The 69,024-nt window shown below is 48.1% G+C and overlaps 5 protein-coding genes across 9 annotated transcripts; 4 read left to right on the top strand and 1 right to left on the bottom strand.

Annotated features, from left to right (window-relative positions):
• Nucleotides 1-2,661: 2,661 nt before the first annotated feature.
• Nucleotides 2,662-10,481, bottom strand: LOC309517146 (cardiotrophin-2-like; the record flags this gene model as incomplete). 2 transcript variants are annotated; one of them, XM_082196229.1, is made up of 3 exons in its annotated part: nt 10,280-10,481; nt 3,851-4,044; nt 2,662-3,111 (listed from the first exon to the last, which is right to left on the bottom strand). In XM_082196229.1, exons 1-3 carry the CDS (start codon nt 10,464-10,466, stop codon nt 2,662-2,664), a joined length of 831 nt encoding a protein of 276 aa, XP_082052355.1. In that variant the 5' UTR covers nt 10,467-10,481. The 2 variants fall into 2 exon arrangements, with proteins under 2 accessions (XP_082052355.1, XP_082052356.1); XM_082196230.1 differs by having other exon boundaries at nt 2,662-3,123; nt 3,914-4,044.
• Nucleotides 10,482-22,173: 11,692 nt separating this feature from the next.
• BCL7C (BAF chromatin remodeling complex subunit BCL7C) lies at nt 22,174-34,881 on the top strand. Its single transcript, XM_082196232.1, has 7 exons — nt 22,174-22,288; nt 22,657-22,761; nt 24,659-24,737; nt 26,156-26,264; nt 28,639-28,800; nt 30,041-30,126; nt 31,878-34,881. Exons 2-7 carry the CDS (start codon nt 22,670-22,672, stop codon nt 32,019-32,021), a joined length of 672 nt encoding a protein of 223 aa, XP_082052358.1. The 5' UTR covers nt 22,174-22,288; nt 22,657-22,669; the 3' UTR covers nt 32,022-34,881.
• Nucleotides 34,882-36,913: 2,032 nt separating this feature from the next.
• LOC309517115 (uncharacterized protein) lies at nt 36,914-48,209 on the top strand. 2 transcript variants are annotated; one of them, XM_082196171.1, is made up of 5 exons: nt 36,914-37,259; nt 40,371-41,614; nt 42,148-42,274; nt 43,057-43,170; nt 45,433-48,209. In XM_082196171.1, exons 2-5 carry the CDS (start codon nt 40,493-40,495, stop codon nt 46,923-46,925), a joined length of 2,856 nt encoding a protein of 951 aa, XP_082052297.1. In that variant the 5' UTR covers nt 36,914-37,259; nt 40,371-40,492; the 3' UTR covers nt 46,926-48,209. The 2 variants fall into 2 exon arrangements, with proteins under 2 accessions (XP_082052297.1, XP_082052298.1); XM_082196172.1 differs by lacking the exon at nt 36,914-37,259 and adding an exon at nt 39,333-39,410.
• Nucleotides 48,210-49,662: 1,453 nt separating this feature from the next.
• On the top strand, nt 49,663-60,105 carry LOC309517130 (nuclear factor 7, brain-like). Of its 2 annotated transcripts, XM_082196199.1 has the most exons (6): nt 49,668-50,374; nt 51,733-51,828; nt 51,925-52,158; nt 53,304-53,326; nt 53,446-53,570; nt 58,362-60,096. In XM_082196199.1, exons 1-6 carry the CDS (start codon nt 50,027-50,029, stop codon nt 58,910-58,912), a joined length of 1,377 nt encoding a protein of 458 aa, XP_082052325.1. In that variant the 5' UTR covers nt 49,668-50,026; the 3' UTR covers nt 58,913-60,096. The 2 variants fall into 2 exon arrangements, with proteins under 2 accessions (XP_082052326.1, XP_082052325.1); XM_082196200.1 differs by lacking the exon at nt 51,925-52,158 and having other exon boundaries at nt 49,663-50,374; nt 58,362-60,105.
• A 1,753-nt stretch (nt 60,106-61,858) lies between these two features.
• On the top strand, nt 61,859-66,802 carry LOC309517124 (uncharacterized protein). 2 transcript variants are annotated; one of them, XM_082196189.1, is made up of 3 exons: nt 61,859-62,006; nt 63,894-64,052; nt 64,288-66,802. In XM_082196189.1, the coding sequence occupies exon 3, from the start codon at nt 64,475-64,477 to the stop codon at nt 66,473-66,475; it is 2,001 nt and encodes a 666-aa protein (XP_082052315.1). In that variant the 5' UTR covers nt 61,859-62,006; nt 63,894-64,052; nt 64,288-64,474; the 3' UTR covers nt 66,476-66,802. The 2 variants fall into 2 exon arrangements, with proteins under 2 accessions (XP_082052315.1, XP_082052316.1); XM_082196190.1 differs by lacking the exon at nt 63,894-64,052 and having other exon boundaries at nt 61,870-62,006.
• The last annotated feature ends 2,222 nt before the right edge of the window (nt 66,803-69,024 follow it).

Here is a 69,024-nt window from a genome sequence, read left to right as displayed (position 1 = left end):
TTCTGTTCCCTGCCAAATACTGTATTTGCTCAGAACTGCATGTCTCCACGCACAGAGACAGCTGTTCCCTGCCAATTTTCTACACAGACAGCACACACTTCTGCAGTTTTGGAAACTGTTTTCAATGTATTTTGGCACTTGTTTATATAGACCCTGAAGTTGACAGTGGGCCCAAAGCTCTGTAACACAGCCGCGTCGTAGTGAAACACCGCTCACTTCACTTCCACTTAAACGGCGGAGAAAGTTGTTGAAAAATGCTGAAGTGTTCTGGCTTCCAGTCTGGTACACCACCGCCTAAGTTGGATTCGTTAAGTCAGTACAGTATTTAGGAAGAAGTGTCTGTGTGCTTGTTTATGGGGGTGGTTCAGCTTCTGGGCCAGGGTGGTCCATCCCATGGGCCACATTGCCTCCTTTGGCAGCCAAGACCACAAAAAATACTGGGACAAAAATTGTAGACGGAAGCCTGCAAGCTGGGGGTCGCTTCTCTTCTGAGCTGCTGCTGCTGCCGCTGTCAGGGCTGCTTCGCTTGCCTCGTGACTGTTTGCTTGCTGCCTTTTTTAGTCAGCGCCTCGCTTGCCTGCCTCAGTGGCAGCAACAGTGCCTATCAGGATGGAACATGGAGGGATTTTCCACATGAAGTTAATTGCCGCACCTGCTGGATGCACTTTTCAGCAGAGATAACCGCCGTGCGTGCAGTTCTTCTCTTGCCCTTGGTCCCCTCTGTAGATGAGACTCACTTGCCAGGCTGGAGTTAACATGTTTTCTCCAAAAGGCTTCAGAGGCACAAGACTCTCTGGAAGCCCCACGCTCTGGACTTGACAGCCTCGGCCCCTCGACCTCGACGCACAGGGCTATTTATTAGGCAGTGAGGGAAAGGCATCCTTGGCAGGCCCAAGAAGGCCTCTGACAGAAACAAACCCCTTTTGGGCCTAGGGGCACTTTTGAAAGCCACACAACCACAGAATCTGCAACAGAGCACCTCCCCCCCCCCAAGCCTATCCTGTTAATTCCAATAAAATGCTTCTTTCAAGCCTAATTTCAGCATCACAAGAGGACAGTGTTGGCCACAGGGGAGGCATCTGTGGGCATGCATACAGCCACGAGCCCTTCCTTGGCCACCCCTTCCATATACCGTTTGAATGCTTGCTTCCATAGGTTTGGGAAATAAAAGCAACCTGACAGGAGTTTATTACGTGAGCTCCATTCCCAACCATGGCAGAGAAAAGTCACAACTATGCTTCCTACTAAAAATAGTTTAATTTAACAATATTCACATAATTAGGCTGCAGCTATATAAATATATCCACATATATAATTAATATAAAAATAACACATACAGTAGAAACTAAAGTCTCTAGGACAGGAACAAAAGCCCTGAAGAGAACAGCTTTCTCAAAACCAGAGTTTGCACATTCTTCCTCCCCATAACTGGAGAAAAGGGTGGGGTCAGAAGGGCTATTAAGGGTTAACAAGGTACCATGAAATAGGTAATGGTTTCTCCCTCAAGATAATTCTTTGAGAGAACTAACTCGGTACTGAGGAACCAATGGGAAAAAAATAATCATTATTACATTTATAGCCTCCAAGGAGCTCAAGGTGGCCTACAGGGCTCTGCCCCTCCTCATTTCACCCTCACAATAACCCTGTAAGGTAGAATAAAAAAATTCCTTCCAGTAGCACCTTAAAGACCAACTAAGTTAGTTCTTGGTATGAGCTTTCGTGTGCATGTATCTGAAGAAGTGTGCATGCACACGAAAGCTCATACCAAGAACTAACTTAGTTGGTCTTTAAGGTGCTACTGGAAGGAATTTTTTTATTTTGACTATGGCAGACCAACACGGCTACCTATCTGTACCTGTAAGGTTGGTTAGGGCCTGAGTAAGGGATTTGAACTACACACAGCCTCTCTCAATGTGTCTCACCGCCCAGTAGAAAGGTGTTCAGATTGAAAGGGAATAATGCCACAAAAAGCCTTACTCATAAAGACTCCATCTTAATCACCTTTCCCCACCTCCACTCTGCACCTTTAACAACTGTGATGGGAGTAACTGCGGTAGGTTCATGCTTCTCCCGTTAGCCATCTACGGGGCCTACAGGCTTTCTTTACCTGCTGAATTTCTAAATGCGCCACACAGAGGATAAGAAAAGGCACATAGGCTATATTGGCTTTCCACTGCCTTTGAACATCATGTTTCTTAGTGTTCAGTGTTACAGGGAGGGGAATAATTTGGAACCAGATACCCTCCTCCCCTCGAGAACCTCTTCCACATTGAGAGGCCAAAGTAGCTCTCACAAAATGGCTGCTGTGGGGTGGAAGCACCACATGAACAAAGGCATTCAGGCCCTGCCAAAAGGCAGGAGAGCCAATGCTGCTCCTCTGCAAACATTTTCTCCTTTCATATTCTGGATTTTTTCTCTTTTTTTTAAGACAAGAAGGACGAGAATGAGAATATGAAGGAGATAGGCAAGATGGAGGCAGTTCAGTGTTGCTTTGCTGGGGCAGCTACATGAGAAAAGCATTCCTCACAAGGGAAGGGCGTTTCATTCCTTCAGCCTTCCTGTGGGCAGAGAGAAAAAGTTTACTACTCTCCTAACTTCCCCTCACCAACACAAAAACAGAAGCCAACTGGGATGGTACAAACACCACCACACAATTTCCCCTCAGAGCGAGGGGACAGGGTATCTGTCAGCCAGGAGAGACAGGTCCTTTACGCAACGGAGGACCCAATCCCGGTAGAGATGGCAAACACGGTAGCCGGAAAATTTCATGAAAAAGGAGCTGCCAAGTCCCGGCGGCTCAGCCGGCGTCGCTGGAGCAGGTACAAGGCCCATGGAGGCCATGATGGATGCAAGGTGGTTTGACAGACCAAGGCACTGCAGGCGCGACAACGTGAGCTGGTGGCGCAGGTCACTGGCATCGGAGTTCATCACCTCCTGTTGGCTTTTGACGGCAGACAGGAACACTGGCAAATTGGAGAAGGCCGTGACGTTCTGCTGCAGGCGTTCGGCGTCGCTAAGGTCCAGCCAGGCGCTGGGGGGAAGGGATGGCGATGGCAGGCCTGGGAAGGGCTCGACGGGAGGGTTGAAACCGGCAGTTGTGAAGGGTTCGTCCTGAACAGACATCTGAGAAATGAAAAGACACGCAAGACGGTCAGAGCTCTTAAGCCTTGACGTTCGGGTTCCTGGATTCTGTACCCCACCCTTTCTCCAAGGTACCGGCTGATGAGACAATCACATTTTGTCTTCACAAACACCCTTTTGTAACGTCGTTGTTTGGCTGAGATATTCCGAGGCTAGGCCAAGGTCACTCACCGAGCTACAGGGAAATCGCAAAGCAGATGATCTAAGGAGGTGGGGATGGGGGAAGAGGAGACAATTCAAACGCAACGTGCCTCTGATCACAGGCCAAGTTACTGCAGCTTGGCTGTCTGCACCTGCGTCAGACCCCGTCCTGTGCTCAGAGTTAAGGCAAACCAGTATCATTTTACACACAAGGCTAGTCAGATCGGAGGAGAGCCAGTGCGGCCTCATGTTTAGAGCGTCAGACTAGGACCTGGGAGATCAGGTTTCAAATCCTCACTGGGATTCAGGAAAAAGGCTGGCTGTCTTTCCATGCAGAGGTGGCTTTATTGTAGCGACATTTTTGCACCAAGGGATCTCAAAGTGACTTACACAAGCTCATGGGGTGACCTGGGGCCAGCCACTGCCCCTTAGCCTAACCTACCTCTCACAGGGTTGGTGAAAAAGTTGAGATATAAAAGCAATCAATCAATATTGAGGTAAAAGGACATGGCTGTCTTCGGCTCATTAATTTCAGTGCTTAGCTGAACACACACACACACACACACACACACACACACCCCTTCCTGGCCTCCAAGAATATGTTCATTTCTCTCAGGTTCTGAGGACTCACATAGTCTGCTAGCAGCTGTTTTGCGCCATCCTGCATGTTGATGGCCAGGTTGTATGCATTTTTGATCCTGAGTGCGATTTCTTGCTGGGAGTGAGATGGTGGCGATGACGAAAGGTGGCTTGGCAAGTCCACTGCAGAAGAAGAAGCAAGCAGAAAGTTAAGATGCTGCGTTGGGCAAGCTCACAGTCCACAGTAAACCTCAAGGGGGGCCTCTGCAGATGCTTGTGATGGGAGAAGGCTGGAAAAGACAAAAGAGGCAGACTGGTTTCCCCCAGAGTGTAACCCCCAACAGACATGCAACGAGCGGTGTGCACCCAAGGGACCTTTGGGGTTTTCTAGAAAGTAGCAATGACACCTCTCACACATTATTTATTACCTGTACATATACACATCCCAATTTTCTTCCAAGGACCCGCCCTCCCTTTATGCTACCTGTGAGGTAGGTTAGGCTAAGAGACAGCAACTGGCCCAAAGTCACCCAGAGAGCTTCATGTCTGAGGGGGCACCAGGTCTTGGAGTCCAACACTCTAAACAATGGCTCCCTATTCTATACTAACGTGTTAAATCACTTTGGGATAGGGCAGATAAGGCAATGTGTGTGTGTTCAGAGTCACAATTCCACACAACTGGAAATGCCTGAAGTTGGCTGGGATCCAAAAAACTATAACTCCCCATATGGAACTCCGCCCACCCCACCGCAGGCCCAGCAGGATAACTCAATTGGTGGGGAAGGCAGGAGTCGAATGAGACTGAAAACAGTCTTAAATATAATATTTATGGGCCACCTTGGTTAGGAAGCGCTCAAGGCAGCTTTCAAAACCACAGAACAAAACCCAACAAAATAATAAATATATGGCTTTTATGTTCGCCTCCAAAAGATCAGAAAGAGAAGGTTTTTAAAAACTTGAGTAAGCCAATCATATTTATATGTGCAAAAAAGTGCAAAGCAAAACTTCTAGAACACGCACATGTCAGATATGAAGAAGAAGAAGCGTCTGTGTTTAATTGCAATATCCCCCTTTTAAAACATTGCTAATGATTTGTGGGGGGCCAGGTTCCCCCATAATTCCTGGATTTAGTAAAAGTAAGAATTAATCAAGGTGATTAAACTTTGCCAAACACAGAAACCCCTGGATTTAGTTATGCAGAGCTAGCTGGATGGGCTATTAGCAGGAGACAAAAGCCAGTAATGACCCATCAAGGAAACCCATCAAGGAGGGTAAGGTTGCAGGCAAAGGAGAGTGGGGCCCCTTCTTGCTAGGTGCTTGTGGGCAGAGGCAAAAGCCAGGTTTAGGGTTTCCACTTTGAATGATGGAGTGGATTGGTAGCAAAAAGAAGGGGGCTGGGAAGGACAGGCTGGAACTAAGAGGCACAGAGGACAGACTTTTTTGCTGTCCTTTGACTCCAATGCTGCCCTTAAGGGGGAGGCCAGACCCTCACAGGATGTGAATGCTCTTTAATCCGTCCATGTAGGGACAGGTTGAATATATGTGTAATAAATCCATATATCATAAAGACTTCACAGTCTCTGCCATGCCTAATTTCTGAAAGAAACATGAGCAAGCGTCTGGAACCCTGGGAATCTCACACTGCTGGGAAATGGGGTGGGGTGGGTGGCGATCACTCGTAGCCGAGTAAGATTGTCTTCCATGAACATGGTTTTAACAGTGAGTCCGTAAGTGATTGTGGAGGCCAGTTCTGGATCCACATGTAACAATATGTCTCCTACTTTGGAGGTCTTTAAGCAGAGGCTTGACAACCATATGTCAGGCGTGCTCTGATGGTGTTTCCTGCTTGGCAGGGGGTTGGACTCGATGGCCCTTGTGGTCTCTTCCAACTCTATGATTCTATGATTCTATGAATATACTGAAGAGTGAAGAGCTTTCACATTAAACTGCATTTCACTTAGGCACACCAGCAGTCTTCACAGCTGATGGTATGAATGGACCTGCAGTTTTGTATTTTGGAGTCTGTACCTAAGGGCGAAACCTTTTAGCTGACCTACTTTGCAAGGGTACTTTAAGGACAGGTGATATGCAAAGGGATTTTTAAGTACTGTACACACACACACACAAATATAAATACACAAAGAAGAGACTGAAACAAAAATAGCACTCCCATATCAGATTTCTGACCCAGGTTACCAGAGGCAAAGTCCACATCACTTTCCCCTGAGTAGGAAAACCACATCATCTGTATCGACTTATCTACACACATCACAGACAGCTCAAGGGCTTCTTGCCTGTCCTTATCAGGCACACTCCACCCTTCTCACTGAGACAATTTGTATGCACAAATTATTAACAGCACATCAGAAGCATTCTAACCCTTCTAAGAATTTCCTCAATTAAACGAGATTTTCTTCAACCAAGCAATTTGGTCTCCCCACCCTCTCATGCAGCAATCACAGACGTCTTGGGTAAGGGCAGAGTAGCTGGGTGGGTAGAGCATCTGCTTTGCATACAGAAGGTCAAAGGTTCAATCCTGGTATCTCCAGGTAGGGCTTGCAAAAGCTCCTGTCTGAAACCTGGGGGAAGGACAGGTGCCAGTCAAAGTAGATGAAGGAAGCAGTGTCCTGTGTTTCTATCCTGGAAGAAGCTGAGAGGTGGGGAGGACAACCCAGGAGTTATGTGTGCGAAGGAACTGCAGAGAACCCCACAGACAAGCTCCCTGGAAATAGAGGAGGGTGTGACGGTTTATGCAAGGCGACCAATTTCTAGAAGACATTTCACAGTCCACAGGAGGGCAATAGCTTTTATTTCCGGACGTTTTAAAATGCATTTTAATTCCTGGCATTGTGGGGCTGGCCCCAAAAGAGTGTGCAAGCTTTAGAGATCCCCAGAGCTCTTCATCAGGCTAGGTCTAAGCCGTGGAGGGGCAGAGGAGGAGAGAGAAACTGACTTGGCATCAAAGCCATAAAGTCTGAGCGTAGGAAGAGGCAGCAGACTTAATTAGTTATGAGGCTCTTTCTGGGTGCTAGTTTCAGGTTACACATAGGGATGAAGAAATGGTAGGATGGGCGATTCCCCCAGTTTTGAAAAGGGGGGAAAAATACATCAAGCAATTATTACCCAGGTCTACCTGCTGCCTTAAGCAAAGCAGCAACTTCCCAAGGTCTTGGGTTTCCAAGTTAGAAAAAGGAAACTAAGATGTCTAAAAGGCTGAAGCATTTTTTCTATGAGGGCAGGATGGAGAGTTTGGGGGCCTGGGGCTCATGTGGTGTAGTGGTTAGAGCTTTGGACTACGACCTGGCAGACCAGGGTTCCAATCCCCATTCTGGGTGATCTTGAGCCAAGTCACTCGCTTTCGGCCTAAGATACCTCACAGGGTTGCTTTGAGGATGAAACAGGCAGGATGAGAACTATGTATGTCCCTTTGAACTCCTAGGAGGATTCAAGAAACAGATGAAATGATAAAATAAAATTGCTTGGGTGAGGAGAGTTTCAGAGGCTTAAGCTTTTTAAATAATATGTCTCTCTTTCTCCCATGAACTAAATGGAACCTCTTGTGTTCAGGGATAATAATAATCAGATGCTAGGATTGTGAAAAAGAACAGGGAGGGCAAATTCTTTCCTGCTGCGCTTGGAGGCTTCCTGGGGATATTTTGTTGGCTGCTATTGCTAAATAGAATACTAGACAATATGGCATTGGGGGCTGTGGACATACCTAACATTTAAAGCACATTATTTGCACCAAAGTATCTGTAGTCCGGGACAAGGGTGGCACTGTGGGTTAAACCACAGAGCCTAGGACTTGCTGATCAGAAGGTCGGCAGTTCGAATCCCTGCAACGGGGTGAGCTCCTGTTGCTCAGTCCCTGCTCCTGCCAACCTAGCAGTTCAAAAGCACGTCAAAGTGCAAGTAGATAAGTAGGTACCACTCCGGCAGGAAGGTAAACGGTGTTTCTGTGTGCTGCTCTGGTTCGCCAGAAGCGGCTTAGTCATGCTGGCCACATGACCCGGAAGCTGTACGCCGGCTCCCTCGGCCAGTAAAGTGAGATGAGCGCTGCAACCCCAGAGTTGGTCACGACTGGACCTAATGGTCAGGGGTCCCTTTACCTTTTTATCTGTAGTCCACCCTCGCAGAGCTACCATTCCAGTACCCTTAACAAACTACCATTCTAGGGAATCTTTTGTCAGGTGTTTGACATGGAGCATGGCCTGTATGCAGCCTTGGAAGTCAAAGGAGAGCTTTGCCATCCACAGCTGTGATCCTTCAAGGGGGGAATGCCAAGAATAGCACCCAGCCATCTTAAGTGCACTCCATCTTAAGTGGCACTCCATGGCCAGGCCAGAAGAAGAAAAATTTCCTTCTGAGTGAATGTTTAACTTTGGCCTCAGGTACTGCAGCGGGAGATATGTGCAAAGATTTATCTCTCATTTATTGCTCTCCAGGAAGGCAGGGAAGGAGAAAAGGAAATTGCTCAGGTTTTACAATTCTGGCTTGGACAGGAAAGATTAGAAAGGGAAAGTGGAGAGTGGAATCAGCTTAACCCTTTACCACCTGGAATGGAAAGAGGTGAGCAAATGGGCCACCTGTCCCAACCACCCAGCAGCCTGCCCTCCGCAACCAACTTTTGACAGCTGACATTAGAGAGACATCTGAAGTACAGTATTACTTAACCATGTTTTATGAGCTTCTTCCCCATAATGAACACCCAAGAACATGTCTGCACAACTTGGGAAATTTGGTCAACTGAATGCAGCCGCTCAGCTGTCGGCCTAAACCTGGCAGAGGGGGAAACAAGCCTTTAAAATAGTGTTTGCGTTAACACTACCCTTTTTGTGGTATAACTAACCACCAGGTTGCTAGTCCACATGACCAAGTGAAATCATGTTAGGATCCAGCCTAAATCCCCACTCTCTAGTGCCACCGCAGAACCTTCCCCCCTCCCCTTTTCAGGGCTTATGTTGGGGGGCTCAGCTGGCTGGGTCCTGCTCCACTGAGTTGAGTGGGGTTAGCATCCAGTGGGATTCCAGCTGGGGTAAACCCTGGAAAGGGGGTCTTCCAAGGGTGTGGCATGGGCAGGACCCAAAAAGAGGACAGGTCAGATCCTAAATCCAGCCAGCTCAGCGTTTTGACTTGTGAACCTGGCATAAATTAAGCCAGCAAAAACACCATTTAAAGATTTGTGCTCCTTCTGCCAGCTAAGCCAGCAGTAGCCCCGTTCCAGAACAGAGTTTGGATTTGGCATCCTTTACCCTGAGTTAATTTTCCACCAGCTTCTTCTGTAGAGCATTTTCCCTGCTAATGGGAAAATCTGAACCAAAGACTTGTCTTATTCATAGCATCCAGATGCTCTAGACTCATTCATGCAGATGCCAAGATGTTTGAACTTGTGTACACTGCGCAAGTTCAAACAAAAGTTGGCCCTGATGATTCTCCCCGATAAAAACTTCCTTTCTCTTACCAGCCTGGGTCAGCTGAAGCCAAGGCAGAACTACCATTCGATTATTAATTTTATTACACAAAAAGTCACAGAATTCTTAACTACATTAGATTAACTGTTTTTCAGGCAGGTTTCTTCCGCATTTAAGACCTGTGAGACAGGTAGTAGTTCATTTTCTCTTGCAAATGGGCTCACGGGAGAGATTTACCAGTTGAATCCCTGCCCGTTAAACAGCTGTTAAAAGGCACAGAAGACCTGCCTTTAAAAACAAGGAAAAAGCCTGCTTCACAAGAGGATAGCTGGTTAGGTTGTAATAATAATAAAGCTCCAGACAATTAAAAAATAAATAAATCAGGAGGGGACAGTCAATTTTTCCTACCCAGCCCTGCTCCTAGGAGCTCCTGCAGGATTGCTTCCCTTATCCCAACTGGGGATTCCCCATTTCCTTTTTGCCAGTGCTTTTTTTCTGGGGGGGACCCAGGGGTACTCATACCCCTAAACATTTTGCAAATCTTTGTACTTTTTCCATTTACTGTATTTATTTTCCCCGACTTGAACTATAAAATGGTGTGTTTTTTTCTTGAGACAAAATGAGAGTACCCCTAAACATTTTTTAAGAAAAAAAGAGCTCCTTTTTTGCCAACTTATCAGGGCATATAGACAAACAACACCAGCCTGATCGGCAGATAAAAGCTTGAAAAAGAATATGGCAATGATCCTTCCATAACGTATCCAAACGAAGCTGCCTTGAAGGGGGCCAACTCTCCGCATCTCTTCCCCCATCGCTGCCTGAGAACTTTGACTTCTATTTGCAAACTTTGCAAACTTCCAGAGCAAGAACTCGATCGAGCCATTCTCCTTTTTGCTAGGGGTGGGAGAAGGGATTTACAGGGCGACATCCACCGACTTGCGGCAAGATTTACCTCTACACCCCCCCCCCCGACACCCTTTCCCAAGTTTTCTGGCAATTCCCCCTACCTGAAAGCACCTCCATTCTTGCAAGAGCGCCTTTGGAGCCTCGGATCACCTCCACTTGTTGCACCTTCGTCGCGGCGCGCTTCTTATAGGACTCGGGTTTCCTCCCCCCACCCCCCCGCGCCGCCTCCGTCGTCCTATCCCGGGATCGCAGGCGACTCGCGGATTCCAGGAGGCTGAGATCACACATGCCTCCGTTCCCGGAACAAGGAATCTAATCTCCTCTCCCTTTTCTCCCCCCCCCACCTCCACGAAACTTGGCACTTGTCCGCTCGTCCGCGGGGGTAACTGGGCGCGGGCAGATCAAGGGGCAGGCTAGAGGGCACGGCCCGCGGGCCGCATGCCTCTCTCCGCCCCCTTCTCCTGGGGGTACAGATGAATGGCCGTCCACTTGCCCCCGGGCCAAAAGTCAGCTCGTGGGACTTAAAGGGGCCGCGGTTACATTTTTTGGCCGCGGTTACATTTTTTGATTTTTGGGCTAGGGTGGGAAGATCAGAGAGAGGAAGCTGCAGACCCTATGATTTAATTCAACTCCATCCAAATATTTCTGTCTTCAAGGATTTTCCAGAGCCAATCCAAACATGAAAAGCAGCCAAGTTAAAAATCCGGTGCATTAAATGATTACAAAACAGCAGGTCAGTAAAGAGAGAGAAAAAAAGACAGCAGATGAATTATGAAGAGTTCGGAGGAACTGAAAGCATGGATTCGTTTTATTTAGGAAAGAACCATACAGGGGTGGAATTCAGCCCCCACCCCCACCCCAGGGATTTTAAAGTGTGGGCCCAGTTTACATAGTTATTATAATGTTGGGGTCTCAGAATTAAGTGTTATTTTTTTTAAAAAAACACACCTTGTTTTAAATTAGCAGAAAACAATTTTGGGACCTATGCAATTTCTTCTTCTGAGCTATCCCATCCCCGAGTATCCAGAGTGCTTCTGACACCGGTCGAAGCTGATCCAATAATAAAAATAGATTTATTTTAAATTTTTATTTTTATTTTTTGGAAAACATAACAGAAAAATAAACTCAAATGTGGCTGAAACCTTTAGCGGTTTCAATGAATTGTCTTAAGCTGTGCAGCCTGAGCCTATTTACTTAAAAGGGAGACCCACTGTGTTCCAGGGAACTGACTTCCAAGTACAGTTGAAATGGACAGCTTTTGATCACTGCATATTTTATCCTTCGGTATCTCCAAAGAGCATCTGGATATGCGACTGTAATTGCTTGATCTATGAATTACCGTATTTTTTGCACCATAACACTAACTTTTTTCCTCCTAGAAAGTAAGGGGAAATGTCTGTGCGTGTTATGGAGGGAATGCCTACGGGTGGCATGGCTACGGATTTTCCTCCTCTAAAAACTATGTGCGTGTTATGGTCGGGTGCGTGTTATAGAGCAAAAAATACGGTAGTTAAAATGTAAATGATTAGTTAAATAATTATTCATTATCAAAACTGGTTTGGGAGCATTATGCATTGAAGGACTACAAAAAGTACTTAGGCCAAACCTCTACACGCTTCACTCACCAGTTCCCGAAAGGTCATTCCTGCCCAATTAAGAAGAATGCTGTGTAATTTAAGTAAGAAAGCTCAGACACACTGTTACAGCCCGGTTTGGCGGTAGTGGTGGAACCGGATAGCAAACTTTCAACAACAGCCTTGCTGTGCGTGCCAAAGCTGATCAGGACAGAGACTGTACAGCAGGGGATTTTTTATTTGCCAAAAAAAGGGGGGGGGGATGCAAGAATACCAGGATAAACAACCAAACCAAAAAAGAAAAGAAAAGCAAGTTCAACGTTTTACAGTGGTAACTTGGTTCTCAAATGCCTTGGTTTTCAAACGCTTTGGTTCTCAAACTCCGAAAACCCGGAAGCAAGTGTTCCAGTTTTTGAACATTTTTTGGAAGCCGAACATCCTATGTGGCTGTTGGCTATCGTTTCCGAGGCATCTGTACCAATTAGAAGCTGTACCTTGGTTTTTGAACATTTTGGAAGTCAAATGGACTTCCAGAACAGATTAAGTTTGGCGCTCTTGTTTTTGATGTTTAATTTGTGTTTGTTTTTAGGCATTTTTGATTAATTTGTTTTTGTGACTGTCTGGAACCCAGTTCAGCTACTGATTGATTGATTGTGTGATAGTGGAAATGGATAAAAGCCACCCATCCAAGCAATGACTATCATCAGTGCAGGTAAGAATTATTATTATTTTTAAAATTTTTATCATCTACAATACTGTCTTCTTTATTTTATAGTACAGTACATTGATTATTGCTTTCATTTTATGGATCAATGGTCTCGTTAGATAGTAAAATTCATGTTCAATTGCTGTTTTAGGGATTTTTTCAAAAAAGTCTGGAACGGATTAATTAGTTTTACATTACTTTCTATGGGAAAGCGTGCGTTGGTTTCAGAACGCTTTGGTTTTGGAACGTACTTCCAGAATAGATTAAGTTTGAGAACCAAGGCACCACTGTATTTGCTAATCAAATGTTACCGCAAAGGATGTTTTCTCCCTTGTGAAGAGAAACCCTGGAAATGGGGAATAGAAGTTGGGCTGAAAAAATTATCCTATCTACCCTCGAGTCAGGACTGTCCCTGGACAATAGGGACACTTAGAGAGTCTGTAATTAAGGGGATGGGCAACTCCTCTTTGACGAAAGGTTAAAACATTTGGGACTTATTAGGTTAGAGGAAAGGTTGAGGTCTAAACAATTAGGCATTGTGGTGAGAAAGTGGATTGTAGCCCACTGACAATGTTCTGTTTCCAATGTCCTGTGTGCCTACTGTAAGAAGAGGGTGCCATTGGCCTGGTCTTAAATGCTCTTAAATGGCTGATCCACACCATTCTAATAAGTTTTTATATCTATTCCATACCTCATAAATTGATTTTCTTATTGTGTGCTTCGCTTCAGGAACCCTCTATGAACTTTGACTTTGTCATACCATAAATATGTGTGCCATCCATATTTATTGTCATGTCCTTCTAAATCTAGTTGTGCTGGTCCCGGGGGTAAGGTACCGTGAGTGTAGCAGAGTCCACACGAAGAGGGGCGAGGTCCGATGCAGAGAGCCGGGCTGGGAACAGGAACGCTGGAACAGAAGGCTGAGTAGGTAGCAGGAACACCGGATGGACGGGAACAGGAGGCCGAGCAGGGAACAGGAGTACTGGATAGTCAGGAACAGGAGGCCGAGCAGAGATCAGGAACACAGGAAGGTCCGAAGCCAACAACAACGTTGCTCCCGCAACCTGGGGCCGGCCTGACTGGGCTTTTATCCTCTTCTAAGGTCAGGGGCGGTCCCGACCCCCAGGAGCCCCGCCTCCTCTGGCCTTAAGGCGAGCACTCCTCCTGGGGGCAACCAGTTCCCTTCGCCTCTCTGCCCTAAGCCTCTGCAGATCAGGAGAGGCCGAAGGGTTACTGGGCCCTGGAGGAGGCTCACCTGTGGCCACTGAGTCATCCAGCACCTCTGGGGCCAGAATGGTTTCACCTGGTGCCTGCTCTTGAGTTTCCTCAGCATCTATGCCTTGCCCCAGTTCAGCCGGCCCTGGAGGCGGGGACTCCTGTGCCGGCTGGGATTCCTCCGGATCGCTCTCAGACTCGGAATCCCAGGCCATCACACTAGTAAGTCTGTATTCAACAATATCCAATCCCTCAGCCAGCAAAGGCAGGACGCCTCATAATATAATTTCAAGTCTGGTAGGGAGAATCCACCTCTTTTTTTTACAACTGTGAGAAGTTTATATTTACCGGTAATTATTGGTTTCCCCCCGCCAGATAAATCTTGATAATGCTTTTTGCCAATCCTTAAAGTGTCCCACCCCACTGATCACTGGGTTTGTTTGAAATAAAAACAACATCTTAGGTGGCATATACATCTTTACAGCAGATAGTCTTCCCCAAAATGATCATTTCATCCTTTACCTCATGGCTGATCCACTCTGGCCCTGCACATTGGTTTCCCTGAGGCACCTAGGCTGACCACTGTCGGGGAAAAAATGCCAGGCCAGCAGAATTCCTTGGCGTATCACAGCATGATCATTCTTGCATGGTTTCATCAAAACTGTCAGTTGTTTGAGCGAGAGCTCTGTGTCACCAGGAAGTTTGCACCCATACTGACACTCACAATACACACTACGATAAAAAAAGTTTATAAACCTAGACACGTACATCAAGGTGGTTAATGATAATGCACACAGTCATAAAATAGTAAAAGATTATAAAATTAAAATCAATACGGATTTTACTTTTACGGTAAGTCAGGTCAAGGGCGGGGGGGAAAACCCAAAAGCCTAGATGGCTTATCGTAAAATAATACCGGAAGATCTGTTTAGAAAGGAATGTTTTCTTTTATTCCTTTTCCTTTTAAGCCGATTCTCACAGTCACCATTCTGAAAATCTCATGTTGGGGTGTTGGACACATGGACACAGTTACCACACATATGATGTAAGGAACGAAGTACGATGCCCATCCAGACCCTACAACCCACATCCTTTCAGGGGGCAGGATAAGGAGCAAGAATGGATAGGTGCAGGTTTTTGCAGGAACAAATGAACATAATTTGTTTAAGATGCATATGTGGTGTTGGCAAATGTAAGCTTTTGGGTTACACAGAACACTTCACCACAAAGATTTTTCTTTTCAAATGGAGTGTGCAATACATGTTTAAGGAGTTGACTATTCTGTCCTTGTTCAACAGGTGCAGAGTGACTTTAGCCTTGTGCTTGCTAGTCTTTCTTGTTTGTCTCGCTAGAACCCCCCCCCATCCACCAACGAACCTTGGGATCTATAGTTTCTTAAGGGTGCTGAGAGTTGGAAAGAACCGTGAGGTTCCTCTAGCCCAGGGGTCTGCAACCTTTAAGACAAAAAGAGCCACTTGGACCCGTTTCCGAAAAAACAACAACTGGGAGCCGCAAAAACATTGCAACATTTAAAACAAATATAACACTGCATATATTGTTTCTGGCCTTAATGCTATATATACAGGATCGTGCAGTCAGCTGTCAATCTCAAGAAAAAAGGACAAATTAATAGCTAATTAAAATATTTAATTTACAACCAGGTAACCAGGTTAATGGGACTTTTGCTCCTGAACCTCAGTGCTCAGTGTCTGCACATCAGGGCTGTAAGACGTCACCTTCATTTTCACACAGGCTTGCAAGCTGTCATCTGTGAGGCGTGATCGGTGTTTGTTTTTAATATAGTTCATGTTGGAGAAGACCTGCTCACATACATATGTGGAAGAGACCACAAGGGCCATCGAGTCCAACCCCCTGCCAAGCAGGAAACACCATCAGAGCACTCCTGAGATATGGTTGTCAAGCCTCTGCTTAAAGACCTCCAAAGAAGGAGACTCCACCACACTCCTTGGCAGCAATTCACCAAACTTTCCCCTGCTTAAGTTTAAAAAGGGGCTTCAAGCAACTAAAAAGGGGCTTCAGGCAACTAACTCCACGTGGAATTCCACGCGACCGCGACTGCATAATCAATGCCACAAAATGCCAAAGAAAATTAACCAGGGCCCCAGTGAACCATAAATCATAATCAGTGCCTGATGTAAATAATAATTAATAATGAGGGCCCAATGTCATCCTCGTCATTATAAAAATAATCCCTCTCTTCGCGCCGCCCAGCCTCCCAAGAAAAAAACCCCACTTCAAACGGTCACAAAGCACAAATTCCACGCGACCGTGACTTGCTATGCCCAATAATCAATGCCCCAAAATGCCATAGAAAATTAATCAGGGCCCCAGTGTACCATAAATCATAATCAGTGCCTGATGTAAATAATAATTAATAATGAGGCATTCGTCATTATAAAAATACCGTATTTTTCGCCCCATAGGACGCTCCGTCCCATAGGACGCACCTAGTTTTTTGGGGGGGAAATAAAGGGGGGAAAATTCCCTTTATTTCCCCCCCAAAAGCAGGTCGGGGAAACCGAACCAGGTCGAGGAACAGCGGGATGGCGGCGCTGCGCCTCCCTGCTGTCCCCCGAGCTTGTGGGGCTGGCCGATGTCTGCCCCGCGCGAGGGGCGCTCTGCATCAGGGCGCCCCCCCTGCGGGGCGGCAGGCTGCTATCCGCAGCGTGGGGAGCCTTGCCGGGAAGTCCACCCCATGCTGCGGTGGGGTGTGGGGAGCCTTGCCGGGAAGTCCACCCCATGCTGCGGTGGGGTGTGGGGAGCCTTGCCGGGAAGGCTTCCCATGCTGCGGGTGTCTGCCTGGCGAGGGGGGCGCTCTGCTTTAGGGCGCCCTGCCCGCCGGGCGGCAGGCTGCTCACCTCCGCCCCTCGCCTCCGCCCCTCGCCTCCTCCCCTCGCCTCCGCCCCTCGCCTCCGCCCCTCGCCTCCTCCCCTCGCCTCCTCCCCTCGCCTCCGCCCCTCGCCTCCTCCCCTCACCTCCGCCCCTCGCCTCCACTCCTCGCCTCCTCCCCTCGCCACCGCCCCGGAGCCGCAGCAAAGGCTTTAAAGAGCCGCATGCAGCTCTGGAGCCGCAGGTTGCCGACCCCCGCTCTAGCCCAACCCCCTGCAAAGCACGAATCTTTTGTCCATTGCGGGGCTCGAACCCACAACCATGAGATTAAGAATCTCATGCTGTGCCAACTGAGCTACTCAGAGCTATTTGGTAGGAGACCCTTCTTCACAGAACTTCAGTTTCCAGCAATTCCCTGAACAAACTACAGTTCTCAGGAAATTTGTTACTATTTGAAAATTGACGGGGCAATTTCCCCAGCATAATGTTATAGATCAGGGCAGGGAGAGCAACCTTTTCCACTCTGAGGGCCTCAATCCCCTCTGGGAAAACCTCCTGAGGGCCACATCCACAGCACTGGATGCAAGTGTTCCCTTTGTATGGGCAGGCCAGTTTCTACACACACACTCCTTTCTGCCCAGGTGAGCAGGAGGCATCATCATCTGAATGCAAGGACACATTCCAGCTAGGCAAAAACACATGGGATTTGAATCCAGGCCACAGAGGAGGATGTGGCCTCGGGAGAGATCTGCGGGACAGACAGAGAAGCTTGAGGGGTTTCATTTGTCCCTTGGGCCTCCCCCCATCCATAACACGGATGGACTTGGGGAGTAGAGAAGCCTAGCTGCAGAGCGAGGGCAACTCAGCCTTGTCTTCGGCTCTGGGAGGCCAAGAATAATGCTGGGTTGCAACATTATGTGGTCAGGTTGCAAACGATAATCCATCTTGTTGGGCTACCCAAGGAATTTTGCTGGTTACTTTCCTTAAGGAAGCAGGCTGGCTGGCTGGCTGGGGTTTCCCCTGTCATTTTCCCAAGAAAATGACAATGTTTTCTGAACTCAAGGAGACAAGGGGGTCACAGTGGGAAAGGTGCAGAAACACAATCCTCATGCTCCCTTCCACAGTCCCTTTGCACAGAATGTGCATTTACAGTGGTACCTCAGGTTAAGTGCTTAATTCGTTCCGGAGGTCCGTACTTAACCTGAAACTGTTCTTAACCTGAAGCACCACTTTAGCTAATGGGGCCTCCTGCTGCTGCCGTGCCGCCGGAGCACAATTTCTGTTTTCATCCTGAAGCAAAGTACTTAACCCGAGGTACTATTTCTGGGTTAGCGGAGTCTGTAAGCTGAAGCGTATGTAACCTGAAGCGTATGTAACCTGAGGTACCACTGTATTCTCGTTGATTGCACTTTTAAAAACCATCTCCCTCTTCTTCCCAAGAGCTTGAGGGTAGCGTACCTTTTCACAACCACCGCCTTGTTGGTAGTGGCACCCTCCTATCCCCAGGGAGGATTTCGGCAGCTTTTTACAAAGCAAATCCTATACATGACTGCACAGAAGTAAGCCCCATAGGATCACAGCTCAATTCTTCCAAGGTTTTTACAGCTTTTTGGGGTTTTTTTTAAATTCCTGGATTGTGTTTTTTTTTACAAATAACTTCGTGAACTGCCCAGGTTGGTGGGTGGTACGAAAGTGCAACCCATCAATCGGATTTAGAACTTTTTAGGGCTTCTAAGCCAGTCATAGTTTTTACTAGCTGTTCCTTATTTTTTATATATATGTATTCAGTATGATTTATCTGTTGTTTCTTGCTGTTTCACTGGTTTTCATTGTTTGATTTATATTGGTTTTTATCCTAAGAGGATAACAAGAGGTTAAGCTGCCCTGAGAGTGCCTGTGTGCTGAAGGTTTGCAGGACACACCCTTAATACTGTATTAAGTAAATCATAGAGTCATAATATTGTAGAGTTGGAAGAGACCCAAGGGTCATGTAGTCCAGCCCCAGCAATGCAGGAATCTCAACTAGATCATACATGACAGATGTTCAAAAACCTCCAAGGAAGGAGCATCCACGACCTCTCAAATGAGTCTGTTCGACTCTCGAACAGCTCTTACTGTCAGAAAGTTCTTCCTTTCTTGTAACTTGAAGCCATTGGTTTGAGTCCTACCCTCCGGAGCAGGAGAAAACAAACTTGTTCCATCTTCCATGTGATAGCTGTCTAGATATTTGAAGACATCTATCAGATCTCCTCTGTCACTTCTTTTCCAGACAAAACATGCCCAGCTCCTTTCAACAGTTCTTCATAAGGCATGGTTTCCAGACCCTCGATCATCTTGGTCGCCCTCCTCTGCACACGTTCCAGCTTGTCAACATCCCTCTTAAATGGTGGTGTCCGGAATTGGACACAGTATTCCAGGTGTGGTATGGAGGCTGCCCCTCATATGTAGACTGAGTACAACAAAAGGCTTGGCTGCCCATTTCCTCCCGAGGTGAGGGGAAGTGGCATAGCTGATAAGCCTGGCAGGACAGCTTACTCTATGGCATTAACCCCTTCATGCATTAATTAGACTCAAGAATGCTGGTTATATGATGCTAGTTACCCTACAAATAAGAGACTGCCCTAAAAACCTTAGTCTGCCCAGAGGCGGAGCAAGCTGATTGGGTGCTTGGGGCAGCACACGTGCCCTGTGCCCAGAGGCGGGGCCAGCCGCCCGTGGGGCAGGGTGAGACAGGGCAGGACGCTCCGCGGGGCCACCGAGGAGTCTGGCTGCCTCCTCCCACTCAGCCGCCCTACAGCTGAGGGGGAGGTGGTGGGCAGACCATTTGGGGCAGCGCGGAGCCTGGGGGTGCCCAAGCCACCGTGTCACTCCCAGCTGAGATGCGTGGCTCGGGCGCATTACAGGCTCCACAGTGAGTGTCGCCCGCCATTTTGTCACCCCCCTCAGTGGTGACAGCTGGGGCGGTCCTCACCCACCGCACCCCCCTTCCTCCGCTCCTGAGTCTGCCCTCAGGCAGCCCCCACTGACCTACAATCAGTTGAAAGGGTGACACAGAAAGGAGCTTCCACCTCCTTAGTCTCAGTGTTGCTCTTGCACAACTCAATGTGGAGGAAGAGAGGGAGGAAACTGCAATTAGTTGACTCCGCCTCTCATTGGCTCTCGCTCCACCTACTGTTGGCCTCCCGGCTTTCTGCCCCACAGGCCCAACCACCACTGCCTGCCCTATAACCCACCCCCCAACCTAGCCTGCTGCCTTCAGATGACCCTGTCCCATTGATTCCAAAGTGAGAGCTGGTTGCCGGTGCGGTTGGCCTTTGTACATCCTTGTCTGCCATCTTAGGCAGCAAAGAGTGGCTTGGGCCAAGCTTGCCTGCAGGGCTCTTATAGAAATCTATACAGTGCTTTTTCTGGGGGTACGCATACCACTAAACATTTTGTGAATCTAAGTCTGGCCTCCTTGTGAGGCAGTATTTCAATATGAGTAGGAAAATGAGAGTACCCCTAAACATTTTTTTTTAGAAAAAGCTCTCTCTCTCTCTCTCTCTCTATTTTCCAATTGCTCAAAGGGGCACAGAACAGGGACGCGGACTTATAAAAAATATTGGGGGGGCCCGGGAAAGCTCGTGAAATGTAAATAAGCTCATGAATATGCAAATAAGCTCATGAATATGCAAATAAAGTGGCGCCGCCCCCTCGTGAGCGAATAGGGGAGAGCGTGCTGCTGCCTATTAATCAGCTCCGGAACAGCTGATATGCGGGAAACCTGGGGCTAGAGGCAGAAGCCCCCGCCCCCGGGGATTCCCCTGTTCTCGCGGGGGACGGCCGGGGCTCTCCAGCTAGGGCGCGCGGCTGGCTGGCTGGCTGGGGAGGGAGCAGGTGGGGAGGAGGCGGGGGACGGCGGCAAGGGCGCCCGAGATTTTTGGGGGGGCTGAGCCCCCCCAAATTTTTTTTTGAGGGGGCTCAAGCCCCCTCAAGCCCCATGGAGTCGGCGCCTATGGCACAGAATATTTTAAAAATGAAACCTCCGCAAATAAAATAAAAACAGCTGCCATGAAATCCAAACCCAGGGAACTCTGGGAACTGTAGCCATGTGGAGGGGGGGAAGGGGGCCTGTTCACAACTCTAAGCACCCTGGGCAAACGATGGATTTCTTTGAGCGAAGCCACGAGGGTCTAAAGTGGCATGGCGCCGCTTTAAATGCACAGTGTAGACATGGGCGGCGGCGGGGGGGGGGGCTTAGTGAAAGAATGCAGGTCCTATTGAAAGAGGGGGCCTCTTTAAGAGCATTAAATCCTCCTCAGCCTAAAATTATCTAAGTGTACCACTGGGCCCCGAAGCACGTGGGCCTCCCCCCCTTGGCCTTGCAAAGACCGGGCTGAGGTAATGGCGACCCCAAAAAACGCCTCTGACTCACCGCAAGGATCTGAGCGCTGTGTGGGAACATGGCTGAGCTTCTCAAGTCCAATCCCCAGAAAGCAGCTTTCAGAGATTAACTGGTTCTGTCTCATAGGCTTTGAAAAGCGTGGGGGGGATGGCATGGGAAAAGAAAACAGACAGCGGAGAAAAACACATGCTAATTGTAAAAAGTTGTAAAAGAAATATATTGTGAAAACAGCTGTTTTTTTTGACAGTTGCTTGCCACTTTCTTCCCTCCCTGCCCTCCCCACCGAGGAGGAAGATCTCCTGAGCATGTGCAGAGTGTTAGATTCCTCTCACGGCTGAATGACTGCTGCCAGCCCACTTCCGGCACAGGCTCTGTAGTTCTAATAGGCATGCACCAGGCAGGCATGCAACAGGTGCAGCTCCCCTTGAAGATGCAATATCTGTTCTGCATTTAGCAATCTAACTGCCTGTGTGATCTGTATGCACATTTATTCAGAAATAAGTGACAATGAATTCAGGGGGCGTACCACTGAAAAAATGTGCCCAGGAGCGGAAGCTAGCAGTGCAATCCTAAGCATGCCTACTCAGAAGTAAGTCTCATTAAATTCAGTAGGACTTACTCCAAAGTAAATGTGCAGCACTACACACGCTCAACCTCATTTAGTTTAGCAAGATGTACTTCTAAGTAACACACAGGACTGAATTTCAGCCTGTCTGAAACCTTTTTCTGCACTCCACCTTTTCTCTCTTTCCGTATCCCCTGTTCATTTTGCTTCACATCTAGCTTGAAAAAGAATAATTCTGGAGAAGGTGGTTGTGTGCACATTGTGTATGCTGCTTCCCAAGTGCTAAATGGATGTAGAATAAATTGGAGTCTGTACACAGCCCTTGAAAGCTTGTCTTGTTGCATTTTAGCTGGTCCTAGTAAAAGGTGTTACCTTCCTGCGGTCCCACCTGATGTTTAAAACTTGCAGCTCTGATATAAATTATCAACCGAGCATCCCTTCTGAGCTCAAAGGAGAAGTGTGCACAATTAATCGCTTGCTCTGTTTTTGCCTATTCTTAATCTGTCTTTCCACCTGCAGGCTGCTCCATCATCTGCCTCTCTGCATTTATCAAAAAGGATGAAATCCTCTATTTCAGACTGTCAATTTCTTCGTCTTCTCCAGCTCTCCTAGTCACCAGAGGGCGCTCCCTGTGCTGCAAATCTCTGTGAAAAAAGAAAAACAACCCAAAGAACTTATATTATTTTCTTCCGATGGTGAGCCGCCTTTTTTCCGTTTTCTTTTTTCTTCCCCCCTCCCCACAAATGGAGGACAGGAAAAAGAAGACAAAGAGGAGGAAGTAGAGATTAACGGTGGACTAAGCCGAAAGGGAGAATTGTGAGTAGATGAGGGCTCAGATTAAAACCAAAAACCAAAAAAACCGAAAGAGGAGAGAAACAGCAAAATATTGACGCAAACTGACAGAGGAGGAAGACTGACTGATGGAGAGGCAGGCTATGGCTGGATATCCGGATGGCAGAGTGATGCACAGGGAATATTTCTAGTTCTGTGCTCGGATAGTCAGCAAAAGGAGGCAGAGAGGGGCAGAGGAACAGGGAAAGAAAGGAAGGAAAAAAGAAAGAGAAAAGAAGAAAGAAATGGGATAAGGAGAGCAGAAGAACATAAGCAAAACAAAGCAATCTCAGCCGTAACGCTCTCTGTTTCTCCTCTGCATCTGCCTCCACACTCTGCTCAACTCTCCAAAGTTGCTCCCCGGTGATGTCTGGACGGGCGGTTCGAGCTGAGACACGCAGTCGGGCAAAAGATGACATCAAGAAAGTGATGGCAGCCATCGAGCATGTCCGCAGATGGTGAGGCCGGTGGGCGTAGGGGCCGGAGGAACTTTTGGAGGGACCTGGCACCTCTGGATGCATCCGTTTTTAGAAGGGTTGTGAGCTGGTTGCCGCGGTGCAGGTGGCGAGGGGTTGATTTGGGCTTTGGGGTGCATGTGGCACAACACCTGTCTGGTTCGGAAGGCTTGGCAGCTGTGTTTTGGGCTGCAGGAAGGGACTGCAGCTCAGTGCTACAGCAGAAGGCCCCAGTTTCAAACCTTGGTGTTCCTACCTGAGGCTGGGAATGTCCCTTGTCTGAAACCTGTGTGAGCTGCTGCCAGTCTGTGTAGGCCATATTGGACTAGTTGCCCCAATGATCTGACCTGCTCTAACTGCCTGTGCATTCCAAACCAAAGTTTCACACTGGGAAGCACACGATCCGTTTCATGCAGTTTTGCGAATGTTTGCCAAATGCATTTTGGAATGGGGATTGTCGAGTTTTGCATTTTTTTTTAGGCAGCTCCCTCACTGTGAGAATCCAAGTTACAGGGAACCAGGCAGAGGGCCTTCTCGGTAGTGGCGCCCACCCTGTGGAAAGTCCTACCATCAGATGTCAAGGAAATAAATATCTGACTTTTAGAAGACATCTGAAGGCAGCCCTGTTTAGGGAAGTTTTTATGTACAGTGGTACCTCGGGTTAAGTACTTAATTCAGTCTGGATGTCCGTTCTTAACCTGAAACTGTTCTTAACCTGAGGCACCACTTTAGCTAATGGGGCCTCCTGCTGCTGCTGCGCCGCCGGAGCACGATTTCTGTTCTCATCCTGAAGCAAAGTTCTTAACCTGAAGCACTATTTCTGGGTTAGCGGAGTCTATAACCTGAAGCGTATGTAACCTGAGGTACCACTGTATTTTTAATCTTTGTTGGAAGCCGCCCAGAGTGGCTGGGGAAACCCAGCCAGATGGACAGGGGACAAATATATTATTATTATTATTATTATTATTATTATTATTATTATTATTATTATTATTCCATCCACTGGTATTGGTGGTGTGGGATGATCCTAGATTTGGCAGCCAAGAAATTACCACATTTGCTTCCTTTCCAGGGAGGGCTTTTAAAAAGCACTGCTTCCTTTCCATTATTTCTTCCTCACAGCCCCAACGTCAGGTGGGATGAGGCAGAGTAAGCCTGCCTGATGCCTTCCAGATGTTGCTGGCCTACAGTTCCCTTCATCTGTGACTATTGGCCTTACTGGCCGGGGCTGATGGGAGTTGTAGTCCACAATACCTGGTATACACCGCCTTGGCTATCCTTGGCCTAAGGCTACATAGCGAGGTCATAGCAGAGGTGGAACTGGAACTGAAGGCTTCCTGATTCACAGTTCTGCCCGTTAGCTGATACATTACGCCAGCTCAGGATTGCGTGACGGGGCCTTCTCGGTGGTGGCTCCGAGGGCTGTATAATATTCTTCCCAAGGAAGGCTGCATCCACCTTGCTGCTTGTCTTTTGATGAGCAACTAAAATGTCTTTCTTTATGGAAACATTTGGCCCACTTTAGCTGCTGCTGGTGGTCCAGTTTCCATCTGACTCATTTTTTTCTTTTATGGCTGTTTTTAAGGCTTTTAAATTTTTGTTGTTGCTTTTATATATTTGCCATTATGAGCCACCGAAGGTTCTTTAGTGGAATGGCAGGATATTAAATGTTTCCTTATATAAATGCATGTGTAATATAATATTTAGGTCCCCCTTCCCGTCAATTGGTTCTCTGTAAATGACTGCACACCAGGAGGTTGTAATGAGTGGGTGCTGCTGGGAATTTCCCTGAGGTAAAATAGGTTGTGGGGTTCACATGGGAAGCTGCAGCTTGCATAATTAACAACATTAATTAATTAATTAATTACACTCACACCATTTGCTGTTCTCTGCTCCCTAGGGAAAAGCGGTGGGTGACGGTTGGGGACACATCTCTTCGGATCTACAAGTGGGTGCCTATTGTGGACCCCCGAGATGAGGTAAGGGGAAGAGTTCCATCTCTATATTTATTTAGCTCAGTTTATATAACACTTAATTTTTTAAAAAGACGTTTACATAGGAAAGTATAAAATTTTCATTAAAAACTGTAATAAAAACAGTAGACATAATAAAAGGGGTCTAAAGATAGATAAAATCAACAGTACATAATGAAATTACATGTCTTTTTTTTAAAATGTATTTCAACTTTTTTTATACTTTTCACTGATTTTACAATCATTTTGACATTTCCAAACTTGACTTCCTCCCCCCCCTTTCTGCGGTTCCTTAAATTTATTTTTAATATCTTCTGCATATCCTAATTAACTAAATTTGCTCATTTGTTCATCTTCTTTAAATATATGCTCTTACGAAACTGCAGGCTATTACAGTAATCCTGCCAATGTTCCTATCTGTTTACAACTTATCTGTAAGTACTGAATAAACCATTTCCATTCTTTTATTAAGAAGTTTGTTATCTTGATTTCTTATTCTTCCGGTTTCGCCATTTCTGCATATTCCATAAGTTTTTGTATCATCCTTCCTTTGCTGGGACTTCTTTCTAATTTTGGGAATGAAATCACATGTCTAGTGGGTAGGCTTTCCTAAGCAAAGAAGTGTTTAGCTGGTGTTGAAAACAGTACAGCGAAGGCGCTGTTGGGGTCCGTTAATCGGGCCCAGGCTGCCTTGGTTAATGAAAAGCCAATAAATGCCATAGACAGAGGAGATTCCCATAAACACTCCTTTACAGTGGTGCCTCGCAAGACGAAATTAATCCGTTCCGCGAGTCTCTTCGTCTTGCGGTTTTTTCGTCTTGCGAAGTACGGCTATTAGTGGCTTAGCGGCTATTAACGGCTTAGCGGCTATTAACGGCTTAGTGGCTTAGCGGCTTTAAGAAAAAGGAAACAAACTCGCAAGAGGTTCCTTGCGCTGATCGAAACAGGACACCCCGCCTGGAGACCTTGAAGGGGAGAGTTGCCTGGCAGAGGGAGGTTTTTCTTGAAAATCGCCTAGCAACCTTATCTGGTCTTCACATATTTGTGGCTCACCCTCCTAAATTCTAAAGCAGGCATAGGCAAACTCGGCCCTCCAGATGTTTTTTGGGACTACAACTCCCATGATCCCTAGCTAACAGGACCAGTGGTCAGGGATGATGGGAATTGTAGTCCCAAAACATCTGGAGGGCCTATGCCTGTTCTAAAGCAGGCAGTTTTTTTACAGAAGCAAAATGGCATCAGTTAGGCTAGCCAAAAAACAGGACAAAAACGGGCCTCTGTGGCTTTTCCTGAGACCCCACAGCGCCTGACTAATATCAGTAGGCAGGGACTTCCAGAGAAGAGGCCCTGCCATGCTAAAACGTCGATTTCTCTCAAGCTCCGTTTCCTATCCTCTTCAAGGCTTCCCTTTCCTTCCTCGACAGGAGAAAAGGCGGCTGGCAGGCAACAGCGAGCAGCAGCGGACCAAAGAGCGAAGAGCCCGCATGCCCAGCCCTCGGAGGAACCCAGCCCTACTCATGCTGGACCTCAATGGTACATTGTGGAAGGTGGGGGGGGGGCAGGAGAGGGGAGGGGAGGGGCAAACACTTGTCAGGCCCCGGAGAAAGGATACTTACAAGGCCACATGGCTGCCCAGGCCACTTCTACCACACTGGTTCTCCAAAGGCTTTCCCCAAAGGTGATCTGAAATTTAACTTTGGGAAGAGATTCTGTTTGATGCTTCTGGAAATTAAGGATATCCAGGGCAATGTTTACTTCAGTGTTGTCTATGTCAGCCGTTTTGTGACTGGTGCTCTCTCAAAATTCCCCTGGCGCTCTCTCAAAAATTCAAAATGTGCCCCCCTGGTCCATAAAGGTTGGCGACCCCTGCTCTTGGCTACTGTTTAGAATGAAGCATTTTGAAAGAGGGGGACGTACCCAGTTTTAGAAGCAAAGGGGGGCTTGCAGCAGAGGTGGAGTCTAGGTTCCTACCCCCAACACCTGTGGCTCGCCTCCCCTTCTTCTGTGGTCTCTTTCCAGAGGCGCCACTCTGCCAGCCCAAGCGGTGGCATCTGAATAGGGCTCTGCAAAGTTAAAGGAAAATATTTCATACCTTCTCCTTAATTCGGGAAGACGCTTCCCTTTATTGCTTAGTGGGCCTCTCCTTACATCTTGTGTGTGACAAATTACTGATGTTCTGTAGGTGGAAGGACTTCCTTCCTGTCATGCTTTTTATCATGTGTTCATTTTTTATAAAAAAGTATTACTTTTATTCATTAAATTTGTATACCTCCCTTCATCAGATCATCTCAGGGTGATTCACAGCATAAAAACGCAGAATAAAACCACAAAGCACATAACAAGAACAAACCAATAACTCCTCCTCCCACATTTAAAAGGACAGAGATGGTTAACTAGCCAAAGGTTGAAAAAGAAAGTTTTCCTCTGGTGCATAAAGATGTACAGTGGTACCTCGGGTTACAAACACCTCGGGTTACAAACACTTCGGGTTACAAACTCTGCTAACTCAGAAATAGTACCTCGGGTTAAGAACTTTACCTCAGGATGAGAACAGAAATCGTGCGGCAGCAGTGGGAGGCCCCATTAGCTAAAGTGGTATCTCAGGTTAAGAACGGACCTCCAGAATGAATTTTGTAACCCGAGGTACCACTGTATAATGAGGGCACCAGCCGAACCTCCCTGAATCGAGCTGATGATGGTATTGGGGTGGCTATTCACAATTCCTCTTTCGATATTCTTTGCACCTGCAAAGGTTTTGGGGTGGTCATACTGCTTTGTTTGCTATCCGTGTAGGTCCCATAACTTCCTGCTGAAATCCTTTCCCTTTTTCTGCCACAAATGTTCCAGGTTTTGTCCCGCTTTTGTTGGGAGTGCCTCTCCAGAAAGCAATAGTGTGAGAACATTGGGGAAGCAAAGCAGAACCATTTACAAAGTGGAATGATGGATGGACAGTGGTAATCATACACTGTTTATCAGCCCCGCCCCCCATCATTTTTAATTTGTATACCGTCTTTCTATCTTACAATACTCCAGGCGGTTTACAAGCTGAAGAAACAAAAAATGTACACCTTATAACAATCTAACGCAATACAAAAATGTAATAAAACAAAATTTTAAAACAAGCAACCTACATCAAAAAAGTAACATTCAACAATCATTAGAATAGTATAAAGTAATAATATCAACATATAAAAGTTAAACAGAAATCCACAACAGTTACAATAAGTAATTTCTAAACTATAATCAATAAAACAACGGCAAGCCACAGTACATAAAATACCGGTAATACAATACAAATTGTGAAGCGGAGACTAGAGGGTGGGGCAAGGCAGGTGGACAGAGGCCTTGCCTGATGAAGTCTCTCCCCTCACAGTTCTTCCTCCAGCCACAGCTTCCTTATGAGGAGTCCCAGGGCCAGGGCAGGGAGGCAAGGCAGGTGGAAGGAGGCCTCGTCTGATGAAGTTTCTCCCCTCACTCTCCTCTCCCCTGTTACTAGTGGCATGTTGCAGAAGACACCCCTAAAAACCACCAACCAGTCTGGAGTGGCCCTATGTGATTGGAGGGAGGAGCAGTTCTGTTACTTAAGCACATGGAAATGCTGACATTACACCTAGAATCAGTGCTATTTTTCTAGGAAAAGAGGTGCCGGAACTCACCATGAGCGCCTCCCTCTTTCTCTTATAATGGCAATGGTGCCCACCTGAAAGGTGCCGGAACTGAGTTCCGGTAAGTTCCAGCTGGGGAAAAAAACCCTGCCTAAAAATGGCACCAGGCGCCCTGTGGATTCATGCAAGAAGGGTGGATGGGGAAATCAAAGAGGCGTTTGGATCCTCACCGCCAACCACCAAGCTGCCCAACAACAGCAGCCACAGGCAATTCCTAATGCTCCGCTTTCCGCTTTCCGCAGACGAGAACAGCAATCAGAGTTCCATTTCGGAGACCTCCTTGCTGAAAGGCGGGGACACCAGCCCCAGCTCCACCCTGGACCGCAGCCAGACTGTAACTCCCACCCCACTAGGGGAGCTCAAGGCGGAGGACTCTCAGCCTCCTTTGCTGGGGCAGGAAGGAGGTAGGTGATGTTGTTGGCTATTTGCAGTTTAGTAGCGCTGCAGAGAGCTTGCTGGGGAGATCATGCATACAAGGAACTCAAAAATAAGTTTAACAAAGGTTTTAATAACAAAAACAAAAACTCCTTTTACCCTAAAGATAACAACAACAGACACAACCCAACCACCAACCCATCCCCCAGGGTAATGAGAGAGCTAGGTGCTGCTCCTTATATTCTATACCCAATTGCTGACACAGCTTGATTAACACAACTCAGCAGCACCTGCTATGTTTCACAGCTGTATGACTGGGTCTCGTTATTTGCCCTGGCCCTTAAAGACATACACAACTTGTGAAGCAATAATGAACCTTCACATTTTAAAGTGACCATTCAACAGATGTAACTGTCACCCTGAAGGACCAGGTGTGTAGCCTGGGAGTCATTTTGGACTCACAGCTGTCCATGGAGGCACAGGTTAATTCTGTGTCCAGGGCAGCTGTTTACCAGCTCCATCTGGTACGCAGGCTGAGACCCTACCTACCCACAGACTGTCTCACCAGAGTGGTGCATGCTCTAGTTATCTCCCGCTTGGACTACTCCAATGCACTCTACGTGGGGCTACCTTTGAAGGTGACCCGGAAACTACAACTAATCCAGAATGCGGCAACTAGACTGGTGACTGGGGGTGGCCACCGAGACCACATAACACCGGTCATGAAAGACCTACATTGGCTCCCAGTATGTTTCCGAGCACAATTCAAAATGTTGGTGCTGACCTTTAAAGCCCTAAATGCCCTTGGCCCAGTATACCGGAAGAAGCATCTCCACCCCCATTGTTCTGACTGGACACAGGTCCAGCACTGAGGGCCTTCTGGCAAGAAGCCAAGTTACTTCACTGCAAGAAGCCAAGTTACAGGGAACCAGGCAGAGGGCCTTCTCCGTAGTGGCACCCGCCCTGTGGAACGCCCTCCCACCAGATGTCAAAGAGAAGAACAACTACCAGACTTTTAGAAGACATCTGAAGGCAGCTCTGTTTAGGGAAGCTTTTAATGTTTAACAGACCACTGTATTTTCTTTTATTTTTTAGACCACTGTATTTTAATACTTTTTTGGAAGCCGCCCAGAGTGGCTGGGGAAACCCAGCCAGATGGGTGGGGTATAAATAATAAATTCTATTCTATTCTAGGACGCTGAGGTTTTAAATCCTTTTGTTTTACACTTCGTACTTATTTAATCTCTCCATTTCTCTCCTGGGTGGCAGAGTCCGGAGTGTTGCTTCTGGAGGGGACAGATGAACCTCCCATGCTTACCAAAGAAGAGCCGGATTCCAAGACGTCAGAGACCCAGGTGATGGTGCTCATCTTTGGAAGGGACGGAGCTCAGTGGTAGAGGTCCTGCTTTGCATGCCAAAGCTCCCAGGTTCGATGACGACATTTCCAAGTAGACCATATTTGGCTAGATAGACCCAGTGACCTGACTCAGTCAGCTTCTTGCATCTCCTTGAAAATGGCAACGGACCTTGTTGTCCGCCTAGGGCTGAGTGGGACCAGCCGACCAGCTCCACAAAGTTTCTCCTTTGTGGCTGAAGCCGTACAATAGACCTGTTTTAGTGTGGTGGCCTTTTGGGGTGAGGCTTGGGGGTTGGTCAAGGCAGAATGTTTCTTGGAGAGGGGTTGTTACTTGGTAACGCCCTATTTATTTTATTTTATTTATTAAATTTATATACCGCTGTTATAAGAAAAACTGCTCCCTTTCCCTTATGGGGTATTCCAGAGCCCCTATAGAGTCCTTAAGTGGATTCCCCATCAGTAGGAGAAAACAGAGGCCAACCAGAGTATATTGAGAAGCAAAGCCTGATCTTTATTCAAGGAACCTTTGCAACAGGGTCCCCACTCATTACATGCAGGAGGGGGGAGAACCCTGAACAATGGTGTGCAAGCCCTTATATAGACTTTTGAAATTGCCCGCCCTATAGTCCAAGAAGGAGGCGGTCTACAGCAGAAATCCTGTCTGCCAGGATACCTGATAATGGTCACTAATTGCATTACCTGGGCAGCCTGGCCATTCTTTTGTGATGGTTAATGCTTTAGTTCCTGAATCCAGGTCACAGGTCCTGAATAGGTCACCCTAGTCATACATAAATACAACCTTAAGACAGGATTTACAAGCAAAAAGACAATGGCCTCCCTTACTGCAGAGGAATATTTGAGGTCATTGGGAGAGTCAGTTTGGCTCTCCCATACTATTTCAGACACATGGTTCATATATTTAGATAGGTGTGCATGAATATTTATTCTATATTTATGAATATTTATTCTATACTTGAGACCTTGAAATTCTTATAACACCACCCTCCATTGAAAGATCTCAGGGCACAAGGTAAAACACAAGTAAATAATAAAACCAAAAACAACAAAACAATTACCGCCCCCGCCCCCCGCTTCCCACAGACACATTTAAAAGGCTGTGGGATATTTAAGCAGAACTCTCAAAAGCTAACCTTGCTCCTCTAACATTTACATTCATGTGCGCTTTACGCCAGGTATGGGGAACTTTTTTTCAGATTGAGGGCCGCATTTGTTCCTGGGCAGTCTTCCGGGGGCCCCATGGGAGTGGTGGGCAGGGCCAGTGGCGTAGCGTGGGTTGTCAGCACCCGGGGCAAGGCAAGTAATTTGCGCCCCCTAACCCCTAACCTGCCGCCGCTGCCAGCTTCTTCTTGCTGCTGCCTGGTCTGGTCTGGTGTGGTTCTCTCCCGCGCTCAGCGCTGGGCTGGGCGGCCGCTGCACTGTCCCTCCCCCAGATAGTCCCTCGCTCTCTCTCTGCACCGCACGCCTGGCACCCCCCCCCTCCACAGTGGGCGGCGACACAGCGGCTCGGATCGGATTCGCACAGCCAGCACTGCAGTGAGAGAGAGTGAGTGAGCCAGGTAGGGGCAGAGAGCTGAGAGTGCGAGCGCGCGCCCCCAGATGTTGCGCCCGGTGCGGCTGGCCCCCCCTGCATCCCCATGCTACGCCACTGGGCAGGGCTAGAGGCAGAAGTGGGTGTTCCCCCCTTGCTATAGCATGGGCATGATCCTTTCCCTTCTCTTCCCGGCACAGGACGGAGCAGGCCCCGCGAAGCCCGCGAAAGAGGCCTTCGAAGTACCAACGCCTGAAGAGGAACAGCCACCCGAGGCTCCGCCATTGAAGCGCATGCGCAGTGAGGCACAAGATTCGGAGGCCAGCCAGCCCTCAGATGCTTAACACCTCAGGCCTGCTTTTGCTCTCCCCACCTCTTTTGACAGGGGAGGGAGAGGAGACTTGCTGGGAGATATATATTAACATATTATGCTAAAATATGGTGGCCAGCCCACCTTTTTGCCACCTTGCCCACCTGGGCACTGTCACCATTTCACTACGCTTGCTGCCCCCTGGTGCAGCCGCTGGGCAAACAGAAGACTGTTGTTGGTGAATAAACATGGCGGCCATCCTTGGATACCCTCAGAAGCCATGTTTGTTTACATTCAACAGCCCCTCCCCCCCCCACAGTGTGCATCCATGATTCGCAGTATTAAAAGGAAATGTGCTGGTGGGGCGCAAAGCTCAAGCAAAGGCGGGTGGGGAGATTATGGTGACAAGAGGGGAACTGGGAAGGTTTCCTGAAAGGCCCGGTGGACCCAATGCATCATCTAGAGATCTCTGGCACTGTGAGAGAGGAAGGGAGGCATAAGCACACTAGCCCAAAGAAAAAGGAACAAAGGCTTGATTTAGGAAAAATAAATAAATCAGGAAAGCCACAAATTCCCAATTTTTTCTACCCCAGGTTAGAGAGCTTGAGGGCATCTGTGGGTTTAAAAGCCAAGCTGCATGGACCACCAAACCCACCCAAAATCCAAATTTTACAACTGGGAAGAAACATCTGGCAAATACAGCCAAATAAGGATCTTTGCTTACTTCCGTATAATTGTATTGTTTTCGTTTTTTTCGAAGGAGAGGATTGTGGAGGTGTTTCTGAGCTCTTCTTCAGAATTGCAAATTGCATCATCTCTCACACAGTTTTCTAGGCACACAGGATACTGTGGAGCCCAGATTAAGGGAAGGATAGGCCATTAATTGCTGCAATAAGTCCTGGAGGCCAAAGCTATGTAGATGTTATGCACTCTGCCTTGAAAGCTCCTTTGCCTAATCCCAGATATGCAGGGGCTGCATTTGGGGAAAGGAAAAGGAACTCTATATGCTTAGAAAAAACTCCCTGCATTGTTGTTCCTTAATGTTTGTAGAGCTCAATTCCTTAGAACTGAAACAATCTGGGGGCAGAGACCTCATCACTTCTGACTCTCAATAACTCATGGCAAGGGAGATGGAGGAGCTTGGCTTCTATTCCTGCCTCTAGAAGAAGGCAGGTTCATCTCCAGAGGTGAGAAGAGGGAGCTGGATGTGTCTGAGCCCATGCTTCTTGGACTGAATAGAGCCCAGCCTTTGCTAGAAGGGCATTGAGTGTTGTAGGTTGAAAGGTGGGCATTGGAAGCCCCCCCCCCCGATCCGGATGCAAAATTGGAAGGAATCAGGAGGCAAAAAAGGTTCCAAACTAGTGGAATAGTAGAGAATCAATCAACATTTTGGGTTTGGTGGTGTATATACACTTTTTCTTTTCGTTATGGAGTTTGCTGTTCAACAGCAAGCTGTGTCTGTACAGGAGCTTCCACATTTCCATACCTTACCCCAAAAGTTGTTAGCTTTCTCTTTGGTTGCCTGGGCTTTGCTACTCCTTTCTGTTCTTCCTCCTCTCCCCACTCCTACCCCGCTTCCCAACCACTCTGTTAAGATGGAGAGATGGTGACTTAAGAGCACTGTATCTCCTTAATACCATCATATAATAGTTCCTGGATAACTGTGGCACTGCAGCTGATAATCAGGAGGGACGTTTGAACGCCAGAGGATGCTGATTTTGACAGGCTCCCACAAATTAGATGTGTTCAGTCCTTCAGTCCCACTCCTTGCTAGTTTTGCCCTTTGATAAAATGCCCTTCTTGTGACTTCTTCATGTAACAAGAGGACTGAGGGGTGCTGATTGTTTGAACAACGAAACCAAATGCCTCTCCGGATTTTATGGGGCAGCATTGCTCATGGATATAACTGTGTACATAAATCACACAAATGGATGCTTCAGATCCACCCCCTCTGCTAGCTGGCTTTTCCCCCCTGGGGCAGGATGCCAACCAATCATGGCTGCTGGCATCACCCCCTACCCACCTGGGCTGTGGGCAATCTCCCCAAATTATTGGCCGTTTGTGCTGTTGTCATGCTTTAGCCCTCTGAGCACGGCTCTTTTCTGCAAACCAACAACCTGCTTGCTCCCAGTTTAGCTTTTCAAGTCCAAATCTGCACCTCACATTCCTGCAAGAGGCAGCTTTCAAGTGATCTCAGTAATCAGGAACTCTGAATTCAAGGTCAGCCCAAATTGACTCCGAGCAGGAGCCGAAAAGAACAGGACTCAAACCCTTATGCCTACCATTAGGCAAGGTGATAATCCCTACACCCCTCAGCTGTCAAATTATGGGATAGCATTAAAGAACAGTAAAATAAAGTTGTTGGGTTTTTTGAAAGATAAAAAAGGGACTACAGGAACATATGGAAATGCATACTCTGTTGTTGGTCTCCCACCTTCTTCCTCTTGTGGTTGGCCAAGGCTCAATGGGAAATACCTTTTTTGGGTTAATTCAGTGTGCTTCAAACGTGACAATTGCACAAATCCTGCATGTAGTCTGCTGCATGTAACAGACCCATGTGCATGTACTTTCTCACATGCAGCCAGCCCCAGTAAGTTACTCCAGTTGTGGGTTTGCCTTGAAAAAGACATTAGGGTCATACTGTGGGGCCATCATGTCTCACGTGGTATTTGCACAATGTCAAGCATGGAAATGATTTCCATGTGGGAGCTTTTAAATGTTCAACATAGGCCCTTAAGGCACTCATTCAGCGAAGCCCTTAGTAGCAGCGGGAGTGTGCTATTGTTTATTTCAGCAATAACGTGTTAATGTTTCTTTTGTTTTCTTACCTATTGTTTTATAAGCAATTTTACATTGTAATTCTCTTGGTCTATAAAGGAGATTCCTCATCCTGAGCCCGTGTGTGTCTGTTCATGTGTGAGAGAAGGTATACTTTGATATAACTCGGAATCATTACTATTAATGGCATATATTGATGTCCTGCCCTTCCTCACCAGTTGAAAGCATTCTCCCATCCAAGGATCTGGAATTGAATTATTTAGCCACCAAATGCCTGGGTAAACAGGGATGTTTTCAAATTCCTCCTGAAAGTTAATAATGATACAGACGGTCACAGTTCACTAAGCATCCTGATCGCTTTGTACATGCCTTGGGTGCATTTAATCAGGGCTGCTGCATAAATGACTTCTCTTTGCACAGAGCTAACCTCGGCTTTGGGGAGAGGAGAGAGGACACAGCTTTAATGGTAGGAAGAAGTTCAGTACCCACCAGACATCTGAGCACATAAGATTTCCAGCACCTGGAAAGAACTGTAGTTTGTCACGGGTGCTGGGAATTGTAGTTCTGTGGTGAGGAAGCTAGAACTCCCAGGATTCTTTGGGGGAACCCATGTGCTTTAATGTATGGTGTGGAACCGCTGTGAGGAGGGGGGTAGCGTATGCTTTTGCAAGCAGAGGACTCCAGGTTTGCTCGTCAACATCTCGAGGTGGTGCTGGAGAAAACGCTGCCCAAAGTGCTGCTGCCAGTCGATGTAGACCAAAACTGGGTAAGCTCTTTTCAGCATTTCCCCTTGTGCAAGTTTTGTGTGTGTGTGTGGTGTGCTGGTGGTGGGCAGGGCCAGAGTAGGTGGAGCGACAGATGTAGCTCTCCCCTTTGTACCCTAGGCTGCATTCCAGCCACACAACAGCCAGCGGTTTCTACAGAGCCACACACTTTCCTCCCCATACACCATCCAGACACGCAAGAGGTGTTACTGGACTTCAAGGACGCAATCTAGCAAGTCAAAAGCACTCCGGTAGAATGTGGAAAGTGAATGGCGAGGGGTGTTACCCCAGGAAGACTTCCAAGGGCCGAACAGAGAGGCCTGCTTTGGCCCCTAGGACTGGAGTCCTGTCCCCACCCCCCATATGTACACAACATTGAGCTTCCTGCATTGCAGGGGGTTGGTCTAGATGGCCCTTGGGGGTCCCTTCCAACTCTACAATTCTACGAGTTAGATAAACCAATGTGGTCTGACTCAGTTGTGCCATGTGAGAATAAGGAAGGCTGCAATTTTAACAGTGTACTCAGATGGTAATCCCATTAGAATTATGCCCTTGTGGCTCGGGAACTAACAGCAGGACAACAAAAGTGGATTTTGTGAGCTCTTTTAATCACCCGGAAGGATAAATACCCACCATCTATTGCACAGTAGTCCACTGCCCTTGATACATTTGAATGCATTTCCTATAAATGCCAACTTTGTTTGTATATCTTAACAGAACATCCAGATGCACTGTGCCTACTTATATATTTAAACCAAGATGGGCTGTATTAATGGCTATTGCACTAATAATGGGAGCTGCTGTTTCTTTCTTTTTGTTAGTTATACAATATTAATTTAAAAAGAAGTTGTTCCAGTGAAATTGTGGGGCTTACTCCCTAGTAGATGTTAGGATTGCAGCCTTTAATTCATTAAAACTGCATACACTGTCATACAAATAAGCCATTGTACTGAAGAGAGAAAGAGCATACTTTGTTTTCATTTCATTTGTTTCCCCACGTGGCAGCAAAGCATCATCTTGGAAAAGGCCTTCCTTTACTGAGAGAGGAGAGTGTCTCTCTTGCAAGATGGCATCAGCCACATTGTTTTGCGAGTCACTTTCTTTCTCATCCAACCCACCCCCCAATAAAATTGTTCTACTCCTGAAGTTCAACTTTTCAACTGATTCTCCCCCTTAGTTCAATCGATTGTTGCAACTGATCGTTGGCAAGTAATCTCCCTCTCTGACTGCAAAGTGGTCTGCCCCCTTAACTTGGGAGAAAGCCCTCTCGAACGCAATAGGCCCTCCTTCCGAGTAAACACCCCTGGCCTGAGGTACACGGTTGCACCCTCTGCAGGGCTCAGGGTTGCAATGCAATGCAATGCAATGCAATGCAATGGGGGTGGGTGGATCTTTGCAGGCAAACCAGCCCCCTTATCAGATCAGGCCGGGCAAGGAATAGTTAACCCTACCCACTCTCTTCCTACTGACCCCCCCCCGCCCCAATATCGCGCCCGTCTCCACGTGAAAAGACGGAAGGGGAGGGCAGGCAGCGCTTCGTCGGGAGGGGCTCGCGGCAGCGCGGGCTGTTCGCTCATTTCCTGAGGGGTGGGGGTCCGACCGGTGCTCGGAGGGGGAGAGAGAAGGGTGGGCTTGCTCTTGCCCGCGAGAGACACCCCCCCCATCCTCCCCACGGAAGAGTCTCGAGCTCTCAGCTGCGGAGGAGGCGCCGTGATCATCATTTGGAACAGGTAAAAAAGACGGGGTAAACGCGCAGCGGCAGGAGTGAATGGGGGGGGCTGCCTGGCTGGGTAGGTGGGGACGACGACACCAGGGCTCTGCTCTCCCTCTCCGTGCATAGGGATTTCCGACTGGGGAGACGAAAGGGGGGGGGCAGTTTGCTTTTTGTACATGCTTCCCCCACCCCGCGCGCCCCGTGGGAGGAGAACCCAGGAGTCCGGATCTTCGCCTCCCTCTCTCCCTGCAACGCCCCCCTTGCCCTCACTCCGGGCACGGCGTGGGAGGAGAACCCAGGAGTCCGGGTCCTCGCCTCCCTCTCTCCCTCCCTGCAACGCCCCCCTTGCCCCACTCCGGGCACGGCGTGGGAGGAGAACCCAGGAGTCCGGGTCCTCGCCTCCCTCTCTCCCTCCCTGCAACGCCCCACTCCGGGCACGGCGTGGGAGGAGAACCCAGGAGTCCGGGTCCTCGTCTCCCTCTCTCCCACCCTGCAACGCCCCCTTTGCCCCACTCCGGGCACGGCGTGGGAGGAGAACCCAGGAGTCCGGGTCCTCGCCTCCCTCTCTCCCACCCTGCAACGCCCAACTCCGGGCACGGCGTGGGAGGAGATCCCAGGAGTCCGGGTCCTCGTCTCCCTCTCTCCCACCCTGCAACGCCCCCTTTGCCCCACTCCGGGCACGGCGTGGGAGGAGAACCCAGGAGTCCGGGTCCTCGCCTCCCTCTCTCCCTCCCTGCAACGCCCCCCCTTGCCCCACTCCGGGCACGGTGTGGGAGGAGAACCCAGGAGTCCGGGTCCTCGGCTCCCTCTCTCCCTCCCTGCAACGCCCCCCCTTGCCCCACTCCGGGCACGGCGTGGGAGGAGATCCCAGGAGTCCGGGTCCTCGTCTCCCTCTCTCCCACCCTGCAACGCCCCCTTTGCCCCACTCCGGGCACGGCGTGGGAGGAGAACCCAGGAGTCCGGGTCCTCGCCTCCCTCTCTCCCTCCCTGCAACGCCCCCCTCGCATCGAGCAAGTTCCCAGCCTCGTGGAGACGGAGGGGAGGTACAGGCGTCGCTGCCTTTTAACCCAAACAGCAGCCCCGCCCCCTTGCTTCCCTCCCACAGCTGGGGAGGGCGGAGGGAACTCGGGCGTCCTGGCATCTCCCTCCCTCCCTCGGCTTTAACCTATCCATCCCTCCTTCAAGAGGAAGCTTAGGAGTCCTGCTGATACCTCTTGCACGCCCCTCCATTCCTTCCAGCCTCGGGTTCTGCTTCCTCCGACTGGGGTTGGGAGGCAATCCGGCGACCCTCCCCATTTTGGAGCCCGGCCATTTCACCTTTCACTTTCCTTTCTGACTTGCGAGCCGCTGCAACAGCCTCCCAATAAGGGGGAGATTTACTCACATGTCGACTGCGATGATACTGGGAGAGGATCCCGGCTGAAATCCTGGAGCTGCCAGTCAGTGTCTACAATATTGAGCTTGATGGTCTGCCTGAATAGAAGGCAGTTTCCTGTGTTCCTTTTGTGTGTCTGTAAATTTGTTTATTTGGTTTTCAGACCAAAGTTTTACAATCACATATCCAATATACAACATAAAATCCATCAACTTGATCTGCCATTCTTCTCTGGTAGGGACTTTATCTTCTTTCCATCTCCGGGCCAGTAACAGCCACACATCTGTGGTCGCATACATAGTCTTTTCTGCTCCCTTGGGATTTTGGCACTGAAGATTCCTAAAAGAAAGGCTCCAGGTTTTTTAGAAAAAGTTATTTTAAACATTTTTTTTCAACTCATTATATATCATTTCCCAAAATTCTTTTACTACCTTACATTTCTACCACATATGATAAAAGGTGCCTTCTTTTTCCTTACATTTCCAACATACATTCGACCCTGTTTTATACATTTTTGCTAAAAAATTTTTTGCTAATTTACTGGGAGTTAAATACCAACAGTTTCTTGTGTTCCTAATCAGACGATGAGCAGTAGCGCCTGCTCCTCTTTTAACAGCAAATGGAATTGGAGCTATTAGCAGGTCTCATAATACTCTTCTGTTCTTCTGCAAACAGTTTCCTAACCTTTGACAGTTGATGGCATAGCCCAGGTTCCAGGTTCTTTGCTTCTGTAGATGGAGCAGGCTGCTCAGTGATACAGATCTCCTCTTCCTAATCTGCCCCTTGCATTTGGTGTGTGCCCCTGTCCTTTCCCTGTTTCGTTTGATTGGGCAAATGTTCTAGGACCCTCCAAGCTCAAGTCCCAAACTGGTTGCGTTGATGCTGGAACTAACCACGGGACAGGATTCCATCCCATATCAGTTGCCGTGTAAATAGTGCACCTGTGTAAATTCCTGTGATTTCCTGCCATTTTGGAGCTGGAGTGACCACGGAAAGCCCTTTACACATCATTATGAACTGGAAGCTTTTTATTTTTATGCTGTGATTCCTACATTGCAGGGGGTTGGACTAGATGAGCCTTGGAGTACCTCCCAACTATACGACTCCATGATTCTATGAATAAAAACTACGTACATTCATACCGAGGGCTTTCTCGGTAGTGGCGCCCGCCCTGTGGAACGCCATCCCATCAGATGTCAAGGAAATAAACAACTATCTGACTTTTAGAAGACATCTGAAGGCAGCCCTGTTTAGGGAAGTTTTTAATGTTTGATGGTTTACTGCGCTTTTAATATTCTTTTGGGAGCTGCCCAGAGTGGCTGGGGAGACCCAGCCAGATGGGCGGGGTATAAATAATAAAAAACCATATTTTCCCGTGTATAAGACGCCCCCATGTATAAGACGCTCCCTATTTTTTGAGCCCAAAATTAAATAATTGCAACATTCCATGTATAAGACAACCCCCAGTTTTAAACTTTAAAAAAATCGGGGGGAAATATAGTCTGATACACGGAAAAATAACATCATCATCATTATTTTGCAGTGGGAAGTCAGACTGGGAAACCAATTTAGTTTTCGACCAGAAGTGCCAACAAATGCAATGATATTGTGTGTTTCTAGTCTCTATTTCTGTAGTGGCAGGTGACTTTTCTGTTTGAGTTCTCTTGTCTTCTGTCTAAGGGTGAAATGTTTAAGTACCCCCCCATACCTATGTTTTTTAACCATATAACATTTACTTTTTCCACCTCTCAGCTGCCTGGCTTCCTTCAAACTCGCCACTGTCAGGAGATGGCTGTTCATACACCAAATATAAATTGAGGCTCCAGAACGTGGGATAACCGCCACCACCCATCCTTCTGGAAGCCGGCTGAACTATGACCACCAAGGAAGGTGACTCATCAGCTACTTGGGTTCTCCGCTTCCCTTCCCCATTAGAACCAGGGGTCCAAATCAGTGTCGAAATGGAGGAGACCTCGCCTCCCATTGGGACCATCAAGGAGATCCTCAAGCGCTCTCGCTCCCGCAAGGACCGGATGGATCCGCATGAAGCTACTGTGAAGCCTCAGTGTTGGGAAGTCCGGCAACAGGTGATTCTCCCCACTCCAGAAGAGGAGGCATCTAAGGTAGATGCACCTGAGGTGATGCTGGAGGATAAAATTGAGACTTCTGTGGTCTCTTTTGAAAACACCTCTGACTCCAAAGAAGAGAGGGGGACCAAAACGGAAGTGATGGTCAGCCCGGATTGCGTGATTACTATCGAAGAGGAGGAGGTTGACCCTGAAAAGCAGGAGTCACAAGAACCTGAGTTTGTGTCAGATGATGATGACATTGAGGCCTGTGTGGTGTCTTCTGAAAAAGGTTCTCAAGAGGAAGAGGAGACCCAGCCTAAGATCATAGATGGAGGGAGCGTTGAGGATTTCGTTGAGTCTCTTGAACACACAGGTCTCCCTAGAGTAGAAAAGGCCACCCAGACCGAACCGACACAGAGGGACAGTGCTGAGAGCTGCGAGGCCTCTATCCAGAAGGCAGCCAACTCCAAAGAGGAAGAGCTAATGGAATCTGAGGTGGCATCTAAGGAGGGTGGCAAGGCCAGTCGGGCTTCTCCAGAGAAACCAGACGACCCTAGAGGAGGAGGAGGAGGAGAAACACAAGAGGCTTGCAACAGCCCAGAACGTCAGGAGGCCATCTTGGGAGAAGGTGGCATCGCCATGGAGACTGCCCGCCAGGGTTTCCGGTGGTTTCGCTACCAGGAAGCTGAGGACCCGCGGAAAGCTTACGGGCAGCTGTGGGAACTTTGCCGCCTTTGGCTGAAGCCGGAGAGCCGCAGCAAGGAGCAGATTCTGGAGCTGCTGGTCCTGGAGCAATTCCTGGCCATTTTGCCTCAGGAAATTCAGAGCTGGGTGTGGCAGCAGCACCCAGAGACGTGTGCGCAGGCTGTGGACCTGGTGGAAAACTTCCTGACAGGCCTTTCTCTGCTTCAGAGACATGGGAAAAAGGTGAGGTACCCCATATAGGGATCGCATGTGGGTTAGCCATGAGGCATGGGGTGGTTTTTTTTTGGGGGGGAGGGGGGTTTACAACAGGCATTTTCAAAGCTGTGATCCACTTTTCATGCATGACAAATATAAATGGCCAATAAATGCAGCCTAGGGTTGTGTATTCAGATTCACCTCTGCTTCTCCCTTCACACGATATTAATCATGTGGGGAAAGGAATGCTTGGAGGAGGTCAGATCCCAAGTCATTTCAGGGGAGCCATGAGTACCAAAAATGGGAAAAATCAAGTGATTAAACTCACAAATATATTTAGGGTTAGTGCAGGGGAGAGACAAAGTAATAATGACTTTATGGAAAAAAGGAGTTGGTTTATTTCCTATTGGAATGCAGTTTCGCAAACATAAGTTGAATAATTTTGGGGGAAATTTTCTTCATATTTATACTGCTTCTCTGGTTAAAAGTATATATTTATAGTAGTATTTTTTCCTGCTGTGTGCATGTGCTTTAAAACAATTTTTTTTGCATTGTTTCAGGCACTGGTGACCTTTGAAGAGGTGGGTGTGTCTTTTTTTGAGGAAGAATGGAGATTCCTGGATGAAACTCAGAGGCAGATCTACCGGGAGGTCATGCTAGAGAATTATGAGAATGTCCGGTCACTGGGTGAGAACTGAATGTCGGTAGAGTCGTTGGTGAAGGATCTCTGAATCAGCTTGGCTGCTCCATTGTTTACATTCATGGTGGGGAGGTGTTGCCAAGCCTTTGTCCTATCAAAAATGACGAAGTTGTAGCCTTCGGAGGGGCTGCTAGCTCGACTTGACTGCTAAATGTAGTGGTGCTCTCCTTTGGATTACAGTTGATTTATTAACTGCATTCTAAACCACCATCTCAGAGCCATTTACAGATGGGTCATCTGTTGAGTAGAAACAGAGTTATAAATCTTTCATCCTTAGCTGCTCTCTGCATAGATTAACATACTTTATTTCATGGCTTCCTGCTCTGGAACACCATCCAAACGTTCAGGATACAATCAAAAAGGAAAATGCAAATACAAAATTTTAACAACTTTTAATGATATTAAATGTGATTGGCTCGATTTGAAGGTCCCTGCAGTGACATTTAGGCGTCCCAAGGTTATCACAAGTTAACGATTCCGCACTGTGTTTCGTTATCATAGATTGGAATATTTTGTTAATGAATAAAGGTTTACGGATGTGGAGGGAAAAGGGCAAGGAAGGGTTAAGTTGTCCTGCACCAGCAACTGGTGAAGTGAGAGTGACTCAGCAAGCCTGTTAGAGTGACTCAGCAGAATCTAAAGTGTAAATACACTTGTGTTTGAAGCAAGGTTGCCCTTGGCCCCTGCCTGTTTCTTTTCATTATTATTATTAAAAAATCTGTTCTTCTTTAAAATATTTTTTATTTTGTTTCTCTTCTCCACTTTGCAGGATTTCCAACTCAAAAACCAGATCTGATCTCCAAGATGGAAAGTAGCAAGAACCCGGTTCCATGTTTCCAAGATCTCCAGGAGTCAAAAAAAGGAGTCCCACCAAGAGACGCTGGTGAGAAAACAACTCCCCTTGATGTTACTGGTTTTTATTCTGCATTCAGATTTGAAAGCTTTCACTTCTGTTTATTTGGACACAGCTTACAGTGTTGTCCAAACTCAGTAAACCATGGTTAATCTTAACCATGGTTTGTTAGAAACAATCTAAGCTTAAGTCATGATTTATAACTCTGGTTTCTTTCAACAAAACACAGTTGTATTCAGAAGGTGGTGGACTCTCCTTCATTAGAGGCTAGACTGGTTATCAGGGAGGTTGTAGCAGAGGCCAGATGGCCAACCTATCAGGGAGGTTGTAGTAGTGGCTCTCCTGCATCTGCAGGAGGTTGGGCTAGATGACATTTGAGGCCCCTCTCAACTCTAAGATTCTATGAAGCAACTCCTCTCAAGTCCTAAACATTGATTCTGAGAAAGATACAACTGCTTGAGAACCCGTTTGTCAGGAAGACGTACGACTTGCCTTCATAATAATATTAATAATATCTTTATTGTCATTGCCCCCTTCGGGGACAACGAAATTACTTGACTGTTCCATAAAAACACTAATTAAACAATACAGTATAATACAGCAAGGGAGATTAGATGACTTTCAAAGTCCGGGCTTCCCATTCAGGGCCGAGATCTCTCTGGAGAAGAAGCTGTTCTTAAGACGGCTCGTTCTTGTCTTCATCGTCCTGTATCTCCGTCCCGACACCAAGAGCTCGAAGAGACAGTGACCAAGATGCGATGGATCTTTTACTATGTCCAGTGCCTTCCTATGGCACCTTGTGGCATAAATCTGCTCTAAGGTGGAGAGTGGGCAGCCAACAATGCTCTCTGTTGCCTTAACAACCCTGCACCCATAATGGGTCCCATAAGGGGTGCACATCACAACACTGCAGTGCAGACTTTGGCCATTGTGGTGTAGTGGTTAAGAGCAGTGGACTTGTAATCTGGTGAACTGGGTTCGCATCCCTGCTCCTCCACATGCAGCTGCTGGGTGACCTTGGGCCAGTCACACTTCTCTGAAGTCTCTCAGCCCCACTCACCTCACAGAGTGTTTGTTGTGGGGGAGGAAGGGAAAGGAGAATGTTAGCCGCTTTGAGACTCCTGAAGGGGAGTGATAAAGCGGGATATCAAATCCAAATTCTTCTTCTTCTTCTTCTTCTTCTTCTTCTTCTTCTTCTTCTTCTTCTTCTTCTTCTCCCCTGACCCTGGTGGAGATGCTGGAGGAAGTTTGAGAGCTGGCCAGGAACCCACAGGGCTAGTGTGCTGGCTTATGCCCTGGGGCAGGGACATTTAAATTCAATTACTCTTTAGGATCATTGGTGGTGTTGAAATCTGCTGGGGAGTAAGGAGCATTTTCCTTCTCTTCCCCCGAGGCCTCAACTTCCAGGTAGGGCTAAACCCAGACAAACATCTACCTTACAAAGTCATGGGGGACACGGGGACAAATAGAAGAAGACGCCTTCACCCTGGTTTGGTTCCCCTTTATCACATACACAGCCCGACAAGACAACAATAAGAATCCCCCAACAGCATACGAATCAATCTGGATAACCTGATTAAAAAATATACACTCACAGCCCACTCACACACAAAAACAAATCTTACTACAGCCAGCCAAAGACAACCAGCCACACCCTCAGCCACATGCAGCCTCTCTCACCACCAAGGAAATAACAAATGAATAGTAAGAGAACCCATACAAGTAACGCTGCCACAAAAACCCACACATACACTAAGTAGAAGAATAGAAGCATAACGACCCCACCCCACTTGCCACTCCCCCCCTCTTCCCCTCTTTTTCTTCTTCCTGCTTGTTTAAACCAATTCATAAACCAAGAACTTATGCATTCACCACTAATAATGAAACCTATGTTGTAGATATTTTCCTGCATTTATTATGCTATTTTTGTGATACACAAGTGACATGAGAAAACTTGGTATACTTATTTGTATAACATTATTCCTGCTTATAAAACCCAATTAAAAAAATAAAGTCGTGGGGGAAAGAAGGTACACTCTCTTTGAACTTAGCTTTGTACTTAGTTTTTCACACATGGCGCCTCCAGTTTGGCTTTATTTTTGTTAAGTAAATCATGACACGGTGTCATGTGTCTCGTGTTGTTGTAATGACCTAATTTTAAGACCTGCTACGGAACAGGTGATTTGTTATAAGGTCCTGATAAGTAAAACCACAGAATTCAAAGAGGGTTTACTTCCTTTTTCCTATGACTGCATAATCCTTCCCCATCCTTCTCTCTCTTCCCTTTTCCAGAAGATGCTGAGCTCTTGAGCGAGTCTGACTGTGAGGAGCTGTTGACCTGGAAGGAAGAGAAAGCGGACAGCCCTCCGGTTGTGCCGAGAACCAGAAGCGGTCTCAGAAGCGGTCTCAGAAGCGCGGACAGGGCTGTCAAAAGCGGCCCTCCCAGCACGGACAGCAGCAGGCCCCGCTGGTTTCGGACGGAACCACGATTCACGTGCCCCGACTGCGGCAAGACGTTCCCTTGGCAATCCGCTTTGGCTCGGCACCAGCTCTCGCACGCCAGGGACAAGCCGTACCGGTGCTTGAGCTGCCCCAAGAGCTTCGCCCAGCGCTCAAATCTGGCCCGGCACCGCTGCCCCCACCCCGGGGACCCCTCCTGCAAGTGCCCCGAGTGCGGGAAGCGCTTCTGCGACCGCCACAAGCTGGCCCGCCACCTGAAGACCCACTCGGGCGAGCGGCCATACCGCTGCGACGTGTGCGGGCGCAGCTTCTGCCTCAGCTCCAACCTGCAGCAGCACCGCTGCGTGCACACGGGCGAGCGCCCCCACAGCTGCCCCGAGTGCGGGAGAGGCTTCAGCCGACGCTCCAACCTCACCCAGCACCTCCGGGTGCACCAGCTGCAGTGGCGGCAGCAAGGAGGGACCGGCGGGGAACTCCGCGCGGGAGACGCCGAGCTCGGACCAGGCTCGGACCTTTGCGAGGAGGAATGGGAATACGAGTGGATCGCAGACGGGCAGGGTGGCGAGCAGGCAGATGACGCGCTCCCTGCTGGAAATAGTCAGGGCGACCCAGGCTTGGAGCTCCAGCAGGAGGACAAGGAGATCCTAGAGCTCGGTGTTGGGGATTCTGAGCATGGGTGGGACGCGGAGCTCCACAGCGGCAAAATTATGGAGCACCGGCCTGGGATCCCTGGGGACCAGCGGAGCTTGCAGCTGTGTGCTGGAAACTGCGAGAGCGAGGAAATAGTGGAGCTGCGCGTAGGGGATGGTGAGGAGCACAGATGGATTGAGGAGGAGGAAGATGCCGATTGTCTTCTTGTCAGCGACAGAGGGCCCCTCTGCTCTGACAACCGGAAGAGCTATCCCTGTCTGGAGCCCGCCAACCAAACCTCGCTGGAAGGCAGCGAGGTCCCCCAGTGCAATGACAGTGGGCGGACGTTCACCTGCAACTCCAGCCTTTCCCGCCACCAGCGGATCCATGCCACGCAGCACCACCACCCGCTGCCCAGCCTGCTGGCCCTGCGCCAGCTCACGCACACCTTGGGGCAGCCCCACGCCTGCCCCGACTGCCCCAAGAGCTTCAGCTACCGATCCAAGCTGCTGCGCCACCAGACCGTGCACACGGGCAAGCGCTCTTTCCAGTGCAGCGAGTGTGGGAAAAACTACAGGGACCGTTCGACGCTCCGCCGGCACCAGCGCTTCCACAGCAAGCCGGAGGCCTTGGGCCCGGCTCCCGTGTGGGATGCCTCTCCTTACTCGCGTGACCCCGTGGTGATGATTTTATGAGCGGGAACGCCATGCAAATTCCACTGTGGGAAGCGACCGCTTTCTGATGGGACCCTGGGACCCTAGATTTTGATGAGCCGCTTTTGCATTAGCTGGCTGAACAGTTTGTTCTGACCATGATCTTGAGGGCAGTGACTGCTGGAAAATTCCAGCTTGGAGTTATTTGGAGAAAGGGTTGGGAAAAGAAGGGGTGCACGCCATTGCGGATGGGCGGCTGTGAGCCCAGAGATCCAAATAGCCCCCGCTTGCAAATATTCAGGGTTGTAGCTTACTCTTAAAGATTTGTTCAAGCCTACATCCAGAAAGGGGACTTGGGATTTCAAGGGGAGCCATATGGGGGGCGCTTACAGTCTTTAGGTTTCTGCTCGGTTTCATAGGGCACCTCAAACAATGAGTGTTATGAACAGATAAAAGCTTAGAACAACCCAAGGGACAAGCTAGCGCTTCCCACTTGCTGGAACAAAGCAACTTCCTGGTGCCGGTCACTTTGGAACAGGTATTCAGGAGCTAGAGCAGGCATAGGCAAACTCAGCCCTCCAGATGTTTTGGGACTACAACTCCCATCACCCCTGACCACTGGTCCTGTTAGCTAGGGATGATGGGAGTTGTAGTCTCAAAACATCTGGAGGGCCGAGTTTGCCTATGCCTGAGCTAGAGGGTTCATCTCCAGGGCCACAACCATGGTCCCCATCCTAAGGACCAATGACATGGCAAGCCTGTTTCTGGACTGTACCATATCGGCCTGCAAGATGCTTGTGTGTGTTTAAATCTTTCAGTATTTGGTGGAGGCGAATCTCTTGCACACAGAAAGCCAGGAGGGCTGGGGGCAGGGAGCATTGTTTTCGTACCTTTCTCCCTGACATGCCGGGGAATTGTGTTGTTTTACTCCCTACAGGGAGCTGTGTAACCCTTCCAGCAGTCTGAAGTGGTACAGCCCAGAAACAGAACTCCCAAACTTAAGAGTTCTAAGGGTTCAGGGTCAACACAATGCCTCTTTTATTGGAGGTTCAACCAGTCACTTCCTGGCTGTAATTTTTCACCCTCCAGCTTACCTCCAAGGCTCTCTCCTCAGTTCTCAAGCATGGTCCGTTGCAGTGACTTGGTTGAGAGATGGCTAATGGCAGCGTCTTGTACATGTTAAGTTTTTTTGTCTGCTGTGAACTCTCCGCCGTGGTTTTCCATTGGGCAGGGAAGGTGGCAATACCTACTGGGAGATTCAGCATCATGGGGAGAGTTTTGCGCTGCTTGATTGTACATTTGGAAAATAAAATATATTTTCCTTTTTTGTTTCCTTAGTTTTCCTGGCTTAATCCATTGAACTATTTTTATTTTTATTTTTTTGATCTGTAACACATACAACCTCTTTCCATCTGGTGCCCAAAGCGATGAAAGTGTTACTCTTCCATTTCTGGCAGCACAGAGTTCCAATCATAACCTTTAGGGCAATTGTCTGGCTTACGGGATTTGCTTTGTTTTCGACTGGTCCTGCGTGCCCCACCTCCTGGAGCCAGGTGTGAAGCAGTGGCTCATTTGGGCAAATATCTGTGAAGAATTAAGGACCAGGGTGCCTATGAGCATGCGCTATAAGCCCAGGAATTGCTGAACCATTCGTGGAACCAAGCACACAAGTTCGTTTCTGGTTTCCCCCCAAAGTGTTCCTTTTTAACAACCCAGTTTGCTTCGAATAATAATAATAGAGGGAGGCTTTTTTGTTTTTGCTTTTTAAAAGACAATTGGGAGACAGAATCCCTTTGCCAATGTACTGCAAGTTTCCCAGAGTTGTATGAATGGTTGAGGGTCTATGTATTATCTACCTACTCTAGACCACATACTGGCAATTATGTTTCTCGAAGGTTTATAGAAATCAATGTTACTAGCAGTCGTAGGACCTGGAGGCTGATCTCGCAGAGATGGACTAGGGGCCGCTGCTCCTAAATCTGACAGGTAAACCTTTATTAACAGGTGAAGTAGACAAAACTTGAAAGTTGAAAAAGGTGTTAGTTTGTTAGAAGTTAAAAATCCCAAAAAGTTTTTAAAAAGCTAAAACCTTCCTTGAAAGCATCCAAAATATTTTAAAACATGGGTAAGCTTTAGAGTCCAACAGAACTCTTCTTCATCAGGCTGGATTCTTGCTGCTGGCAAACAGAATAAGCAGGAAGGTGGGTCTGGGGTCTCTTCCAGAGCCTTGAAAGGGGAATGCATCCCAAATAAGGATGTACTCTGTGAGGAAATTGCTGAACTACTTTCTGCCCACCTCCTCCAGCTCCATATTTAAGGACATTTCTCTCTGCACCCTGGCAAATAGGCTTTTTGTTAAAAGTTAACGTGTTTGCGGCAGTTAGGTTGGCCCTGGCCCATGAAATCCCCTTTCTGCTCCATTACTCGGATAGCATGCAAATCCAAAACTTCCAAAACCTTCCACCAGGGTGTGCCTGGTGTTTATTGTTTAATCAAGTGTGTCCTTATCCGTGCAGGTAACTGATTACCAGTAACAGAGGAAGCTCTATAGCAGGGCTGCACACTTTAGAAATGCACGTTCTCTCCTGAGTCCGTTTGGTCTGAAACGCATAGGGCTGGCAGTGTTTGTACAGGCCCCTTCTGTGCTTTTAGCAGCAGCCTTGTGCGCAGAAATGTAGCAAAGGAATCTTTTCTGGCAAGCTGTGCAATGCAGTAAAGCCAGGTTTTTGTTTTTTTCAAAGGGGAGGGGAGCCCACATTGCTTTCGTGAAAGTGTTATGTGCAGAGAGGGTGGGTTGCTAAACATCTGTGTTCCCGCACCCACACCCCTGTGAGCGATAAGCGCAAATCTTGGGCGTTTGGGAGCAAAGTTCAGCATTGGATTTCTGACAGGCGCAGGCAGTGGCTGGGTCTAGATCAAGCCAGAAGCCCCACAACTTGACAGCAGAGTGTGACAGCTTGGACCACTGGATTGCTGTCTCCTAACTCCAGCAGAGACATCTGGGCGCTTTGGGGGTGGGCAGGCAGAAAGACGGCCGAACAGCAGATTTTGGCAGCAGACTCTTCCCAGCTATAATATTGTGGGCAGAAAGGAGGGCTGGGACCCGAGTTTCTTGAAGTTCCTAGGAGTGACCTGCCTTCGCCATGGCTTCCTCCACACACTTTGAGGACCTTGTTACGGATTTCTCCTGCCCCGTATGCCTGGAGTGGTTCTGGGAGCCGGTTGCCCTCCCTTGCGGCCACCTCTACTGCCAGGCCTGTATCGAGGCAGCGTGGGGAGCCCCTGGCAGCAAGCCCATCTGTCCTCAGTGCCGGGAGCAGTTTCCAGAGAGGAGGTACACGCCGTGCAAGCTCCTGGGGACCTTGATTCACCGAATCGGCGGCATGAGAGCTGGGGAGGTCGAGGAGGGTCGACGCACCAAGCCCAGAGAATCTGCTCCGCGCCAGAATGGCACTCTGACCTCTGTCCAGGAGACTACAAAGCTGTACAAGGTGCGGGGGGAAGAGTCCAGGCAGAGCCCCCTGTGTCCTGTTCCCAGATTGCTAGTAATAGTGATGAATGGGGTGCGTGAGAGCACAATGGGTGGGAATGGGGAGTCTGGAGAAAGGCTGGCAGCTTTTCTATGGCTGGATGGCTGAATTAGCATTATTAAGGGATCTCAAAGTGACTTATGCAAGCTCGCTGGGTGACCTTGGGGCAGTCAAGGGCTTTCAGCCTAACCTCCCTCACAGGGTTGTTGTAGAGAGCGGGGGGAGCCATCATCATCATCAAATAATGAAGACATTCCCATGCATTTAACAGTACTCCAGCAACTGGTTTGTTAACCATTCCCTGCTCCCTTGAATGGAGAAATGTTCGAGTGTTTTATAGCAAGCGCTGAGTTTCCTTTGGATAAGGCAGCACTGGAAACCTCTATTGCCTCCCCCAATTTGCACCTGTATTGGAATTATATTAAAATGTTTGATTGCTTGTGCATTTGCCATATAAATTTAGCAAATAAATAAGACAGAAAACAGATGAGCAACACCTGTCCCAATTGGCAGCAAACTAGGAAGAACTACACAAATAATATCATTATTCCATGCAAGGAATCTAGTTACAGCTTGACTTCTCTATTGCCTTTGTAAGAGATGTTAGTGTTATGTATTAAGATATTTAACAGTTTGCTTACAAACATACAAGCAGAGCAGAGTGGAATCAAGCTCTCCACCAGGTTACTAGGCAATCCACTTGCTATACAGTGGTACCTCGGGTTAAGAACTTAATTCGTTCCAGAGGTCCGTTCTTAACCTGAAACTGTTCTCAACCTGAAGCAAAGTTCTTAACCCGAGGTAATATGTCTGGGTTAGCGGCGTCTGTAACCTGAAGCGTCTGTAACCCGAGGTACCACTGTATCTGCATTAGATATCCTTCAAAGGGTGACTTTTTATTCAGCTAGTGAATAGTTCTTCCTGTCTGTCTGCCTAAATTAAAATAGCAAAATACCCTCCCAGTTGTCTCTATTGTTCCCCAAAGTGATACATGTTGGATTCCAAAAGCAGGAGCCATCAAGGGACACCCAGCCCTTTTGTGAAGACCTTAATTGCTCATTGGAGTTTATATCACACAGAACCATTGGAATAGGTCCATGCGATTGGAGACAGTCAAGTTCATGGCAAGCAGGTGACATTTTTCCTGGTGTGGACAATTTCTGAATGGTCAGGTTACTGTTAAATGTGCATTTACTTTGTGCTCTCTCTCTCTCTCTCTCTGTGTGTGTGTGTGAGAGAGAGAGAGAGAGAGAGAGAGAGAGAGAGAGAGAGCTTGCTCTCCCTGGCTATTTTTAATTTCCACTTGCCATCTTGAATAGGAGGAGTTGTCTTTGGCTATTTTGCGGATGGAATCTAACCTGACCAAACTTGTCCTGCTTACGAGGGAGGAAGAAGAGAAGCTCCAGAACCATCAGGTGAAGAAGACTGGGGCGGTGAGGAGACATTTAATGAGGGCAATAAGCTTATATATCTTGGAGGGAAATATGCTTAGATCTGTCTCTGGTTGCTAGGCAGTTTTGCTGAGTCTGGATGACCACATCTCCAGCGAATACAAGCATCTCCATCGCTTCCTCTATGCTCACGAGAAAGCGTGCAAGGCAAGGCTGGAGGAGGAAGGGGCACAGGTTCTTCGGGAGATGGAGGAGAGACTGAGAGCACTGAGGGAGTCTTGCCAGCTGGGCCAGGAGCTGCTGTTGGAAGCCGGGGGTCACCTGCAGCTACAAGACTCTGCAAGCTTCCTAGCGGTAAGGAGAAAACAGGCTTCCATGGAGATTCTATGGCTGGAACTGTAATAAGAAAAACTGCTCCCTTTCCCTTATGGGGTATTCCGGAGCCTGTATAGAGTCCTTAAGTGGGTTCCCTATCGGTAGGAGAAAACAGAGGCCAACCAGAGTATATTGAGAAGCAAAGCAGTTAGTAAGCCTGATCTTTATTAAACTATTGCAACAGGATCCTCACTCACTGGTGCTCTGGTTTGCCAGAAGCGGCTTAGTCATGCTGGCCACATGGACCCGAAAGCTGTACGCCGGCTCCCTTGGCCAATAAAGCGAGATGAGCGCCACAACCACAGAGTCAGTCATGGCTGGACCTAATGGTCAGGAGTCCCTTTACCTTTATCTTACCTCACTCACCACATGCAGGAGGGAGGAGAACCCTGAACAATGGTGTGCAAGTCCTTATATAGACTTTTGAAATTGCCCACCCTGTAGCCCAAGACATCATACATCACAGAAGGAGGCGGTCTACAGCAGAAATCCTGATAATGGTCACTGATTGCATTACCTGGGCAGTCTGCTCATTCTTTTGTGGTCATTAATGCTTTAGTTCCTGAATCCAGGTCACAGGCTCACCCTATTCATACACAAATACACCCTTAAGACAGGATTTGCAAGCAAAAAGACAATGGGAAGGCTTTCCCCATTTGCCTCCCTTCCTGCAGAGGAATATTTGAGGCCATTGGGAGAGTCACAATGGCTTCAGGATTGCTCTCCCATACTATTTCAGACATGTGGTTCATATATTTAGATATGTGTGCATTTATGAATACTTATCCTATATTTGAGACCTTAAAATTCTTATAACAACGCCCTCCATCGAAGAATCTCAGGGCAGTTCACAGAATAACTGTGCTGGTTCTTGGGGTGATGCTGAAGTTGGTGGGGATTCTGTTTTGATGATGTTTGGCCTCACTGATGACCTTGCGGGTGATCCTGTGATTGCAAGATGGATGAGGAAGAGCGTTTAAGCAGGTAGCTTGTTGCTACTGTACTTGTATAAAATAGCAAAACCAGGAACTCCTGGCTCTAGTAGGTTGAAATTATTAAAATTTCAAATCTCCTTGGTATTGTTCTAAACATGTGTTTCCCCTTTGTCCCCCTCCCATGCACAGGGAATACATTCTCTCCTGAACAGGTGAGTGAACCAAAAAGAAAAGAGTAATTTCTTATTCATAAAGAAACACCCCTATTTTTATTTTAGTTATTAACATCTACTTGTATGTGTGTGATTGTTTTTCCTCCCACCTGGCTAAGGGTGAAGCAGCAACAAGCCACACCAACGTTTCCACTTATGCGCCCCATACTACAGACCCTTGGGCAGTTCAAGGGGCCTCTACAGTGTGCCGCTTGGAGGGAAATGAAATCTGCACTCAGCATAGGTAAAGGTGATGTTTGGGAGAACTCAAAAAGCGTCCTTGTTGCCTTTTCTGAGTGGACCGCATGAACAAATCTTGACTCGGACTGATTGTATTCCTTCTCCACTGGGGCTGCTGCTGCTGCTGCTGCTTCTTCTTCTTCTTCTTCTTCTTCTTCTTCTTCTTCTTCTTCTTCTTCTTCACTCGTAGCCGATTAAGATGGTCTTCCATGAACACAGTCTTAACAGTGGGTCTGTAAGTGACTGTGGAGGCCAATTCTGGATCCACACATCCTTCCACAGTGGGGACATAGGTTTCTGGATGGGAGTTGATCATGGTGAGGGTTTTGCCAAGCGTGCGTTCCTCTTAGCACGTTTCTCCCTTTCATCCTGAGTTCAAGCGTCTTCAGAGCCCATGACGTCTTTGGTAAAGGCTGTTCTCTAATTGGAGCACTTGCAGGCCAGTGTTTCCCAGTTGTCGGTATTTATACTACATTTTTTTTAGATTTGCCTTGAGAGTATTTGAACCTCTTTTGTTGACCACCAGAATTGCGCTTTCCATTTTTAAGTTCGGAATATAGTAGTTGCTTTGGAAGACGATTATCAGGCATCCGTACAACATGACCAGTCCAATGAAGTTGATGTTGAAGAATCATTGCTTCAACACTGGTGATATACAGTACAGTGGTACCTTGGGTTACAGACGCTTCAGGTTACAGACTCTGCTAACCATGAAATAGTACCTCAGGTTAAGAACTTTGCTTCAGGATGAGAACAGAAATCACGCTGTGGCGGCACGGCAGCAGCAGGAAGCCCCATTAGCTAAAGTGGTACCTCAGGTTAAGAACAGTTTCAGGTTAAGAACGGACCTCCGGAACGAATTAAGTACTTAACCCAAGGTACCACTGTATTTACTTCTTTCAGTACACTGGCATTAGGTCACCTAGAGTAGGGCAGACTTTCCCAGCAGTGGATTGCTAGCCAGTTCCTAGTGTGGGACACATGGCGGCTGCTGCTGGTTCCTGACAATAGTGAAAACAGGAAGCTCCTTTTTACCCTGGGTCAATCTAGCTCAGTATTGTGCAATGTCTACACCAGGGGAGGGGAACCTGTGGCCCACCTGACATTGCCAAACTACAGCTCTCGCCGTCCCTGTGCCTTGGTCATGCTCACTGGGGCTGGGGAGTTGTAGTTCAGCAACATTTGGAAGGAGCCCCAGGTTTCTTACCCCAGGTCTACACTGACGGAATGCGTCTTTCCAAGGGTTCAGGCAGGGATTTTTCTTTCCCTTTGTATTTGGGGATGCCAGGAATCAGTGGCGTAGCGTGGGGGTGCCAGGGGTGCCGGCCGCACCGGGCGCAACTTCTGGGGGGGGGGCGCTCGCTGCCTCCGGAGTCGCCGAAGAGCCTCGGGCGCAGGCTGTAGCAGAGCCCCATGTCTCGTGGAACCGACGAGCTGGCAGCGGCTCTCAGCGCTCGCCGCGGTCCCCGCGCGTCAGGGCCACGGAGGGCGCGCCAGGCAGCCCCTCCTCACTGACGGGCAGCGTTCGCCTGCGGGGCTCGGCCAGCGAGCTGGGCTGGCCGCGTGGAGTCGCCGAGGAGCTGCCGCTGCCTGCCATGCCGCCCTGGCTGCTTCAACCGCGTCCGGCAGCCGGCTCGAGGCTCCTTCCGGCCGGGTCTCCTGACGGGGCGCTGCGGGCGGAGGCTCCGGCACCAAGCGCCACGCCGCCCAGGCTCGGGTCGCTGTCTGGACGCACACAGCCCACCAAACGCGCCATCGGCGGCGCTCTAGTGCCTGCGCGCCAAGACCGCCCACCCGCCCCGACGGGGCCCCCCCACCCGCGCCGGAGGCCGGCCGACGCACTGGCCCCAGAGCCGCCCCCTCCCCGCGCCAGAAAGAAGCCGCGTCGGGACTAGCCAGGCCGGGGAGGGAGACCGAGAAGGCTGCGCCGCGACGCCCAAAGACGCGCGTCTTGGCGCAAAGGGGCCCACGGCACCCAGACGCGGAAGGGACCCTCTCCCTCTGACCTGCCACTGAACTGCAATTTCCAGCTCCCTGGGCAAATCCCAGTCCCCAATCCCCAAGATGCTTTATTTGAGGCAGGGTCCTTTAATTGCAAAAACAACACCACGGAGGGCAGTAGTCACCACGAAGTTTGCCCCAGAGTAGAGCCATCAGTATTAATGACCATGGTTAGGTGTTAGGGGGCGCAAATTACTTGCCTTGCCCCGGGTTAGGGGGCGCAAATTACTTGCCTTGCCCCGGGTGCTGATAACCCACGCTACGCCGCTGCCAGGAATTGAATGTGGTACAGTCATACCTCATGTTACGTTTGCTTCAGTTTGCGCATTTTCAGGTTGCGTCCTGCGGCGACCTGGAAGTACCGGAAAGGGTTACTTCCGGGTTTCACCGCTTGCGCATGCGCAGATGCACAAAATGACATCGCACATGCGCAGAAGCGGCAAATTGTGACACGCGCAGATGCGGATTGCGTTCTTTTCAAGTTGCGAATGGGCCTCCGGAATGGATCCCATTCGCAACCAGAGGTATCACTGTATTTATTTATTTATTTTTTTGCACACCAAACCTCTGTCCCACCGCTGACCACTTCCCAAAGGATTTTTGCAGAGGTGCTGGACTAGGTGGGCTTTTTGATCTTGCAAGGCACTCATCTTGTGTTCTAAGCAAGAGATTGACACAGATTAGTTCTTCTTAACAGTTAAGAGATCTTGAGTACCTATGTATTTACTGTTCAACCCACCTGTAGCAGCTGGCCTCTGTGGTCTCGCTCAGCTTGGCTGGAGATTCTGTGGGTCATGCAGAAGGCAAGAGGGAATGACTAAGAGTGCTCCACAGTGAGTCAGGGAGCAGTGAAAGGACACCCAGGTGTTGATGCTGAGAAAACAGATAATGAAGGAATCTGCATTCAACAGGATCTTTGTGATTAGGTGATGACCTGACCTAGGAAGAGCTGTGTATACCAAGCCAATTAAAAGATCAGGCCAGGAGCTAATAAGGCTCAGGGATGACCTAACAGAATGGCAGAGGAGAAAGATGAGTCAGGTACAGATCATGAGTAATGTATTTATGATTTATGTTAAGGCCAGGGGCAGAACACCCACCTGTCACTATCCCCTGTCCGGCTCCATCTAGCAGATTCGGAATGAAATGTCTCAACAACAGATGTTTTAAATTACTTTCCTTTGACCCCCCAAGTGCTCGGGAAAATCCGTCAAAATCTTCAGTCACTTGAAAACTAGGAAGTGGAATAAAAAATTAACACCAGGGAGTTATCAAGTACATTTTGCAAAATTACAAAGAACAAAACAAGCTTTCTTGGATTTGCTGAAAACCCTTTCAGCACTTCCTTCTCGAATGCCTCCTCTTTTCCAGTGATTATTTCCGCTTTTAGTTGAATATTTTTGTGTATTTACTTGATTGAGGGGGGCAGTTCCCCCTGGTTATGCTCACGGGGAATGCGTCTTGACCTCTTAACTCACTGAATCCAGCGATTTTGGGTGTGCCGTTTGTATTAGTGCTGGCTCACGAAATGTCTAGTATTTAGAGCAGGGCTGGGGAACCACCATGTGTTGCCTAACTATGACTCTTGTCATCTCAGACTATTAAGTTTATACCTTCTTTATACATTAAGCCAGGCATCCCCAACCTTCGGCCCTCCAGATGTTTTGGACTACAGTTCCCATCATCCCTGACCACTGGTCCTGTTAACTAGGGATCATGGGACTTGTAGGCCAAAATATCTGGAACGCCACAGGTTGGGGGTGCCTGCATTAAGCTATAGTCCCAGAGGATCCTCGTTGTCCCTGGATAAGTCTTACTTCAGAGTAGATCTACTTAACACTGACCACTGTTCATGTTGGCTGGTGCTCAGGGAGCCAACAACACTTAGGAGGCCACAGGTCCCCTAACTGTGATTCAGATGGTAGGAACCATTCCCAAGACTCGAAAGACTGTCTCCCTCCCTACAGATCATATGGGGGGGGGCTAAGATTGGCAGAAGGGGCCCTCTGGGTTGTCCTACCGCCCTCAGAAACTCAGTGGGGTGGTGGCCAAGGAACTGGCATTCTCTGGTGTAGCTCCTAAATTGTGGAAGTCCCTCCCCACAGTTGTGGCTGGCCCCTTCATTACACAACTTTCAGAGAATGCTGAAGCTGCACCCCGTATATTATTAGCCCCACCTCCCCATTCCTGTGGTTTTAAGTTATTTCAAACTGTTTTTACTATTGTATTTTAACTGCTGTAACCTACCCTGGGAACTTAGGGTGAAAAGTGGGTAATAAATTATAGGAATAATAATAATCATCATCAGCTGCGAGCTTGTATAAGTCTTCAATCGTAGAAGTGAGCCGCATTTTTATTTTTCCAGTTCATCAATATCAGTCTTGCCACGGACAAATTCAGCGATATTTGGAATTCATTCTTACAAATACTTCCTGCAGCCGATCAGAATGCGTGATTTGGTTTTCAAACGTTTTGGAAGTCGAATGGAATTCCGGAACTGATTCCGTTCGACTTCCAAGGTATGACTGTATACAGTTTTGGGTTTCCCCCCTCCCCCTTTTATTTTCCTTTCTACACGGGTTCTGTTTCTATTTTTCTTTCTTCTTCTCTTTTATTTATGTCTCATCATGTTTAGTGCACATATAATTATATACTTTTTGAACTTTCAATAAAGATGTTTATAAAATAAATATTATAATCCTGCTCCTCCTCAGGCTGCTATGAAATGCAAGGACAACTTGATTTTAAAATTTGCTCTCTTCCTTTCTCTCCCCCCCCCACCGCCATTTTGCAGACTTCCCCCGGATAACCCTGGACCCTGAAACAGCACACCCGTGTCTTGTCCTATCAGATGACTACACTTGTGTCCGGGACGGAAACCTGCGCCAGGAAGTCCCAGACACGCCCATGCGGTTCAACTACTGTGTAGCCGTGTTGGGTTGCCAGAGTTTCTCCTCAGGGAAGCACTATTGGGAAGTGGAAGTTGGCGACAAGCTCTCTTGGACCTTAGGCCTGGTTAGCGTTTCTATCAACCGCAAAGGGAAAATCGCTGCCTCCCCTGGTAGTGGATACTGGGTAATCCGGCTGCGAAATGGCGTGGAGCTAATGGCCAAGGACCACCCACCTCAAAGGCTGTGCCCCACATCCTTCCCCAAGAGAGTTGGGGTTTATCTGGACTATAATGGGGGCCTGGTGTCTTTCTGTGATGCTTCTACCATGGCCCACCTTTACACTTTTGCGAGTTCTAGGTTCAAAGGGAGGTTGTGCCCCTATTTTTGCCCTGGGCTGTACAACTCAGGGAAAAATGCAACCCCCTTAAAAATATGCCACCTTCCACTATGGTAGAGGGAAAAGAACATTTCCTGTTCTGTTTTTCTTTTCTCAACTCACACCTGCTTCTGCAAGGACGATGCCCTGGACATATCGCAAGCAGAAGGTTCTTTAAACTCCCATCGTACAAATAATATTTTTGTATTTATTTTAAAGGGAAAACTCCTCCCAAGGCAATTAAAATGCACACGGTGCAACAATAAAATAATTCAAAGCCCAAACACCAAAATAAACCCCAAAACACCCAGCCCGCAACATGCCACAGCTATAACAAGTCCATAAGCAACTCAAGAAAAAGCAGACAAGAACAGATGGGTCTACAAGGCATTCCTAGAGAATCTCCTTCAGTGAAAACAGTAGCTTTTCTTATTTATTCATCCACAGGAAAGGGTAAGCCCCTGGAGATTGCTGCTATGTTTAAAGAGCTACACGGGAAAACCCAATATAGGTAAAGACTGCACTAAAATAGAGGTTTATCCCCCAACTATCAATGCAGTTGGTAGTGGGGACAGTCACAAAGTCTATTTGAAAGAGGCACAAGAACAAAGTTTGGAGTGGGATCACGGAGGAGAAGGTGCCACCTCTAAGCAACAACGTGATTTTAAAACGGTACTTCTCAGACTTTCAGACTTCATGAACTTGGGATTTGAACTCCCCTCCCCAACCCATCTCTTAGCAAGGAAGCACATAGATGCCTCAGCAAAGGCAGTATTGACGCATGCGTGGCACCAGCTCTTTGTGTAGGAATGTGTGGCTTGAGGCAATAACCCAACACACTGGCATTAGGAAAGGACCAGAACAGGCAAGCTTGGCTCTGGGTGTGTATCGTTCCAGGCAATTTGCCTTCCAGTGGCCTCTTCTAGGAAACGTACCCAGTTGTTGGGGTTCTTGGGCCCCAGCAGCTGCTGAGGGATTCCATGAACTGCTCCTGGCCTTAGACTTTAAGCTGTAGTGTATTCTAAGTGCTTAATAAATAAACTTTTGCTTTATGTAAAAGTGTCTTAGGACTGAAATCCTGTTTTGAGGCATGTGGGTGGTGAAGTGTGTTATGATGGTTGGTCTGGGGATCAGATAGGGCATAGACACTTGTGTTTTGCAAATGGCTCCCCAACTGCACTTCCCTTTTTGTGCAAGATGACTACAAATTTCCCAGGGTTGATCCAGTGATTATTTTCCTGGGGGGACACAGGGGGATGCATACCCCTAAACAATTTGTGAATCTTTGTACTTTTGTCCATTAACTGTATTTATTTTCTCCAAATTGAACCAAAAAATTGTGATTTTTCTTGGGTCAAAATAAGAGTACCCCTAAACATTTTTTAAAGAAAAAAAGAGGGCTGGGTAGATCCATCTGTAACATCTCTTGCCGCAGCATCCTTTGGATGAGAGAGCACTGGAGACTTATGATGCCACAGTATATGAGCCAAGCATATTGGAAGAAAGGAACCTTCGGCAGAATGCTGGTCTCCAGAGTACACCTAGGGCAGCTGTAGGAAGGCTGCCATCTTGGTTCCAGCAATAAAACACCACCAACTCTCTGTCTCTCCTTCTGTCCCTTCTACCTGCTGTCTTTCACGTACATGTCTGCCAAGAAAGTGAATTCATAGAATCATAGAAGAGTTGGAAGAGACCACAAGGGCCATCGAGTCCAACCCCCTGCCAAGCAGGAAACACCATCAGAGCACTCCTGACATATGGTTGTCAAGCCTCTGCTTAAAGACCTCCAAAGTAGGAGACTCCACCACACTCCTTGGCAGCAAATTCCACTGTCAAACAGCTCTTTCTGTCAGGAAGTTCTTCCTAATGTTTAGGTGGAATCTTCTTTCTTGTAGTTTGGATCCATTGCTCCGTGTCCGCTTCTCTGGAGCAGCAGAAAACAACCTTTCTCCCTCCTCTATGTGACATCGTTTTATATTGCTCAGTATGCAGTATGCAATTGCTCAGTATGCAGTCTGAGCTCCCTTCCAGATGTTGTTTTTTTTGAGCGATCGTCATGATTTGTGCTCAATATGTTGCTGGTTATGCATGATCACGCTTTTAATACCATTTGCGCCTGCAAGTTTTGAGCCGGCCCTACTGCTTAGTTTAAAATATTTTTCTTCATACCACAAATGTTTTGGGGTGTTGTGTATGTTGTTTTGTGTGTGTCCTGCTATAACGCAAGAATGTCCCTCCAGGTGGCAATAATGTGGTCACATGGAGGAAGCATTGCAGAACAGCTAATAACATGGAATGATTTAGAGGTGGTGAAGTATAAATTCACCACTAATGTGCTGTGATTGCGGTTGTGACTTATGCCCCATCAATACATTTAAAGCGGTATCATACCGCTTTAAACAGTCCTAGCTTAAGAATTCTGGAAACTGCTGCTGTCTTTATCTTTTGAATGTCTATGGAGTGGATGTGCTTATGTAGTGACAATGGGCAGAAAGGCGCTCTCGTCTTCGTTACTGCTCACTTTTTACACACTCCCAATACTGAGCTCTGGACTGAATCATTTTTTTAATTGCAAGACTCCTACACTATTAAAAACTCATGAAAGGCAGAGATTTGGATAGCTTGGGTTTCTTTAATTAACTTATTTTCTGAATATCTACCCAGCAAGCGTTCAGCACAGATGCTGTCTCAGGGCACTAAGCAACAAGATTAAAAACTTGCAAACTAACCTCCCCATCACCTGTTGAATCCTTGCATGAAATGCATCTGCTAAATGCATCACACCTCTGTCAGGAAGAAACGAACGAGACAGGCAGGCAGACAGACAGACAGACAGACAAACAAACAAACAAACAAACAGTGGCCTGAATCCTGGTGCAAATGTAGCCCCCTTCTGGAGGAATGGTCAGTCACCGTTTTAAATCCGAAATGCAATCTGGGGCAGGAAGAGTTAAAGGAATCATAGAGGAACTGATTTTTGTTGCTGCCAGATTTCTCCCCAGCGAGGAATTGGGGGGAAGGTAATAAGAGATGGACTTCTTCCTGTTTCAAGCTCAATTTCGCCCCCTCCCCTTCCCACCTAGGGACACATAAGAGGTTGGGGGGCTCAGAGGGAAGATTCCTCATGCAACAAAGGAGAGCGATCTGCAGCCACACTCAGGGGGCGCGTTGGGTGAGTCAGAGGCGCAAAAATAATTGCAGGGGGGAAAGGCAGAGGGCAAAAGTTTCGTATAAGGGGAGGGGGACCGAATGCTTTGAAGAAATCAGAGATCTGGTTCATTTTCTCTTGGAGTTTTCTCCTTTTTTGTAATTACAATGGATTTCTGATTTCATCTTTCCTTTTCAGTCCCGTCCTTTCCTTTATTCCTCATCTAATGTTACTAAGGAAAGTATCAACCCTGCAGGTTTTCTACAAAAAACACCTGCATTTCCCACAGGGAAAACATAATATGTGGACATCTTGTCTGTATGCACGTGTATCTTAAGTTTATATAAACACCTGCTGGAAGAGACTCTGGCTCCCATCACCTTCCCCAAATAGGCACACATGGGCAATTAAAGGTTTTGTGGGCACTTGTACATTTTGTCCATGTTTTCGCCACAGGAAGGGTCTTCTCCCATTCTGGATTCTGCATGCTGCAGGTTGTGTTCTGTCTCTCAAAATTCCCTTTACCACATGTTGTCATAGGTTCAATTTAGGGTGATCAAAGAGTGGGTTTCTTTTAGTTTTTTTAAAAAATTAATTCCCCTGCCCCCCTACCTCTGCCAATCTGTGAACAGCACAAATTCTCCAAATAATCCCAAATTCATGTTAGCAATTGCAGGATACAGAGGTTGAGCACCTGTAGTTATTGTGGTGCAATTACCATGTGCTTCTGAGGTGTGAAGATTCTGTGTGCATGGAGAACAATCTCTTTTCCATTAACCCTGTTTTCCATCTGCATGGAGAGCCAAAGTTCACTGTGAGATTGCCTTTCTATATAGTAGGAATATGCCATGCGGATCCATTGCCCTGTGTAGCTGTGAGTGACAGATACAGTAAGATTAAGCAAGGAGGACGTTGCAATCTGGTAGAAGCAAGAGAAGCTGTTTTTGGTGGATTGTAACTTTTGCAGTTACAGCATCCAAGGACCGGGTGAGGTTGATAACACTTCTGCTTCCCTGGCACCTCCTGCAATCTGCCACTGCAGCCAGAGATGTCAGCAGCCTAGTGAGGGAGTCCTGGCCTATGGGGAACTGCTCTGATTCCTCCACCATCCATTTCCAGGTCAGGAGATTCAACAAATCCAGCAGCAGAGTAGCACTAGAAACATTTGAGAGCCAGGAGACGCTTATATGTAGTATACATAGTTCTTAGACATCGTTTGAAGATGTACAGTGGTGCCCCGCAAGACGAAATTAATTCGTTCCGCAAGTTTTGTCGTCTAGCGAATTTTTCGTCTTGCGAATCACGAAATCCCATAGGAATGCATTGAAAATCAATTAATGCGTTCCTATGGTCAAAAAAAGTCCAAACAAAGCCAAATTTGGTACAACAACAGTTTATTAACTGCTCTTTAAAGTCACACATACTGTAAAGAGCAGTTCAAAAACTGAAGGGAAAATAAATTAACTTTATAAACAAAACATGTCTTTGTTTTTAGACAAAGGAAACAAAGTCGCGAGACGTTTTCGTCTTGCGAAGCAAGCCCATAGGTGAAATTCGTCTTGTGAGGCAAATCGAAAACAGAAACACCTTTCGTCTAGCGAGTTTTTTGTCTTGCGAGGCATTCGTCTTGCGAGGTACCACTGTATTTCAAACAAAGAAGTACTAAAATAAGAAATCAGCTTTATAAGAAATGCTAAAAATAATAGAATCATAGAATTGGAAGGAACCCTGAGGGTCATCTAGTCCAACCCGCTGCAATGCGGTAATATTTTACCCAACATGGGGCTCAAACCCACAACCCTGAGATTCGCAGTCTCATGCTCTACCAACTGAACTATCCTAGCTTCTTTTTAAAATAACGTGAGTGATTGAAGTAATTTATTTCAATTCATTTCTGTCTCCTTTTTTCAGTCTGCAGTGATGGGATGTTTGGGTCCCCTCTCCCACACCATGGGAAGTGAGCTCTAGACAACTGGAGCCACCACCAAGAAAGCCCTGCCCCAGATTTGGACCCACAGAGGAAAGACCATAAACTGTGCTTCTGACCCAGATCTGTGACCAACTGCAAAGGTCTATTAAGTGCATCTTTAATATTTCAGAGGTGGGGAACCTGTGGTGGCTCTCTGGAGTCTAGGGCTGATGTCAGTTGTGGTCCAGCAACACCTGGAATGTCACCGGTTCCCCCATCCCTGATGTATATCTTTATCTGAAATAGCAAGTTTTCCTCTGGTGCAGATTTTGCACACCAACCAAGGCAAGAATGTGAGCTTAGTTTCTTGATTCCTTTCATTCTCGTTGCCTGCAGACCATGTGTGAGGGATATTCTACTCCTTTAATGAAAGAAGAAAATGGCCACCCCGATTCCAGATTCCAAGAGATTTTCAGTGGTACTTTGTGCCTGTCTTTCAGTGAGGAGCATAAATGCGATGAGGAACGTCATCCTAGAGTTGTGACTGCACACCATTCCCAGCAACGTGGGCGTTTCAGTCAATATGTACGGAAGATGCTATGAGGGCAGATGTTGTGCTGAGAGCAAACAGCTTATTGATGGTTTGGAAGGTGGTGGAGATACCAGATACCAAGCTGGGTTACAAAATGTACCCAAACAAGACGTCCGTAGCAGATGTCGTGATGGCTTGGATGCTGAAGGAGAACAGAGATCCCACCCAGAGTTGGACATTGACGAGATCAAGAAAATAATCAAGTTGCACTCAAACACAGAGTGTAAGCAAACTTGTGGCAACAACTGGAATGATCCTCCACAAGCCAATGGGGATTTAGATGGGGCGAATGAGCTGCATGTCTATCTAGATGAGGAGGGTGCCCAAGATTTGTCTTCTGATGTGGACGGTGACATTAACCAAGATATGGGTGGAAGCCCTAATCAAGCTTTCCACACAGATGTGGAAGGAACCCAAAGTGTCTCTCCAGAGGTGGAGGCAGAAGCAGATGGAGATTCCGCTGAGGACTTTGTTTCTGATGTGGACGATGGAGAGGACAGTGTTCTCTGCTTGGATGCCAGCGATGGTGGCAGAGACTTCGACATTACCACCGGTCAACGGGACGTCAACCGCGAATCGTCCCTCACGGCCACCTCGCCCGTTTCCCCTTCTGCGCCTGACAAACCGTACAGGTGCCCCGAATGTGGGAAATGCTTTGGCACCAGCTCCATCTTGGGCCAGCACCGCCGTATCCACAGCGGAGAGAAGCCCTACAAGTGCACCGCCTGCGGCAAATGCTTCACCCGGGGCTCGACCTTCCTCCAGCACCAGCGGACGCACACAGGCGAGAAGCCGTACAAATGCCCCGATTGCGGCAGGTGCTTCGGCCGGAGCTCCAACCTCATTCAGCACCAGCGGGTCCACACGGGGGAGAGGCCCTACAACTGCGGCACCTGCGGGAAGTCCTTTTCCCTCAGCTCCACCCTCATCCAGCACCAGATCATCCACACGGGAGAGAAACCGTACAAATGCCCCGATTGCGGCAAGTGCTTCAACCGCAACTCCAACTTGCTGAACCACCGGCGGGTGCACACCGGGGAGCGCCCCTTCGCCTGCCGAGCCTGCGGCAAGACGTTTTCCGAGAGCTCCTCCCTCACCCAGCACCAGCGGACCCACACCGGGGAGCGCCCTTTCCGGTGCAAGGAATGCGGCAAGTCCTTTTCGCTCAGCTCCACTCTGATCCAGCACCACGTCACCCACACCGGGGAGAAGCCTTATGAGTGCATGGACTGCGGCAAGTCCTTTGGCCTAAGCTCCACCCTGCTGCGCCACCAGAGGGTCCACACCGGAGAAAAGCCCTTCGAGTGCCAGGACTGCGGGAAGACCTTCGGCGTCAGTTCGCACTTCTTGCAGCACCGCCGAGTCCACACGGGTGAACGCCCCTTCCACTGCCCAGATTGCGGGCGCACCTTTAGCCAGAGGGCGCATTTGGCGCTACATCAAAAGACCCACCAAAATGGGGCGGCCCTGCAGCTCCGCCACCAAGCCCTCTACATCTGCAGCGACTGCGGGAAGAGCTTCCGGCAGAGCTCGCACTTGGCGCAACACCAGAGGGTCCACACTGGCGAGAGGCCGTACCGATGCGAGGACTGTGGGCACGGCTTCTCCCAGAGTTCCAAGCTGCTGGAGCATCAGCGGGTCCACACTGGCGAGAGGCCGTATGCTTGCAAGGATTGTGGGCGCCGTTTCGGGCACAGCTCGGCACTGTCGCAGCACCGGCGCATCCACACCGGCGAGAGGCCGTACCAGTGCCCACGCTGCGAGAAGGCTTTCTGTCAGAGCTCGGCTCTCGTGCAACACCAGCGTATTCACACCGGGGAATTGCCGTACACGTGCCAGGAATGCGGGAAGCGCTTCCGATACCTCCTGCAGTACACGCGGCATCAAAAGGCGCATTTCAGGGGAGGGGCCTCAGCTGCTGGTCTTGCGGGTGAAGCAGCTACATTAGCAATGAAGAACAAGCTGGTACCTTCAGCAGGGGATGAGACTTGAACGGCGAATGGTTCTTCCACAGCGGAACATGGAGAGTGACTAATTTGGCACGAGGCTGAGGGGAATAGCAGAGCCTTATATGGCGGAGGGAATTCTGAGGAAATGGTGGCTGGCAAAAATGGTACTTAGGTGGGGAGGGAATCCTGTAGCATCATAATGCTGCTTTGGAGAATGGTGTGGCAGAGGGAGTGGGGCAGCTGTTTCTTAAGTGGGGTGGCCATTTTGAATCATAGAAGGTGTGAATACGGAAATTAGGGTCAGCATAAAGCAGGCCCATGTAGTAGAGCAGGGGTCAGCAAACTTTTTCAGCAGGATGCCAGTCCACTGTCCCTCAGACCTTGTGAGGGGCCAGACTATATTTTGAAAAAAGAAGAAGAACGAATTCCTATGCCCCCACAAATAACCCAGAGATGCATTTTAAATAAAAGGACACATTCTACTCATGTAAAAACACACTGATTCCCGGACCGTCCGCTGGCCGGATTTAGAAGGCGATTGGGCCGGATCCGGCCCCTGGGCCTTAGTTTGCCTACCCATGGTGTAGAGGAAAAGGAAAATCCTGTGTGAGGGACATTTTAAATGGGTGGAAAGTTGAAGACAAAAATATTCTCCTCATAACCTCTTGTATGTTTGTCCTCAGGGAACATCTTTTTTCCTCAGAAATGCTCCCTAATGTTAACATGTGCGTACAAGAGGCAGAAGAGGAAATGTTCCTCTTTGGCAGCACTCTTCCCTCCAATAATCCTGTCAATTTTACTGTCACTGATTTCTTCATGGCCCTTCTAGAGCACTTCATCTATAAGTAGGACATGACATCTCCAATTAATTCCTGTTCCAAGATATAAAACCTCCGATTTATTTACTTTTAATCAACTTAGGGGGAAATCGCTGAGGAAAATGGAAAATTGCTGCAGTAGTTCGTGGCATTCAGAGCTAAATGTAAAATGTAAATGTAAAAATACATAGGTCCCGCTATCCAAATACTCATTTGAAAAGTCACTTATCCAAAAATGAGGAATTTGTACCCAAACTCGTCATACACACTGCTGATTCACATAGCCAAACAGCTAGACCTGTGTGTAGAACAAAGTTGCCTTAAACAAGTCTTACTTTTTTGTGTTTTGCCAGAAACCATGGTGGCAGGGGAGAAAAAAAGGGGGAGAAATCAGACAAATATTTGCCTTTTGTAGGATTTCAGAGGGTTTTCCTGTTTTTTTGTAATTTTGAACTCTTAAGTTCCATGGTTGGGAACACATTAGAAATTTCCCCATAGGAATCAATGGAAATTGTTGACTCGTTATGCAAATACTCACCTAACGAATAATTTCCTGCGAATGCATTGTATTCGGATAGTGGGACCTGTGTGTACATCTTTAGAATGATTAATACATTATGTCTAATTCGGTTGACACACATATAATACCATTTTATACAGTTAGGAGAGAAGCAAGAGTACATTTTAAATAGTTCTAGTATTGTTGATTAATTTCCGCACGTTGAGTTCTACCAACGTAGAACCCAGAATAAACCCACTGAAATTAATGGACTTAATCATGCCCATTAATTTATTTGGGTCTACTCTGGGAATAACTAATAATTGGATACAACCCAACGGTTCCTGTCAAATTAAATTTAGTTGTTAAAGGCAGCTTGATCCTGGGGAGATTTTGGTGGGCTTATTGATTTCATTTGGGCTTGCTGCAGCTAATTTCTGTATAGCAGTGGCTCCCTGTTGGTGGGCTGCAGACCCCAGGGGGGCCACAAAACCCACCCAAGGGGTCCGTGGCACCATTCACATAACAAAAAATACCATGGAAATATCAAAATTTTCAAAAGTAGGAGGTCTGTAGCTTTGCTTTTGAAAAACAGGGGGTCTGCGGTACTTAGCTACCGTATTTTTCGCCTCATAAGACGCACCGGCCCATAAGACGCACCTAGATTTGGGGGGGGGGGAATAAAGGGAAAAAAATTATTTCCCCCCCAGGTGTGCTGCGCAACACCAGGAGCTTGGGGCGTGCTGAGCTCAGCGCGCCCCAAGCTTCTAGGTGCGCGCAAGCAGTCCGCTGCCGCCCCAAGCCTCGCGCACCCGGTGGGACCTCCTGCCGGGTGCGCGAGGCTTGCAGACACTCGCCCGAAGCAGGGGTAGCCCTCCCTAGGGCTTCCCGTGCTTCGGGACAGGCTGCCGCCCCAAGCCTCGCACACCCGGCGGGACCTCCTGCCGGGTGCGCGAGGCTTGCAGACACTCGCCCGAAGCAGGGGGAGCCCTCCCTAGGGCTCCCCGTGCTTCGGGCGACAGGCTGCCGCCCCAAGCCTCGCACACCCGGTGGGACCTCCTGCCGGGCGCGCGAGGCTTGCAGGCATTCGCCCCATAAGACGCACCCCGATTTCTCCTTCATTTTTGGAGGGGAAAAAGTGCGTCTTATGAGGCGAAAAATACGGTAATTGTGAATCACTGCCATATCAGGTTGCATGGTTGATCTTAGCTGTATTCACTTCTGAATAAATATGTACCGTATGCTATTCAGCTGCATGTCTCTCTGGAACTGAAT

Source organism: Podarcis vaucheri, assembly GCF_965113315.1.
Source record: "Podarcis vaucheri genome assembly, chromosome: 13".
Classification (NCBI taxonomy): domain Eukaryota; kingdom Metazoa; phylum Chordata; class Lepidosauria; order Squamata; family Lacertidae; genus Podarcis; species Podarcis vaucheri.
The sequence above is the reverse complement of the archived record's forward strand: the minus strand, read 5'-3'. Positions and strand labels throughout refer to the sequence as shown.

Excerpts from the sequence above, each read along its gene's own strand:
- BCL7C (XM_082196232.1), top strand. The coding sequence starts at position 22,670 with ATGTCTGGACGGGCGGTTCGAGCTGAGACACGCAGTCGGGCAAAAGAT. Across the intron at positions 24,738-26,155 it reads TTGTGGACCCCCGAGATGAG|GAGAAAAGGCGGCTGGCAGG; the intron begins GTAAGGGGAAGA and ends CTTCCTCGACAG. Across the intron at positions 28,801-30,040 it reads TTTGCTGGGGCAGGAAGGAG|AGTCCGGAGTGTTGCTTCTG; the intron begins GTAGGTGATGTT and ends CCTGGGTGGCAG.
- LOC309517115 (XM_082196171.1), top strand. The coding sequence starts at position 40,493 with ATGACCACCAAGGAAGGTGACTCATCAGCTACTTGGGTTCTCCGCTTC. Across the intron at positions 42,275-43,056 it reads TGAGAATGTCCGGTCACTGG|GATTTCCAACTCAAAAACCA; the intron begins GTGAGAACTGAA and ends TCCACTTTGCAG. Across the intron at positions 43,171-45,432 it reads AGTCCCACCAAGAGACGCTG|AAGATGCTGAGCTCTTGAGC; the intron begins GTGAGAAAACAA and ends TCCCTTTTCCAG.
- LOC309517130 (XM_082196199.1), top strand. The coding sequence starts at position 50,027 with ATGGCTTCCTCCACACACTTTGAGGACCTTGTTACGGATTTCTCCTGC. Across the intron at positions 51,829-51,924 it reads AGAAGCTCCAGAACCATCAG|GCAGTTTTGCTGAGTCTGGA; the intron begins GTGAAGAAGACT and ends TCTGGTTGCTAG. Across the intron at positions 52,159-53,303 it reads ACTCTGCAAGCTTCCTAGCG|GGAATACATTCTCTCCTGAA; the intron begins GTAAGGAGAAAA and ends TCCCATGCACAG.
- LOC309517124 (XM_082196189.1), top strand. The coding sequence starts at position 64,475 with ATGTACGGAAGATGCTATGAGGGCAGATGTTGTGCTGAGAGCAAACAG.